The sequence below is a fragment of the Trichosurus vulpecula genome, chromosome 2 (genome assembly GCF_011100635.1).
Source record: "Trichosurus vulpecula isolate mTriVul1 chromosome 2, mTriVul1.pri, whole genome shotgun sequence".
Lineage (NCBI taxonomy): Eukaryota > Metazoa > Chordata > Mammalia > Diprotodontia > Phalangeridae > Trichosurus > Trichosurus vulpecula.
Window position 1 is genome coordinate 164,428,291 of NC_050574.1, and position 71,212 is coordinate 164,499,502.

General features: G+C 42.1%; 2 protein-coding genes and 1 pseudogene across 3 annotated transcripts; 1 reads left to right on the forward strand and 2 right to left on the reverse strand.

The window, feature by feature from the left end:
• Window positions 1–5,451: 5,451 nt before the first annotated feature.
• On the reverse strand, window positions 5,452–6,749 carry LOC118836839 (annotated as a pseudogene).
• A 1,282-nt stretch (window positions 6,750–8,031) lies between these two features.
• LOC118838684 (glucose-6-phosphate exchanger SLC37A2-like) lies at window positions 8,032–44,688 on the forward strand. Its single transcript, XM_036746039.1, has 19 exons — window positions 8,032–8,090; window positions 32,227–32,308; window positions 33,158–33,242; window positions 34,843–34,921; window positions 35,484–35,619; window positions 35,929–36,005; window positions 36,422–36,588; window positions 37,625–37,662; window positions 38,081–38,230; window positions 38,404–38,494; window positions 39,803–39,865; window positions 40,203–40,288; window positions 40,813–40,861; window positions 41,147–41,220; window positions 41,674–41,752; window positions 41,968–42,065; window positions 42,455–42,519; window positions 42,829–42,884; window positions 44,084–44,688. Exons 1-18 carry the CDS (start codon window positions 8,032–8,034, stop codon window positions 42,857–42,859), a joined length of 1,509 nt encoding a protein of 502 aa, XP_036601934.1. The 3' UTR covers window positions 42,860–42,884; window positions 44,084–44,688.
• Window positions 44,689–49,885: 5,197 nt separating this feature from the next.
• On the reverse strand, window positions 49,886–57,885 carry LOC118838920 (transmembrane protein 218-like). 2 transcript variants are annotated; one of them, XR_005009606.1, is made up of 3 exons: window positions 57,713–57,885; window positions 53,396–53,431; window positions 49,886–50,511 (listed from the first exon to the last, which is right to left on the reverse strand). XR_005009606.1 is itself a non-coding variant. In XM_036746302.1 (3 exons), the coding sequence occupies exons 1-3, from the start codon at window positions 54,415–54,417 to the stop codon at window positions 50,377–50,379; spliced, it is 348 nt and encodes a 115-aa protein (XP_036602197.1). In that variant the 5' UTR covers window position 54,418; the 3' UTR covers window positions 49,886–50,376. The 2 variants fall into 2 exon arrangements, 1 of the variants encoding a protein (XP_036602197.1); XM_036746302.1 differs by lacking the exon at window positions 57,713–57,885 and adding an exon at window positions 54,308–54,418 and having other exon boundaries at window positions 53,396–53,498.
• Between the last annotated feature and the right edge of the window lie 13,327 nt (window positions 57,886–71,212).

Here is a 71,212-nt window from a genome sequence, read left to right on the forward strand (position 1 = left end):
ATGGGGGAAAGGCTTCTCCTAGAAGATGAGACTTTAACTGATACTTGAAGGTAAGTAGGAAGAACCTAGGAGGTTGGCAGCTAGGAAGTAGAAATGAGGAGGAAGAGAATTCCAGACATGGGGGTTAGCCACTGAAAATGTTTAGCTCCTTGCCTTCCTCCTTCCCCTCCTCTTCCTCATCATCACCATTATCTTCTTCCTCCTCCTGCTCCTGGCTCTGCTGCTTCAATCTACCCCCTCCCATCCCTTCCCTTGGAGCTTCTTTTGTGAAGGAGTGGCTGAGGAGACCCTTGGATTCATCATGGCTGACAAAAAGCCAAAGGAAGGAGTCAAGACTGAAAACAACCACCACCTTAATTTGAAGGTGGCAGGGCAAGATGGTTCATTGTGCAATTTAAGATTAAGAGGCACCCACCATTTAATAAACTAATGAAAGCTTATTGTGAACCACAGGGTTTGTCTATGAAGCAGATCAGATTCCGATTTGATGGGCAACCAATCAATGAAACAGACACACCTGTGCAGTTGGAAATGGAGGATGAAGATACAATTGATATATTCCAGCAACAGACAGGAGGCATTTATTAAAAAGAGAACCTGAACTTTACACCAGAACTGTGCTCCCAAGGAAAACAATACACTCACAATTTGAAAACCAAGATTTGGTCATCAACATCCTGACTACTGCAGTATAGTTTTCTCTCTTCTTTGATTCCCTTCCCCCATTCCTTTATTGTGGATAAAGTAACTTGTGTATGTGCATGGACATAATGTGTATCTTTTTTTTTAACTAAATGACTGATGGTATGTTTTGATGAACACCAAATGGAGGTGAGGAGGGGAAAAAATAAACTGGTTCTGTGAAAATATCCCTTTTGTCCATTAGTGGCATGCTCATTCAACTTTTATCTTTATATTCTAGCAAGCTATTTTGCTCTCATTGTTTAACAACAACAACAACAACAAAAAAAAAACCCTCAAGAAATCCTTGGACACCTTGTTTGATTGGATAATTTCAATGTTTTTCTTTTATCATTGTAAAATCAAGGAGGATTTTATAACTTTTTTTGTGTGTAGCTGTTACATGTACAGTAATCTTTATCCCTAGGTAGAGGTAGATTACTATAAAGAAATTAATCCTAGATAGCTTTCCCTTCAAGCCAAACATCTTGTTATTTAAATAAATTTGTTTAAAATTTTAAAAATGCTTAGAGCTGGGAGATGGAATGTCATATTTAATGAACAGCAAGGAAGTCATTTTCACAAGATTGCAGGGTATGGGAACCATGGTTGGATGGGAAAAGAAAATAGGGTTCAAGAAGATTGGAAAGGTAGGAAAAGACCAGAATATAAATAGTCAAACAGAGGGTTTTATATTTGAGTTTGTAGGCAATAGGGAACTGCTGGAATTGATTGAATGGGGCAGAGGAGGGACCGGGACGACAGGGTAGGACATGAACAGAAGGAATACTATACTAAGCAGAAAGATACCAGGATTCTTCATGGCTCAAATAACTAGCTATGTGACCTTGGGCAGGTCACAGCCTCTCCGGGACTCAGTAAAATCAGGGTACTGGGATGGATAATCTGTAGGGTTTTATTCCTTTCTCAAAACCAGTTATTGAAATTTGTTAAATTAGTGACTTTAGATGCCTTATTTCCATCCTTTAGAGAGATTCCAAACTGCCATTTTCCCTTTATATTCTAGCTAAAGACATCAAAAGTTACCCTTAACCCTGAGTCCTTTACTTCTTTCATTACCAAATTTTAATCTTTTTTTTCCTCTCATAATTTCGTCCAAGAATATGATAGAAGGCGGGAGGTGAAAGAATGAGAAGAGTCAAAGGATGGGTGATTTTGGGAACCTGAGTGACTGGGATGATGATGGTCTCATCATCAGAGAAAGGGAAGTTTAGAGGAGAGAGAGAGTTTTTTGGAGGAGAAGACAGCTGGAAGAACAGGATGAGTTCTGTTTTGAGTATGCAGAGAGTCTGAAGTGCTAATGGAGATAGTGATGTCTCACAGGCAATTGGATATGTAATACTAGAATTCAGGAAAGATCCATAGCTGAAAGAGACCCTCAAGATGAGTTAGTCCAGGCCTCTCATTTTTATAGATGGGTAAACAGACCCTGTCTTTAGTACACTGAAATAAAGTGACTTATTCCATTCCTTTCCAAGAGCATTGCTTCATTTTAGCGTGCTTCCACGGACACTTGCTATCAATGATGTCTCTGAGAGCATGTATGTGTATACGTATATGTGTGTATACATGGTTATTGATTTTTAATTGATTAGTTGTGTCCAACTCTTCATGACCCTATTTGGGGTTTTTTTGGCAAAGATACTGGAATGGTTTGCCATTTCCTTCTCCAATTCATTTTACAGATGAGGAAACTGAGGCAAACAGGGCTAAGTGATTTGCCCAGGGTCACACAGCTATTAAGAGTCTGAGGCTGGATTTGAACTCAGGTTTTCCTGATTTGATTATAGGGCCAGCATCCTATCCGCTGTGCGAGCTATTCCTTCTCTTGACCAGCATCATCTTCTGGGGTTTTCTTTATAAAGCCTTTCTGTCCTGGGTTTAAAACTCATTTGAATCAAACCCACTTTTGGATGCTTAATCACCTTGTACATTCAACTGTCAAGAGCGCTGAGTCGGTGGAATCGTGTGGCAAGAAAGAGATGATACCATTTAATGCTGGCAGCATTCTAATGAACACACTTTCACATCATGACTTCAAGGATCTGTAATTTCATCCATGTGGGTACTCCTAAAAATGCAGACAACAGCCCCCTCCATGCCTTGATGAGTTGTCATAGCCAAGACAAAACAACAACAACAACAAAAAAAACCCCAAACCTTCCATTGCCCGGTGACCAACCAGGGCTAGAAAGACTCTATAAGAAAAACCCCAGATTTAATGTAGCTGGTCAAGAAGAAGAGCTTCTTTGTGCTCAGAAGCTCTTGATGACTTCTTCAAAATTAGGCTGGAACTTGGATGACAGATTTGCTGATACATGGGTCATTGTCAGGTCTGTGTTTTTCCATCTTCTCCTATCAGAGTTTGTGGTATCTGGCATTGCCTTTGAGAACCTAGTGTCACTTCAGTGCCATGGCCAAATGTGAAACTAAAGTGCCTATTATGTATAATGCACCTTGCTAAGCACTGGAAATACCAAGGTGAAATAAAACATAGTTCCTGCCCTCTGGGAACTGACTTGCTTAAGAATCCTGAATAACAAACCCAACCCATGGCTCTTTTTAGGGTCTTCATTCCTATCTATGCCAACATCTTAGATCCATTAGTGATGGTCACTGAATTATTTTATTTGTAGCTATTATGGAGTTGAGGACTGGTCTTGTGATTTCATTGGAATGGGGAACTATCTGGTAAGAAAACACCCCCTATACCTAAGTAGGTCAGCAACTTCTTTGCATTTTACATCTTTGGTGAGTTACCTAGTTAGCTGAGAGGTTAAGTGATTTATTTGTCCAAGGTCACACAGCCAGCAGTGTCAGAGGTGGCACTTGAACTCATGTCATCCTGGTTCTGAGGCTGGTAGGTGGATAGAGTATTGGGTGTAGAGTCAGGAAGACCCAAGTTCAAATATGACCTCAGATTGTTATCAGTTGTATGACTATGGGCAAGTCACATAGCTTCAGTCTTTCTGCATTTCCTCAACTGTAAAATGGGGATCATAAGGGCCTACCTCTTCAGGTTGTTATGACATGCTGTTTGTAAAGTGCTTAGCAATGTGCCTGGCATATAGTAGGCACTTAATAAATGTTCTCCCTCCCCTTCTCAATCCACTATAAGTGAATCTTTTACTGTGTACTGAGAACAAAAATAGAAATGTGTGTACCCACTTGGCTTGGAAGTTAAAGAAATTAGTCCAAAGGTCTAAAATAACTAAAGACTTAAAAGGCTTGTATAATTCTTGTTTTTATTTGTATGTGATGATAATCTGGGTCTTTATTCTGTGTGTTTGGGGCAGATGTACTGTTGCTCCCTCCTTTAGTAAAACAAAAAGGCAGAAGGAAGAAGACCTACTCCCTCATTTTACAGATAAGAAAACCACCCCAGGGAGGTTAGAGGGTTCCTTAGCATAAGAAGAAGGGTGAATTGAAACTTTTTTCTTGTTTGAAATATTTAGAATTTCACCTTATGTCTGGGTGGTTCCTCTGAATTTTATTTCTATATTCTACTGTTCAAGCTGTGTTATTCTTCCATAATCTTCCTTTCCCAAGGGCCAAGTTCTCCAACAGCTTTAGCCTCCAACCTCCTTGGACCACTTGTATTCCATCTTCAGTCTTCCTTTGAAGACTTCCCCCCCCCCCCCCCCAGGCAACTGGGGTTAAGTGACTTGCCCAAGGGCACACAGTTACTACAAGTCAAACGTCTCAAACCATTTGAACTCAGGTTCTCCTGACTCCAGCGCTGGTGCTCTACCCAGTGCAACACCTAGCTGCCCACCCCCACCCCCCTTTTTAAATTTTAACTCTTTAAGCTTTAATGGTACTTGGTTGGTTTTACATTTCACAATGCATTCCACAGACTTAGTTCAGGTACAGCTTAAACAGAAATTGAATAAATCTTAATTTGTAATTCCTGGCATAACAGCATTTGATATTTCCAAGCAACAATTTTTTTTCAGCATTAGATTTGGTCCATAGATCCCAAGTGTGTGATGAAATTAACTACAGTAGGTCTGAGAAATGAAGTGTATGTTGTGGACTTTCTATGGGCATGGGGTTATGTTTTATGCTGAAAGTGGATGGTAGTGTTGCTAGAAATATAGTTTCTTTTTCTAGCTTATGTGATTTACAGCTACTCATAGAACCATCAATTCTTAAATATCAAGGACTGTGGGGCAGCTGAAAGGTCTAAGCTTTGTGAAACATTCTCTTGCTTTCTCCCTCTCTTTCTACATATATATGTATGTATATATATTTACATATATTGGCAATTAATAAAATAGTAAAATCACGATACAGCTAGACACATACCAAGAAGGCAAGCTTTTTCCTTTTTGCTTTAGTGGTATGATTTCTTCTAAACATTTCATTTTAGAAAATCTGCATCATTCTACACAGACCATACACAGGGCACAAAATGTGAAAGGGTTCTCCAGTCAGTTCCACCTGCTATACAACTTCATGAAATACAGCAAGACTGCCTCCAATGTACACCTTTCTCAGATCATTGTGTGGGAGCCAGAGCCTCACAAAGGATAAACAAAGATGATTACTGCTGAAGTCTAGACATAGAAGCTTATGATACTTAAGATGATGAAACACATGGCAGTCAAAACAAGTATTTTTCCTCAAACACTGCAGTGCTAAAAAATAAAGAGCTGTGAGACTGCTCTGCAATGTCAAGGCTCCATTCTCCCCTGACACTCGCCATAGAATCCAAATGAAAATTCCCCCCTGAATTCCTAGTGGTATTTATTGCTCAGCTTTGCATTTCAATTCAGGGATTTTTGCTGGGATTTAGCCACAGCATCTTTAACATTCTTATTCACAACTCCTAGATAATGATCAATCTGAGTCTGATGCCTTTCATAAATAACAGGAACACTGAAGGGTGAAATCAGAGCCAGTATCAGAGCCAGTGTCAGGTCATTGAACAAGGCACCAGCACAGGTAAAGATGCACATAAATACTGCAAACTTCAAAGAATCAACTAAATCATCAACTAAGAAGAGGCGTCTGAGTTCTTCGATTGTGCAGTTGACAGGACCAAGCCAGAATTGCGGTTACTTCTGAACCAACGCCTCAGATGACTACACCTTCAGAATCCAAGCAGGCCCCTAAAGGGTGACCATCGGATTTCTGAATTGCTTAGATCACTTCCTTGTACAACCTGAAGATGATAGTCACAGATAGTCAGGCCAAGGCAAAGTATGCTGTCACACTCACAATGCTGAATACCAACGAAAGTAGCAGGAGCAAGATGGCACCAAATATTACTTCTGTCTTCTCAACGTTTCGCCAATAAAGAAGGTCAACAACAGCAGAGCCCGAGGATTCTCTGCACTTGGGCGAAGTGTACAGGGAAGCAGAAAGGGGTGCAGGATCTGGGTGGGAGCCCATGCTGGCTTTTGGGTGGAGCCGGGGACGGGAAAGAAACTCGTCTTCCTCCAGGGACGTGGCAGCGGTGGCGCAGTCGAAGAGGACGGCGAGGAGGGAGAGGACGAGGGCACCGGGCTGGGCTCCCAGCCGGGTTGCCCCTCCGTGGCTTCGGGCGGCGGCGCGGTCAGGGGCCAGGCAGCACCAACTAAATTCTCAAAATCCTGGAATGCGACGGCATTGGCCGGCTGAGGCGCCGCAGTCATTCCAGCCTCTAGCTTCCTCTCCAGCATCTCCAGCTCCTCCAGGAATTCTTCATATTGGCACTAAGCTGTTTCATGCAAGATCAGTGCCAATTACTCTATTAAATGATTTATGTCCTGACCCCTCTCTTGTCTTCCTTACCCGCCCCCCCCTTCCCCATTTACTTTCCTCGAGGCCTTTTTGCTGTATTAGCTGCTACTGACCCAAAGCTAAGCAATCTTCCCTGTCCCAAAAAAGAACCCTTTTAAAACTATCTTTTCTCCCTTTCTGCCCCAACCCTCCCTATTTTACAGTTGATTCTTCCCTTCTTCAATGTCCCCTGTCCCAGTTCTGTCCACTCTTTCCTTTCCTATCTATCCCACTAGCTGCAGTTCCTGGACTGCCTCCTTTGTTTCTACCTGTGTACCCATGCTCCTACGTGTCTGGTGTTTACCCACTGGGTTTTACGACTTTTAATATTCTTTTTTCTGCTGTGCCTTGTGTGCCTTAAGTCTGATGGCTGGAGTGCTTGCAGTTGAGTTTATTTCTTTTAACTCAATGTACTTTCCTCTTGCATTTCCGGGGGCGGGGCGGGCGCTAGGGAGGGAATAGAAGAGGAAAGTAGCAAACTGTTTCTCTCCTCTGCACTCCATATTTGTGTAGACAGTCTCCATTTGTGTGTGTGTTCTATCATCACTTCTGCTGTGTGGGGACTCAGCCTTTGGCTTAAATGCTTCACACGCCCTCCCCACAGTCTATAATCCATTTTATGCATTTCTCCCCAGGAACCCACAGGTTCCTTAGAGGTTCCCCTTTTGTCTCTTTTGGTGTCCCTGAGCCCCTTCAGAGTGATATAGAGTCAAGCGGAATGATTCTCCTACCAGCCATGAATAGGTACATACACTTTCTTGGGCCTCTTTTTCCTCATCTGTAAAATGAGGGGTGTGTGTGTGTGTGTGTGTGTGTGTGTGTGTGTGTGTGTGTGTATGCACGCGCGCTAGATGGCCTCTGTGGTCCCTTCAGCTCTAGTTCTATGATTTGACTAGAGCAAATCCGGGCATCTGTGCTCTGATTCCACTTTGCATTCTGATCTCACTTTAATCATGGCATAATTCAGCTTTTCCAAATCCAGGTTTTTGTACCTTAGTTTCCTCTGTCCCACCCAGGCAACATCCTATGCCTTGCTTTTCTGGGGAAGGTTTGGAAAAGGGTAGGACCATGGATCTGGATACAGGGCAAACACTTTATGGGAAAGGTAATGCTGAGGGGCTTACTTCAGAGGGCTCTCCAATAGTCAGGCCATAGGAGTGTAGGGGCTCTGGGGTGGAATGGGAGAGGTCAGAGTAAGTTAGGGTTGAAGTCTGGCAGGTTTCAGAGGTCCTTAGGTCCCCAGAGCCAAGGAGGGGAAAATAAAGGCAGAATTAACCTGAGATGGGAAAGGAGGTAGGGATGCAGGGGAGAATTATGGGAGCAGAGAGGGCTGGGGCTGCGGCGGGGCTGTTGGGTCTCGACCCAGCCCCCAGGGGAACAGTCAAGGGGCGGGACAAAGCAAGGGGGCCGGGTCGGCTAACTTTTGGCTTGGGGTCCGGGGCGGGCCAAGCCGGCGGTGCATTTAAATTCAGCTGAGCAGCCTCAGCTCTGTAAACTTTCCCGGCTTTCCGGCACTTGCTTCTTCTACTTTAGGGTAGTGGCAGGTCCCCTCATCTGCGCACCATGCGGAGCACTTTAGCTCCTGGCATCTGGCTCCTTCGCGCCTTCTCCAGGGACAGCTGGTGAGTGGGGCTCCGGGGGAGGAGGTGGGGGCCGGTCCTCGGGGCCGGCAATTTGGAGTCTGCAAACGCCGGGCCTCTCCCACCTCTTCCCAGGTATGACTCGCCTTGGCTTGAGAATCTCTGTAGACGTAGCCTTTCGTGGTCCTCTGATAGGTATCTAGGCCGGCTGTCTTAGTAAGACAGTGCGGATCCGCGGCCAGTCTGAGCCCGAGCCTTGAAATTGCAGGGTTGGGACGTGCGGGTGTAGCGCGCTCTGGGAGCGGGTAGTGGAAATCCTCGGGGTGAGGGTGATGGTAATCTAGGCACCCTTCTATTTGATGATTCCCAAGCACATAGGCTACTGTCTTCGAGTCACAACCTACCGGCAGGGAAACTCAGGCTGCAGTGGAAGTGCTTGAGATAGCTTGTTGGAGTTCTGCTCGGCCAGTTTTTTGATGTTTTGGCTTCTGATTGAATAAAACTGTCGAATAGGGGAGGAGGGGTAAGGCGGAGGTGGAGGGTAGATGCAGATGAGACGTGAATTGACTCTCCTGGGAGCCTAGTGTCTATTGATGAGAAGGCAGAAACATCCCAACAGAGCGCAGATTTATCACCCGGTTATGTAGCTCCTGCTTCTCTGCTTGGCCCTCACAACTAATTGCCAGTATTTGGTTAACTCGACTTACTTGGCTCCTCTAGCCACGGGGGATTGGGGAATGGGAAGGACAAATCTATTCCCCCCCCCCCCCCAAAAAAAAGAAGCCATCGTCTACTTGATCAAGCACTAGAAATTGGCTAAGCACAGCAGCCGCAGCAACAGCAGGAGCTCACATTTGTATAATGCTTTAAGGTTTACCGAGTGCTTTCTTCAAAATAAATCCATAAGGTCAATAGTACATTATCCCTGTTTTACTGATGAGGAAGGTGTTCAGAGAATGACTTGTTCAAAATCACACATGTAGCAAAGATCTGAATTCTGCCTCAGGACTCCTGACTCCAAATTTCAGCAACTTTCTTTGTTGTTCAGTAGTTTTTAGTGGTATCTTGACTATTCGTGATCCCATCTGGGGTTTTCTTGGCAAAAGTACTGAAGTGGTTTGCCATTTCTCCAGCTCATTTTATGGATGAAGAAACTGAGGCAAACAGGGTTAAGTGACTTGCCCTGGGTCACACAGCTAATAAGTGTCTGAGTCCAGATTTAAACTCAGGAAGATGAATTTTCCTGACTCCAGGTCGGGCACTATCCCTTGCCCTCCTAGCTGTTCAGCACCTTTCTACTACCCCACATTTGCGTCTCTGGGAAGTAGTAGAACAAGATGTTGGACGAGACTTTCCTGCCAACGCATATGCACATACTGCTCTCTTTTGAGGACCCCTAGTCTTCCACTGTTTCTAAGACCAACTGAATACATCTTCACCTTAGGGAGCTCCTCAGGGTTAGCCAGTCTTCAGATGGTCAAAGTGAGTTGGTCAAATTTCAGAGAAGTATTTAGTCTCACCAGGAGTCAGAGAGATAGGCAGAACTAGGGACTAGTGGCTGGCAAGGTAGGAAGCCACCTCTAGGGAAGACTATGGTTGAATGCAAGGGTTTTACTTACCTTCTAAAGCCCCTGGGTATTTATTTCCTGATCTTAAGTTCTATTTGTTACAGGGAAAAGTCAAATTCTCCAGCAAATGGATTCAGTTTTCAAGGTTTGCTAGGGTGCACAGATCTGGGAACAATCCATAAGCATAGCTAGACAGTTAAAATAAATCCTGGATCCTGCTTTGGGGAAGGTTTACAAGTTAGAAAGAAGCAGATATAATTTTAGAATTAAATGGTATTTGAATTGAGGCCTGACTTTGATCTCACATATACCCAGCCCCTTTGGAAACAGCAATCAATAGGGTTTGGGAACTTGGGTGTGGCAACCCTAGAAGTCTAGAATTGCTATCTAGATCTTTCCATCTGGCTTGATCCCAGGGCTCTTTTGGAAGATAAAACCTACAACCTCAAAAACACTGTAGAGGAAGGTGGAATTTCATTTACTGTTTGGTTTGTTTTTTCATCTCCTGGACTAGGATGGCCCAACCCTGGCAGAAAAATCTGCAGACCAGGAAAAGCCACCTATCCACATTATTTCTATGTGATCATTGGGAGTAAATTGCAGGTTTTTCCATCTATTTCTATCCTTGGAATAAGTCTGGGGACAATCTCTGACATGGGAGCTGGGCCTTTGCTAGGCTTTGTGTAAACACAAATCTAGGGCAGCTTGGTTATTGGCAGATCGTGTTGTACCTCTCTGATCAACTCTGAAATCCAGTGCAGGGAGGCAGAACCTCCAAACCAATAGTAAAGTTATCTTAAATTGAGTGAGTGCCCTGCTGGTCCTATGGCAACTTTGCCTTTTTTCCTTCCTTGGCTTGGGTGGAACGCTGAAGATAGAGTTGATAGGAAAACCTATCCACTAAATTCACTTATCCTCATCAGCATGTCCAGACATTTGAAGGAACAGATAATCTGCAGTGGAGAAGCTTTAGGGTAGAAGAAGAAAAGGAAGGATTTCCTCATAAGATTTTTAAAGGTTGTTTTATAGGATCTCTCTCTGGAGAGCTTTACATATCACAAATATTTAAAGCCTCCTGTGACTATGGACAGGACAGAACCGGGACTGTGAGAGATGCAAACGATAAACACAGTCCCTGTCATTTACATACACCCCCAAAAGATAAAAATATGAGGTAATTCTGCATTGTGCCAAATAAGTGTTATCATAAAAACCCAAGTTTACATAAAACTTTACAGTGATGGAATGTTATACACACCTTGTCCCAGCTGAAACATTATAACACTTTTGTGACAATGCAATACATATTTTATTGCTTCCAGTTTAAGGAAACTGAGATTTAGCTACATTAGCAGCAAAGTCATTGCCACCAAATCCAGAACTCTTTCTTATGATGCTCTCTCATAGTAAGGGTTATGGTGTATGGGCAAAGTTGTCAGCATGAAAGAAGAAATGGAGCCTGAAATGAGGCTAGAAGTTAGCCCTCTGTGAGACCTTATTGCTGAGCTTGCTTCTTTTTTTTTTGCATATAGTAAGGGAGTAATAAAAGTCTTTTGTAGATGAATTTTTATGATTTTTTTAATGAATTTTTTCCCCAGTAGCCTTCCCTCTGTTAAACTCCCAAAGAGCTATCCCATATGACAAATAATATTTTAAAGAAAAAATGGGGAATCAGCAAAACTGACCAATACATTAAAAAAAAATCTAAAGATGTGTGCAGTGTATTAGAAGACCTCCCAGTTCGACAAAGGCAATAGGTGGGGGTGGAGCCTTATATCTCTTTGGAGTCTAGCTTGTTCTTTGTAGTTTTGCAGTATCCACTTTTAATTCTTTTGTGGTTCTTTCCATTTACATTTTTGTAGTTATTGTGTGTATTGTTTGGCTCTGTTTACTTCACTTTGTGTGAGATCATGTAAATCTTTTCCTACTTCTCTGTATTGTTTGTTGTTTCTTGCTGGGGGCGGGTGGGGGTGCACTGGAGAGGAGGGAATAAGCATATAACTCCTGGCACTGTACTCACAATCCTGTGAGGTTGGTGCTATTCTTATCATGCCATTTTACTGCTGAGTAAACTGAGGCCATGAGAAGTTAAGGGACTAGTTCAGGGTTACACCTGTCTGAGGCAAGATTCAAATTTAGTTCTTCCTGACTCCAAATCCAAAACTATCCATTGTGCTACCTAGCTGCCTCTAGCTGAGTGTGCTCCCAAACAACTCCTAGAGGATATAGGGGCCAAGAAAACAGGTACCCCTGGCACCACTTTACAAATATTATCTCATTTGATCCTCACAACAACCCTACCCTGGCCGTGTTACAGTTGAGGAAACTGAGACAGACTAAGGCTGATCACACTAGTAAGTATTTGAAGTTGAATTTGAACTCAGGTCTTCCTAACTCCAGACCCAGTGCTCTATCCACTGTGCCACCTAGCTTTCTCCAGCAGCATGGAAAAATATTTCATTACATCATGTAACACAATTTGTTTACCCACTTCCCCATCAACGATAACTACTTTGGTTCCAGTTCTTTCCTACCACAAAGATGCTGCTCTAAACATTTTGGCTTGTATAGGGACATTATTCTTGTACTTCCTTGAGGTATAAGCTTGTGCTAGAATCTCTGGGTCAAAGGCTGTGGACATTTTAGTCCTTTCATTTGCATAATTCCAAATTGCTTTTCTAAATGTTTGTATTGATTCACAGATCCATCAGTCCCTGAACTTGTGTGCCTCTTTTCCCACAACCCCTCCAACATGGACTATTCCTTTCTTTTTGTCATCTTTGCTAATTTTCTGGGTGTGAAGTAAAGCCCCAGGGTGGTTTTGATGTGTATTTCTCTTATTGTTAGTGATTTGGAGCGCCCTTTCCTATGGCTGTTAATAGTTTGCAATTCTTTTGAGACCTGTTTGTTCATATCTTTGGCCACTAATATACTAGGGAAAAGTGTTTGGGCTTAGTTATAATCTTGTTTATATGTCTTGAATATCCAGTCCTTATTTGAGAAATGTGATATGAAGCCTTTTTTTCCATTTGCTTCCCTTCTTATCTATCGTAGGTGCTTTAAATTTTGTGTAGAACCTTTCAATTTCATATAATCAGTTATCTATTTTAGCTTTGTCAATTTGTTATTTAGCTTGGCCTTTATCCCTTGTTTGGTTAAAAATGCTTGTCCTACCCATAGCTATTTGATCTGCTTCTCTTCTAATTTTTTATGGTATCATTTTTGGAGTTAAGCTCACATAAGCTTTTATAATTTATTTTGGAAGATGTTTTAAGTTATTGGTCTAAGCCTAATTTTTCCGAAATTGCTTTCTCCTTTTTTAAATAGTTTTTTTTTATCAAATAGGGAGTTTTTTCCTAAGTTATTAATGTTTGTTTGTTGGGTTTATTAAACATGGGGTTATTGAATTCCATTGTTTCTCCTTCTCTTGTCTAGATTGTTCCTTTATCCATGTTTTATTTTTAAGCCAACACCAAATGTTTTTCGTGATTGCTGTTTTATATTATAGTTTGAAGTCTAGAAGTGCTAGACCCCCTTTATTCCTGCCTCTTTTCCTCTCAGGTAAATGGCTCTATAAGAAGCATAGGCAAGGTTGCACTGAGAAGGGAGGGAAAACTCTTGATTTTGGAAGAGGGCTGAAGAGCTAAAGGAAAGGTTTGGGGGTGGAAGGGGAAAAGGTAAAGAAAGGCTTGGGTCTAGCCATTCAGTGAATTAAATTTTCTAGGGCAGGAAGAAGATACAGAAGCACTGGGATAAATGTTAATTTGAAGTCTCCAAGCAAAATGTACAGCATCATTTTGTCTCTCTCTCCACTCCTATGTATAAACACCAGAAGCCTTGCTAGGGGTACCTGTTTTCTCGGCTCCTATGTCTTCTAGGAGTTATTTGGGGGCATACCCAGCCACAGGCAGCTAGGTGGCACAGGGGATAGTTTTGGACTTGGAGTCAGGAAGAGCCAAATTTGAATCTTACCTCAGACAGGTGTAACCCTGGACTAGTCCCTTAAATTCTCATAGTCTCGGTTTACTCATCAGTATAATGGGCACTATAAGAATAGCACCTACCTCACAGGGTTATGGTAAGATAGCAAATATAAAACTCTTTGCAAACCTAGCTATTCAAGTAAATACTAGTTATCTGTCTCATCTTCATTTTATTCATTTGTTCATTCCACAAGTATTCGTGACTTCTCTAATGTGCTAAAACTGGGGGTGGGGGAGGGGTTGGGGGAAGTGTTAAAGAAATGCATATGTCCATAGTTCCTGCCTTCTAAGTTACCTTCTAGTAGAGGAAGTAACATTTACATTTAAATTACTGCTATACAAAGGGGAATGTAGTAAGTAGCACCGGGATGTATATACTATGCCATAGGGGAATTCAGAGGAGGTAAAGACCATTTCTCTTTGCTGACTTTTGAATTGTGCTATTGAGGATTAATAGAATTTTAGTATTTGGAAATATGGTATGAGAAATTGGAGGGGTGTGGGTTACTAAAAGGTAACCATGCTGGCCTAGGGAGTGGCATGCCCCAAGCCCCAGAGGTTGCAAATGCCAGATGTGTGTAGGAAAAGGCTGGAAGCTGAGTTTCAGTGTAGTTTGTAGGGTTATTTTATGGCAGTGTTAGAACCTGGAAAGAAAGATTGGTTGGAATCTGATTGTGGAATGTCCTCCACTATGCAGGAGTATTAGAACCAGTTAAGGTCAGAGTTAACATTCAAACGCTTCTTTCCAAGAAGGTTTCCCCTGTTATACTTTCCCTGGAGATGTGGAGATCATCTGTATGTAAATGATGCTCACCTGGGGCAGGTGGACAGTTTCTGATCATCTGATCATCCATGTTTTAGGTCTCTATGTTAGGTGGCATCTAGTCTCAGCTGTGAGAGCCTTAGTACCCAGATGGGGTGATTGATGGCACCTCAGTTATTATCTGGGAGGAACAGAAGACCTTGGTATTCATTAATATTGAGCCTGACTGGCTGCCTGCCTGCCACAGGGTGAGCTGGTTGGAATGCCTCTGAAGATCTGTGTGGTTGATATTTGTGTGTCTTTTTGGCCTATGCCTCGCTCAGTGAATTTCACTGAGTTCAGCAGTAAAAGGAAGGGGGAAGAAGGTAAGATAGACACAGCTAGAGGCTGGAAATGCCCATTTTAACTGTCTTCTTCAGAGAAGGTCAGGGCTGGGCAGTTGATGTAAATGAATCTGTTTTCTGAAAGCCTGAATACTGAATCTCATTTCATCTCAGAGGAAGCAGATAAGAGCCATACTGGTTTCCTCTCTGATTTCTGTGGTCATTTTGAAGATCACAGGATCATAGATTCAGGACTAGAAGGAACCCTAGATGTCATCTGCTCCAACTCCCTCATTTTACAGATGAAGAAACTTAGGCCCAGAGAGGGCCTTGCCTGAGGTAACTTGCCTGAGGTTACAGAGCCAATAAGTGGTAGAGTTGGAATTTAAGCCTCAGTCCTTAGACTCCCAAGTCTTGCATTCTTTTCAGGACACAGCATTGCCTAATTGATAAGGCCTTGCTAATGCTTGGCCTAGGTGTTCCCACAATCATGGGGTCCTCTGAAGATGCAGGAGAGGGACTTCTTCTGGCTAGATTTCCACAAGAAAAGATGGAAAGGCTGATGGGCTTATGGCTCATGGATATGACAGCATCCCCAGCACCCCAACTCTTGTGATTGAAGGAGGTCATTTCCATCAGCTGCCTCCTGTACTTCCTCTCCTCTCCTCCCCGCCCCCCCCCCCAGCTTCCTGTTTTCTATTCCACTCAGCATAGAGGTTCATATACATAAATGTGTGAGGCCTCACAACTAGTTGTGGAAGCAGGGGGTGGGGACTGACCATGTGGTATACCCTGTCCAGTCAGACCTTAAGGAAAAGCAGTCTTAATTTAATTGTGAAAGTTGATGGCTCTCTCTTCTGTAATGAGAGTGGAGAGGAGATTGAGCAGAATCAGAATGGCAGTGGAATTGCTGAAGACAGATCAGGAGCCCCAGGGCTAGGGAGATTGGGGTGGGGGTGGGGGTGTCAGGGAAGGCACTGGGAACTGTGGTTATCTTCCTTTGACATCTGCCTTTTTGCCTCTTCTTGGAACTTGAGTAGGTTCTTAAGAAATGATAAAAAATGAGTAAATAAATAAATGAATGAATGCATAAGCCCTCCTCTGGACAGATAACGATTTTAATCAAATTCAACTGGCAAGGTGTCATGTTAAGGAGTGGGAGTAAAAGGCAAAAATGAAACAGTCGTTGTGAACTTTCTTTCTCCTAGGATGATGATGATGGTGATGGTGAAAACAATAAAAATGATGATAATAATAACTACACATTTCTATTGTGTTTGGGGGCAGCTAGATGGTGCAGTGGATAGTGTGCTGAGACAAGTCAGGAAGGCTCATCTTTGTAAATTAAAATCTGGCTTCAGGTACTAGCTGTGTGACCCTGTACTAGTCACTTAACCCTGTTTGCCTCAGTTTCCTCATCTGTAAAATGAACTGGCAAACCACTCCAGTATCTTTGCCTAGAAAATCCCAAATGGGGTCACTAAAGAGTTGGACACAACTGAACAATAACAAATTGTGTTTTGAGGTTAGCAAAATATTTTCTTTACAGCAATCCTATGAGGTAGGTAGTGAAGATCCATTTTTTTAGATGAGGCCAATGAGGTTGAGACTGTGGCTTGCTCATGGCCATACATGTATCCTATAACCAGAAAGCAGGCTTTAGTGCTTTTCCTCTTCAAACTGGCTTTTATTTATTTTGTGTGTATTCCATATATATTTATATATGTTGTATGTGTTGTATCCCCCATTACAATGTCTGCTTTGAGAGTTGGAGCATTTCTGTCATTATATCCCCAGCTCTTAACACAACATCTGGCACATAGCTTAATAAATGCTTGTTGTGAGAATGCTTTTCATTTGAGAACTTTTCTATTACACCATGGTAGGGAGATTTGAGTATAGTGTATGTGCTGGGACAGGAGAGAAGGCTCACATAGCTTAGAGTTTAGAGCTTAGATTTCCACAGAATTCTGAAAAGGATCTTAAGAGGTCATCTCCTGGCCTCAAGACAAAATAATCATTTCTAGTTCTTTAAATTTTTCCTCACTGGTGGTGCAGGAAGTTAGGAAGACCTGAATTTGAATCCTTCCTCAGACATTTACTAGTTGTGTGCTCCTGGGCAAGTCACTTAACCTTTGCCTGCTTCCATTTGCTTATCTGTAATGTACGACTAATACTAATTAAAACTCTATATAATTCTAGCTGTTGCTGTTGTTGTCACTGTAATTATTTTCCTTGCTTTCCTGTCAACCTACTTAAAAGAATCTTGAATTCTCTTTCTGGGAAAGGCTGGCCTTTTTTTGTCTAACCTGGTTCTGTGTGCCATAGGAATAGATAGGACACAAGAGTTCTGGTTAGGAGAAGAGAAAGGGTGACTAACTGAGCATACTCTGGGCTGATTGTCCCAAAAAGGTCTTGTACATTTTACCAGGGCTGCCTTTTCAGTCCTCATCTGGCCTGGCCTGGCCTGGCTGGCCTGGCTTTAGAAGAATCATTCTGAGAATTTTGGATTTTGAATTGGAAGAGACTTTAGACATAATCTAGTCCAGGGGTAGGGAACCTGCAGCCTTGAGGCCACATGTGGCCCTCTAGGTCCTCAAGTGTAGCCCTTTGAATCCAAACTTCACAAAACAGATTCTCCTAATAAAAGGATTTGTTCTGTAACACTTGGACTCGGTCAAAAGGCTGCACCCAAGGACCTAGAAGGCCACATGTGGCCTCGAGGCCATAGGTTCCCCAGCCCTGATCTAGTCCAACCCTTTCATTTTATAGATAAGGAAACTGAGGCCCAGAGAGGTGGAAGAACTTGCCCAAGGTCTTGCAGCTCCTAAGTCACAAAGCCTGTATTTAGATTCTGAATTCAATCCTGTTTCCACTTTATTGGACTGGTGAGCTAAAGGTTGGGCCACCAGTTCCGCTTGTCTTCCAAGGTTTGCTTTAGTCTATGCTATAATTTTTACCACCTCTCCCTCCCTCCCCCCCAACCTCTCTTTAGGAAGCTATTCTGGTTGACCCTGCGGCTTAGTAGGCAGAGCTTTATCAGAACTCAGCCTTGCATCTCTTCTTTCTAGTTTCTAGAATTGCTCACTACTGGAATAGGTACACCTATGGACAGGTCACAGAGTTAATTTCCTCTCTGGCATTTGCCCAGGTCTCTTGCAGCCATGTTTACCTGTGCCTGGCACATGTCTACTCAGCCTCCACTGCTAGGAACTATAGGAGTGGACCCTCATCAGTGGCAGCTGTTTCCAGTCTCTTCACTCTTCAGTGCCGTGGGCATCCCTGGCTATTATGCTGCCTGGGGGGGACTATAGCAAGCATGTCCCTGGAGGAAGGGAGAAAGATTTGAGATACTGGCAGAGCTGACCAGGTGACAGAAGGTGGTTAAGGAATCTAGCTAGGAGAGCCAGCTTAACTTGCCCAGGCCCTAGGGCAACTGAGTCTGTTCTCCCCCCACTCACTTCTACCCTCCCTAATCTCCTGGGATCAAGGTCCCTTCTCTCTGTTACTTTGAGACAGATTGTTCTTCTTGCCCCAACTCCAGAAACATTCCTAGTGCAAAGTCTTAAGCAGAATGATAAAATGATTTCATTTCTAGAACTAGAAAGTTGGATTGTCAGCTTATAATTTGTAAACAGCCAAGTTACCCCTATATCTGACTGGAATATTCAGTAACTCTTAGTTCTAGGGTTACTGGGGGTGTGGAGGAGGAAGGAGATAAAGCTTACAAAACACTAAGGGTCATGGAGTATGGCTTGACCTAGTAATGTATTGGCACTTGTGTGGCTTTACCCTAGGCCCTGTGTCCTACTTAGGGAAGAACCCATTGGGTCCTAGACAAACTTCCCACTATTCTTAGCAGTCCTGTAGGAGCTTTCTAGCCCATGGTTGTCTACATTTTGGGTTCTTCTTTTCTTTGACAATATTTGGGGAGTCTGCTTTCTCTGAGTCAAAATAGGAGTGAAACCTGTGGTGCTTCATTTTGTTAGAGGGAATGAGCCAGCTTTACTTCTTTTGAATTAAAAAGCCAGTCTAACAGCCAGCGGCCATATCCTGACTCAACTTTCATTCCTTACCTCCAGCCTAACCAAGACCTCCTTCCATGATCACTCTTTATCTTCAGTATCTTGACTTCTCTCCCTTCCAAGTAGCCTGGCTTTCAGAGGCAGAACGGGAATGGGAAGAGAATTGAACACATGGTCAGGAGATCTAGATTCTTAGCTTGGCTTTGCAGTTAACTTGCTGTGTGAGCCTAATGCAAGTTACTCCCCGGGACTTAGTTTCCATGTTCATGAGTGAGGTAATTGAATTAGCTTATTTCCGTGGTTGCTTCTAGCTTTAAACTTTCTAAATTCCTAGGAGAGACCAATCATGAGGCCAGACAGGAAGCCTTAAGGACCAGAAAGGGAATGTAGGAGACCCAGTTACAAAGTATGTGTAATCATGAGGCCTCAGGTCACATTGCAAGTAAGTTGTCTCTGATGTCAGGTTCTACAGTGGTGGTGGTAGGTGGTAGGACTGTAGGGTCATAGATTTAAGAGCTAGTAAGGGGCTTAGAGGTTATGCCCAGAAAGGTAAAGTGACTTGCAGAAGATCTAGGTGTGTGCTGGTAAATATTTAACAACTGTCTTGGGGGAAAAATCTACACACAGTCTGATTATTAACATTTTGTCCATTGCTTTCTAAAGTTTAGAGGGTCGACAACAAATAAAATAATTCACTGATTTGTAGCCTTTACTGTTTCCGAGGTGTAAGCAGTCACGCTGCAAATTTAACAATCAGCTCTATTTTGAGCTGGCACCTGTACCCCCTGCTAAGGTCAAACAGTAAGTGGCAGAAGCAGGATTTTAACGGAGCTCCTCTAATCCTGTCCTTGGGGTTCCTTTTAGGGGAGGACCTAACTCTTGACTGTTCTGTAACACTTGGTTTTGACCATATCTAATGGTTGTAGTAAGCCCTGCCAGCCATAAACCCCTCAATCCAGGTTTATAATTGTCCCCATTGCTCCTGGTGGGGCTGAGAGGGTGATGAGTCAGTCAGTCAACATTGATTATAGACTTATTTGTCAAAAGTATGCATCTTGCCCCTTTGTCTCCAGAAGAGGGGTAGTGATGTCCATAGTATTGGGAGTGGGAACTTTCTAGGAAGCTGTCTCCATTACATAGTTGGAAAGAAGTCTGCTTGGCCTCCTATGAGAGATTGATGTAGAAGAGAATGCTAAGGCTCCTTAAGCAATACTGAATGGAAGAGGCAGTCCTTCTGTCCTGAAGTCATGCCATGTGGAACCACGACACCAACATCCACTGGGATATCTGTGCTAGAGCCTTACATCACTCTGCTTAGAGCTAGAGGAGAAGTGAAGGATGTCATGGAATCGGAAATGTAGGAAGCAGAGATGGTCTAAAATGTATACTGAGGAGGAAAAAATCCTGGTGACTGGGGTTGCAGCAGGAGCGGCAAGGGGGGGAGGGACTAATATATAGTCTTCCTCACAGTGTAGGAACAGCAGAAATCATATCAGAGACAAACCTAGTAGTATTGTGTTTTGCATCTATCCAGTATACTTATGTACTATTGCATAATATAATTGTCCTTCTTTGTGTTTTTTGTCCATACTTGGACTATAAGCTCTATGAGGGTCTTACCCAAATTTGTGTCTTCCCTGGAACATGTTGTATACATATGTGTACACATGTGCACACATGCTTAATAAATGTTTACTAACAGATAATAATAGACACCAGGACTCCCAGTGTAGCTTATATTGGAGTAGGATTGGTTGGTTGGTTGTCCTTTGTTCTCAAAGGGGACTGAAATGACATCACTATATTAGAGTCAAGTTATAGTGTGTCTGACTGGCTGATCAGACCAATACAGACTTGGAATGCTCTACCAAAGGTTGGGCACAAATAGTCCATGTGAACATCTGGAGTAGATTGTCTATAAATTTATACATCCCACATTTCTTTTGAGCTGCTTCAATTCTGCTTTGCTCACCTTCTCTGATGAGGGCATGCCCTGCTCAGTGATCCTGTGCCAGTGTCTCCTATGTCACACAATCAATTCTAAAGTTCTTAAGGGAGACCTTGAGAGTGTCTTTGTATTGCTTTTTCCAACCACCATGTGAGCACTTGCCCTGTTTGAGTTCTCCATAAAATAGTCTTTTAGGCTAGCATATGCTTGGCATTTGAGCATCATGGCCAGCCCATTGTAGTTGCTCTCTCTGCACTACTTCTGAGGATATACACATTGATAATGATCTTGATGCATGCATTGTCAGAGATAGCTCATTGTTGAAAGTCTCTAAAGGAAAAGTGTGGGAGGGAAGAGGTATTAGACTGAATTCTGAACTGAAGGTCTACAGAGCCGTTGTGCTAACCTCATTGTTGTATGCCTGTGAAACCTGGACAGTATATCAACGCCATGCCAGGAAACTGAATCGCTTCCATTTGAATTGTCTTTGGAGGATTCTGAAGATCACCTGGCGGGATAAGATACCAGTAATAGACCAGGAATAGGGATGTATAAAAGTGGGCAAAGGCTCCTTCATCAGAAGGGTCCAGGTGAGTCCAGGCTCAGTTCAGCGTCAACAGAGACAAATCTAGGGGAAATGAATATAATTTGTCCTTTCTGAAAGACTCCTAGGTAAAGGGCTTGCCAGGCCCAACTCAGCTGACACAGTAAGCTTCTGCATAGTATAGTGGAAAGAACATAGACTCTGGAGTCAGAGGACCTGGGTTCAAGTTCACCTCTCATACTTACTTGTCTGACCTTGACCAGTCACTTAACATCTCTGGTATCATAGGATCATGTATTTAGAGCTGGTAGCACCCTCAAGGCCATTGAGTCTAACCTCATTTTGTAGATGTGGGTTTCAGTTTCCTCATTTATAAAATGAAGAGGTTAGACTAGATGACTGCTAAAGTCCCTTCTAGATCTACTATGATGAGGCTAAGATAATATTGAGAAATAGTCCTATGCTGGCCTCCTTCATGTTTCTGGAACAAGACTCTCCATCTCCTACTTTTGGGCAATTTCACTGGCTGTTTCCTATATGTGGAATGCTCTCCTTCCTTTCTGCTTCCTGGCTTCCCTGGCTTCCTTCAAGTCCCAGCTAAAATCCCACCTTCGACAGGAAGCATTTCTTGATGCCCTTTAATTCCTGTGCCTTCCCTCTGTTGATTACTTCCAAATTATCTTGCATATAGCTTGTTCCTAGATAGTCGTTTGCATGTTGTCTCTCCCATTAGACCAGGAACTCCTTAAGAGCAGGTGCTGTTCTTTAACTTTCTTTATATTCCCAATGCTTAGCACACCGTCTGGCACATTTTAGGTACTTAATAAATATTTATTGATTGAATGATTTGTATAGTATTTTAATGTTTTTTTCTTTTGAGACTAGGTCTCTTTTTCTCACCCAGGCTGGAAGGTACGGTGGCCCCTGACAGCCCAATCCCACTGCTAATTGTCATGAAAGCTTTGATTTGCTGGGTTTCCAAATTGGGCTGGTTTGCCCCTCCTTAAACAGCCTGATGGTTCCTCCCCAATTCTACTCTTGAAGGGTATGTGGGATGAAAAACCCTCACCAATTAAAAAAGTTAATTTTTAATAAGGATCCATCTCAGGGTGGGAACAGAAATAAAATTTTATTCAATTCTCGAGAGAATAGGGCGTCCTCTGCTAGAACAGATCTAGCAAGGGGAGGCCCCATACAAGGGGCAAAGCATCAATAATTATACCTAACTCAAGAGAATTCCCGCCCACCTCTGACCCTTCTTACCATTGGCTGGGAGGCGGGCTTACAATCTGAGCACGAAAAACTAAGACAAAGAACCGGGAAATCAAGGCACAGAAACTCCAATTCCCATTCCCTTAGTTAATGATTACAACTGAGGTGACATCTATAAATCTGAAGAAGGAGAATAGGATAAGGGGAGGGGGAGACCCTCTCCATTCTTCTATGGTACTTTTACAGTAAAGGAAAGCAGGTCGCAGTGACCCTATTCTTACTGAGCAAATCTTTAAACCAGAACCAGAAGAAAGAACAAAAAGTTTCAGGGTAAACTTTCCTAAGGCTGAGCAATCAGACTCTCACAGCCTCAGCAGAATTTTCCACTTCCTTATTTCCCTATTTCTTGATTTTTAAACATTTCTAAGTATAGATGTGAATAGACATAGATATATATTTATACACATATATATTCCCTGTGAAGTCTTCACATTTTGTTTTCTTACTACCTCACACAAAGGGTTACTGTTTTGGGGCTAGCCTTAGTGCAGACACCCAATTGGCTTTGGCCTATCACAACTCAGAATTCCTGAGTTCAAGTGATCCACCAGCTTTCGTCTCCCCCAGGACCAGAGATTATAAGCATGTACCACCGTACCAAGCTATTTTAACTTTTAAAAATACTTTCATATACAGTATAATCTCTTATTTAATTCTTACACTATGAACTATAACACTGAGAGGTTATGAGACTTGTCTAAACTCTCACAGTCAGTTAGCAGAGAGCAAGACTCTTCAAGGTCTTTAGATCCCCTTAGGTACTTTTTACCACTGGACTGCATTTTTCCTTTGCCTGTGTGTCCTCTCAAGGAGTCCAGCCAGGTATCCCATTCACATTCACTTTGGGGTACCACCTTGGACTTTGGAGGAAAGTGCACAGGAGGCAGTGTGAGTCCTTCCCTTGGACTTCTTGGGGCACCATTGCCAGTCTAGTAACTGATGAGGTGCCATTTTGTGGGAGTCCACAACATTTTGTCATCAGTTCAATTCAGCCAGCATTTTTAAGTGCCTGCCTACTGTTATACAAGATACTTCATTTGTCTCTTCACTTTGCCTTTTAATTGGCTATCTACCATGCCTGGAATTCTCTCCCTCCTCATCCCTGACTTTTGGCTTCTTTCAAGTTTCAGCCAAATTCCCACCTTCTGAAGGAAGTCTTTCCCAGTCCTTAATGTTAGTGCTTTGATGTTATTTCCATTTGATCCTGTATGTATCTTGTTTGTACATAGTTGTTTGCGTGTTCTCCCTTCCCCTACCACTCCCCATTAGAGTGTTAGCCCCTTGAGGACAAGAACTGTTTTGCTTTGCGTTGTATCTACAGAACTTAGAGCATTGCTTGGTACATAGTAGGGCATTTAATAAATGTTTGTTGTTTACCTCTCATTTCTATCTTTTTTTCTTACATAAACCCAATATCTCTATTAACCTCTGTGTCAAAATCCCTCTTAAAAGTCCTCCTAACAAACAAGTACAGTCAAGTAAAAGAAATTTACATATTGACATGTCTTAATATGCATTCCCCATTCTCTACCTCTAGTCTATCACCTCTCTGCAAAGAAGTGAGAAGCATGCTTCATCTTCACCCTTCTGGAGTTGTGATTGGTCATTGCATAACTCAGAATCCTTCTGTTTTTCAAAGTAGTTTTTCTTTACATTACTGTAGTTATATAAATCATTCTCCTGGTTCTACTCACTTAACTATTTCTCAATCCATGGTTCTCTGAGTTTCCCATGCATCATTTCATATGACATAGTAGTATTCCATTACAGTCATATAACATAATTTGTTCAGCCCAATTGATGGGCACCTACTTTGTTTTCAGATCTTTGCTGCAATAAGAAGTGCTGTTATAAATATTTTTGTACATCTGTGTCCTATCCCTGTATTACCCTGTCATAATAGGCTTAGCAGGGGTATTGCTGATTCAAAGGGTATACATGATTTCAATTCCTTATATTTTAGAAATGAGACATTTATCAGAGAAACTTATTGCCAAGATTTTTTCCTTAATTATTTCCCTTCTAATTTTGGTTGTATTGGATTTGTTTGTCTAGGCCTCACTTTTTGATGGATATTAATAAATTGGAACCTGTCCAAAGTAGGGCAACAAGGATGGTGGGAGGCGTTGAGCCCATGTTATATAAGAATCAGTTAAATGAACTTGGGACCTTTAGCTGTGAGAAGAGACAACCTCAAGTATTTGAAGTATGTGGAAAAGAGATCAGAAATTCAATCAATGAACACTTACATGTGCGGCACTGTGTTCTATGGATAGAAAGAATAACCAGAAATAGTCTTTGCCCTCAAGAAATGTAAATTGTAGTGAAGGTGGGGTAGGATGGAAGAATATGTGAATAACTAGATACATAAAAGATACATACTGAATATCTGCAAGGAAATCTCTGAAGGCACTGGTAGCTGGGGGGAACCAGGAGAGACTTCTTGTAGAAGCTGAGATGTGAAAGAAAGCTAAGAAATTTAAGAAACTGCCTCAGTCCAGTTTTGTCTGGTCAAGTATCTGAATCTCCCTAGTAGCAATAGAAGCACACACTAATGATCATTACTGTCACAAAATGAAACCATGCAAAATTATTGCTTGTTTCTGCAATACTCTTAAGTAGGGGGAGAAAGACCTTGGTGACTGGGAGGGTAATGGTACAATGAACAGAAAGAGCAAAGTTAGGGGGGAAGGCAGGTTTTTTTTTTGTGGGGGAAAGAGGAAGATAAAATGTTCACAACATTTACCAAGTGATTTCTTCACAACAACCCTGCGGGGTAGGTTATACAAGAGTGTTTGTTTTCGTTTTATAGGTGAAGAAACTGAGGTTCAAACAGGTAAGTGCCTTGCCCATGGTCACACAACTACTGAGTGTTGGAGGCAAGATTCAAACCCAAATCACTTCTGCTTCCAAGTCCAAGTCCAGAGATTTCCCCATCAGGTCACAAAGTTTTCCAAGGATTTGCTCCCCCTCCTTAGATTCTTAAGGTAGTTGTGGTCATGACCTTTGCTCTCCTTGGTCCCTCCTTTTGTCCTAGTTTGGGTTCCTTGGGGCTGAGCTCTGTCACCTCCTCCCCCTCCTCAATGCACACTAATTGCATATGCCGGGCGCTGTCCTGTGAGACTGGGATGTAAAGAGGCTGACCACCCAGAGTATAAGAGAGTTCTTGCCCTGGAGGGGCTTGTAATTGAGTGGAGAAAAGAAAGATGCAGGCAGGTACTTGAGAAATGCCAGATGAATGAAACTGACAATAAATGTTATTGGAACTTCAGAAGAGGAACGAATTGCTGAGGGAAGGCTTCATGTAGAACGTGGGATTTGAAGAAAGGGTAGTATAACCAGGAGAGCAGAAGGGAGAACAGTCTAGGAAGGTCAATGGTATGAGCAGAGGCCCAGAGACAGAAATGCACGTTAGGAAGTAAAGAGCAGATAGTTTAGTTGGGGGAGGGGGAATGGGTACTGTGTACAGGAGTAGTAGAAGATGAGGCTGGAGAGTTAGGTAGGAGTCAGATTAGGATGTCTTTGAATACTTGGCTAAAGACTTTGGACTTCATCCTATGGCCATAAAAATAATAAGAATAATAATGGTGGCCAAGATGGTGGCTGGAAAGCAGGGACTAGTGTGAGCTTCCCACCAAGTCCCTCCAAAAACCTATAAAAAATGGCTCTGAACCAATTCTAGAACTTCAGAACCCACAAAATAGCAGAGGGAAGCAGGGCTCCAGCCCAGGACAGCCTGGATGGTCTCTGGGTAAGGTCTATCCTGCATGGAGCTGGGAGGGGAGCAGAGCAGAGCCCAGCATGGGCAGCGTGGACCAACCAGATCAGGAGCCCAGTGGAGCGTGACCTAGCACCCTGAATCAGTGAGCTGCAGCAGTTACCAGATTTCTCAACCCACAAACATCAAAGACAACAGAGAAGTTTAGTTGGAAAAGCTGAGGGGAGTGGAAGGAGTTTGCCCTTTGGCCACTGCCCTGGGGGCAGCAGAGGTGGGGCAGCTACAGAACTACAGCTGCAGTTGCTTCCAGCCCCAGGCCCACCTGGTGGGAGGAATTAAGTGGCAGATCAGAACAGGAGTGCAGAGCCTGCTGAAGATCTGAGTCCAGTCCGGATTGGGGGTTCTTGGGCAAGGAGGAGTGCTGGTGTGGCAGAGTTGGCACATCCGCCCAAGCTTGGGACATAGAACTCTTTAGGCTACAAGCAGTCATACCCCACTGAAAAACTCAAGGGTCAAGTAAGTTGGCTGGGAACATGGCCAGGCAGCGAAAACGCACCCTGATTCAGTCTCAGACTTTGGAATCCTTCTTTGGTGACAAAGAAGACTAAAACATACAGCCAGAAGAAGTCAACAAAGTCAAAGAGCCTACAACAAAAGCCTCCAAGAAAAACATGAACTGCTGTCAGGCCATGGAAGAGCTCAAAAAGGATTTGGAAAAGCAAGTTAGAGAAGTAGAGGAAAAATTGGGAAGAGAAATGAGAAGGATGCGAGAAAACCATGAAAAACAACTCAATGACTTGCTAAAGGAGACCCAAAAAAATACTGAAAAATATACTGAAGAAAACAACACCTTAAAAAATAGACTAACTCAAATGGCAAAAGAGCTCCAAAAAGCCAATGAGGAGAAGAATGCCTTGAAAGGCAGAATTAGCCAAATGGAAAAGGAGGTCCAAAAGACCACTGAAGAAAATACTACCTTAAAAATGAGATTGGAGCAAGTGGAAGCTAGTGACTTGATGAGAAATCAAGATATTATAAAACAGAACCAAAGGAATGAAAAAGTGGAAGACAATGTGAAATATCTCATTGGAAAAACCACTGGCCTAGAAAATAGATCCAGGAGAGATAATTTAAAAATTATTGGACTACCTGAAAGCCATGATCAAAAAAGAGCCTAGATATCATCTTTCAAGAAATTATCAAGGAGAACTGCCCAGATATTCTAGAGCCACAGGGCAAAATAGAAATTGAAAGAATCCACAGATTGCCTCCTCAAATAGATCTCAAAAAGAAATCTCCTAGGAATATTGTCACCAAATTCCAGAGCTCCCAGATCAAGGAGAAAATATTGCAAGCAGCCAGAAAGAAACAATTTGAGTATTGTGGAAACACAATCAGAATAATCCAAGATCTAGCAGCTTCTACATTAAGAGATTGAAGGGCTTGGAACACGATATTCCAGAGGTCAGTGGAGCTAGGATTAAAACCAAGAATCACGTACCCAGCAAAACTGAGTATCATGCTCCAAGGCAAAATAGGGATTTTCAATAAAATAGAGGACTTTCAAGCTTTCTCAGTGAAAAGACCAGAGCTGAATAGAAAATTTGACTTTCAAACACAAGAATCAAGAGAAGCATGAAAAGGTAAACAAGAAAAAGAAGAAGAAAAAGAAATTATAAGGGACTTACTAAAGTTGAACTATTTTGTTTACATTCCTACATGGAAAGATGATGTGTATGATTCATGAAACCTCCGTATTAGGGTAGCCAAAGGGAATATGCATATGTGTGTATGTATATATATGTACATGTGTGTGTATGTATGTATATATATATATATGGAGAGAGGGAGAGAGAGGGGGGGCACAGGGAAGTTGAAGGTGAAGGGATGATATCTAAAAGAAATAAAATCAAATTAAGGGATGAGAGAGGAATATACTGAGAAAGGGAGAAAGGGAGAGATAGAATGGGGTAAATTATCTTGCATAAAAGTGGCAAGAAAAAGCAGTTCTGTAGGAAGAGAAGAGAAGGCAGGTGAGGGGGAATGAGTGAATCTTGCTCTCATCAAATTTGACCTGAGGAGGGAATACCATACACACTCAATTGGGTATCTTACCCCACAGGAAAGAAGGAGGACAAAGATAAAAAAGGGGGATGATAGAAGGGAGGGCAGATGGGAGAGGAGGTAATCAAAAAACACTTTCGAAAAGGGACAGGGTCAAGGGAGAAAACTGCATAAAGGGGGATAGGTTAGGAAGGAGCAAAACATAGTTAATCTTTCACAACATGAGTATTGTGGAAGGGTTTTACATAATGATATGCATGTGGCCTATGTTGAATTGCTTGCCTTCTTAGGGAGGGTGGGTGGGAAGGGAAGAGGGGAGAGAATTTGGAACTCAAAGTTTTAAAAATAGATGTTCAAAAACGAAAAAAAAAAGTTTTTGCATGCAACTAGAAAATAAGATACACAGGCAATGGGGCGTAGAAATTTATCTTGCCCTACAAGAAAGAAAGGGAAAAGGGGATGGGAGGGGAGTGGGGTGACAGAAGGGAGGGCTGACTGAGGAACAGGGCAACTAGAATATACACCTTCTTGGAGTGGGGAGGAGGGTAGAAATGGGGAGAAAATTTGTAATTCAAACTCTTGTGAAAATCAGTGCTGAAGACTAAATATATTAAATAAATTAAATTAAAAAAAAGAATAATGGAGATGATAACATATCTAATATCATTGTAATTGCTTTAAAATAGAAGTACTTTCCTCCTAAGTTTGAAGTAGGTAGTACAAGATCCCATTTTACAGATGAGGAAACTGAGGTGTAGAGATGTTAAGTGACTTGCATGACTGATTGCCCAGTGAAGAAACATTGAAAATTGTTTTGTTTTGGGGATAGTTATTTGTATACAGTGTGTTATATAAATACTTTGACCATAGTGTGCCAGATGGTTTGGAGGGGCTAAGGCTGGAGACTGGAACACCAGCAAGGAGACTATTTTAGGAGATTAGCTCAGATTACGTCCCAATACATAGTAAGTGCTAAATAAATGCTTTGTCTATCTATATGGTGTCAAAATATTTTTGAGACACCCAGTTTCCCAGAACAAAGATTCAGCAAGCAGGCTGTGCCCTGAGTGTGGTGTAACAATGATCCTTTGCTCTCTGGATGATCTCACCCTCTGGCAGTGTATTGCTTTGAGGAGCTCCAGGTCTTTAGTGCCTCCTATTTCCCAGGGACCTGAAAGCCATCCATCACCTTGCTTAACTTGCTCACAATCCCTGTTCCAGGTAATGGCTAAGTGTACTGTATCCCACTGTGAGACAATCAACTTGGAGATGGTTTCCACAGAATGGGAGCACCAGACCTAAGGATAATTATGTCATAGTCCAGTCCACTTATGTATATAAGCCCTGCCTGTACCCCAGCATGCTAAGCCCCTCCTTCTCAGGAGGGGGACTTCCACTTGCAAGTGTTTTCCTCACTCTGAAAGTAATTAAATTGCTAGTTGATTTCTGACACACCAATCTCTGGCTTATTCTGTTTTAGCTCCAACCATTCTCAGTTTTGAGACCCATCTAGTCAGGAATACATTTAAAATTCTGTTGGCAGTAGTGTAAGTGTGAAATCATGAAGGCCTGGCACCCCAAGCAGTAATACAGGCTTTTTTGAGATATCTTTTTCCTTCTTTTATGTTGGGAGTTCACTACTTCTGATAACATTGGGGGTAAGAGCCCTGTTTTGTTGTAAGAATCTTCTCTGTGGCAGGGGCTCTCTCCTGGTTTTCATATACCATATTTCCCCATGTATAAGACGCCCCTTAATTTTGGGGACTGAAATTTGAAAAAAGTATTACATAAAGTTATTGAACTCAAGTTTTATTCATCTGCTCATAGCTTTCAGGCATCTTTGGGCAAGTCTGGTGCATGTAGGCATGCTTAGTCCATTCCATTTCGTGAGCCTGAAGCACCAGTTGTGTCCTCCTTCAAATCAGTACCTTCTTTTTCATCAGCAATTCTTCTTGCCTCATGCTGAACCATCTTTGTGGACACAGGAATTCCAATGGCCCTTTGCTCTTCAATCCATATCTTCAATTCCCTCTCTACATCAGGCCATTTGCTGACTTGCCTCTCATGGCCTTCTTCTGCCCTGGCGTTTTCAGTAGGGTTTCTTCTTCCCGTAGCCAGTCTCGGATTGTTTTCTCAGTTGGAGGAGGACCAAATTTATGTTCAGCAGCACGATTTCCATTCACTTTTGCAAACTGGATCATTTTTAACTTGAATTCAGCACTGTATGAAAATCTTTTCTGAGCCATTTCTGGGCAGAACGTGGCAAAACGTAACCTAATATACTGGTAACAAATGCGAAACAATGAGCGCAAAGACAACAAGTGCGAAAAAGGGGGAAATGCAAGTAAAAAAAATCTACAACCACTGTATAAGATGCACCCAGTTTTTAGACCCCAAATTTTTCGGGATTTTACATGGAGAAATACAGTAATTATAAAAGGGACCCCAAGGGATTATCTCTTTCCTCTGATATTTACTCACTTCAGAGAAGGCTTTTTGTAAAGCTTATTGTTATTTCTTCTTCCCTTCTGTGTACGGTTCCTGTCCTTGAGAAGGTTCCTTCTCTTGGGGGCAGTGTTCCTTTTTTGGGGGGCAGACCATCCATCAGAAAGTAGAAGCAGCTTGTCTACTGCTTCTCCTCTGCCCTCCTGTTGATCTCTCCCTTCCAGGAAAGCAGACAATGACTCAGACCTAGGGAGCTGAATTCCACTCTTTCAGACCCCGCCATGGGGAAGGGGGGTGACAGTGAAAACTTTGAGCAGATTTCTGTCCCCAGCCAGTGCACTCAATTAGGAGAATATAGAGCTCTGTGAGGTACATGAGCCACAGATGGAGAGAGGAAGTTTTGAAGGCCAGGCAAAGGTAGGCTGGGTTGGGATTAGGCAGGACTCTGGAACTTTTCTGTGCTTGACCCATTCCAGGACCCTCTGCCTCTCTGAACCTCATTTTCCTGAGAACTCTTTGCATGAGTAGAAAAGAGTAAGAAGACAATATAGTACAGTAGAAAGAGTGCTGAATATCTGAGGCTCTGAGTTCAAATCCCAGCTCTATCACTTATTACCTATGTGATCTTGTGCCAGTCACTTAACCAAAATGACTAAAGTTAACCTCTGAGGTTCCTTCTAGTTATAGAACCATAATCCTAAAAAGTGTATGCCTCTGTAGTTATAGAAGAGCACAGCTGCAGAGTATAGTGTAGATCTTTGGTTGGGTTAGGATGCAGAGAAATTGGGTACATAGTTAGGCTCGGAAATCTGCCCCAGAAAATAGCCCCAACCAAAGGGTATAAGGGGAAAAAGATATGGAGTATATTAATGGTGAGGACATTCTAAGCTCTGCTGTAGTACATCTTATAGCTGGGAGAAATTTGTTCTATCTTCATGTCTCAAGAGGGGAGTCTTGGATTGACTTTCTGGAAGTCTTCCTCCTTTATCCCCAGGACTAGGCTACAAAAAGGCCCCAAATCTGCATTTCTAAGCTGCTCCCATAAAGGCGGAGCCAGGTTCTTTCCTCTATTTTAAAGAAAGAAAGAGACAATAAAAGGGAGGTAGAGTAAAGGACTAGCAGGAGGGATTCTTGGTCCATGGTAATAATGATGAGTCAGTCCTGCTGAGAGGTATTGTATAATTTGGGGTAGGAGAAGGTGGTTGGAGCTTTATTGGCTATTATCATCCCCTTCCTCTGCCTAACTCTTGAGTCCCACTTCTGGGGATAGGAATGAACATTGTCTTCCCTCTTACCTTTTTGAGTTCTAGCTCAGTATTTCTAGATCTTTTGATTTGCTTGTGAATTTCTAGACCAAGTAGCTCATCATTGAGCTCTTTCTGAGGAACCATGTTACAAACCCTAGGATATGACTAGGGAATGGAATTGTGTGTATCATGATTCCTGGCCTTGCAGATTCTGGTGCATTGGTGCTGCCAACTACCACTGCTTCCTGTTGATTAAGATGCCTCTCATTCTTTTACAGGTACCGGGGCCTTGTTCTGCTGCTCACCTTTCTCATTTACTCCTGTTACCACATGTCTAGGAAGCCGCTCAGTGTTGTCAAGGTGAGGCCAGGGAAAAGCCAGGGTAAGGACGAGTGACTTGAGGGAGGAAGCAGTCCTATGCTGGGAACACCCCTGGCTAGCAGGATGTGCTCTCAGAGTCCTGAAAGACAGGTTCTTACACATTCTCAGGCATCTGGCATGTTTTTTCTCCTCCCAGTCTCCTTGAGAAGGGAAGTGGCTCCCTAAACTTCATCCTAGGCCCCTGTCTCTACAGCTCCCGTTGCCTCATTTTCACTTGCATATACTTTGCATGAGGCATCAGCCATAGGCATAAGAGACCAGGAAGCCTTGACAGGCTTTGGGAGCAGGGAGGGGCAATACATTTTTTGTTTGTTTTAGGGGTTTTTTTTGGTCTCCAAGTCCGTTAAGGACATTTATTTTGGATAACACATGCACCAAGCAGTCTCCTCTACCCCCTAATGGAGATGTAGCTTAAGGGAGACACCAGCTTAAGAGGAGAGGCAGCTTCTTAAGAGAGACAGCCCCTCCCAAGGGAGATGGCCACTTCAGAGAGACAGCTCCTTAAGGGGGACACCCTGTTAAGGGGGATTCTCACTAGCCAGGAGAGGCGAGGGATTCTTAGAGAGGAAAACCTGTGGTGAATGGGAAGATGAGATAATCAGGGACACGAAGGCAAGGGAGTGGGATTAGTTCAGAGTTTTGTGCATATCTAGGCACATCATTATTCTATTGCTTAGCCCATTGGGCAGTATGTTTTGAGTGGGACTTAGGCTAAAGAATCTGATGGGGTGGATTATATCTTGGAGATGAAGGAGGCTTGGTGTTCTGTTGCTGCTGGGCCTCTCTATCGGTGGGGATGACTCTCAGACTAATCCTTTGCTTCCTCAGAGTCAGCTGCATCATAACTGTTCAGAGCTGGAAAACCCCAACAACGACTCCAACAGCACCACATGGTGTTGCTGGGCTCCGTTTGGTAAGAGCCTGGCTATATCTTTCTGCTTTCTTTTTCTGCCCTCTACCCTTAAAACTTCCCCAAACTCTGCCTTGAGTAAGAGGAGTGGATGGGGGTTGTGATGACTAGTGAAAAACTGACCCCTTGGGAAGAGAAAGGGATGAGATTTAGTACTTTGTCTGGTACCTCTCCAATGCACTTATCAAGTAATATGTTATATTTATCTGTGTTTGTTTCATCTCTCTATTAAACTGTAAGTGTTAAGAGGAGAGGGATACGTCTTAACTTTATGTGTTTCCTAGCACCCACCACTGTGTCCTGTATGTATGTCTGTAGTACATGTTGTTCAAGTCTCCAGTGATTGCTTGCAATATCTTATGTTTTCCTAATCCTCATCCTTTTTGACCTTTCTGCAGCATGATAGTGTTGCTCTTTCTTCTCTGGGTTATGATACTGCTCTTTCTTGGTTTTCTTCCTACCTGCATGACTACTCCTCAGTCTCCTTTGCTGGCTTATCATCCACAATATGCCCCCTAACTGTTGGGGTTCTGGGCCCTCTTTTCATCTCTTACTATATTCTGTCTTGGCAACCTCACCGGTTCATACAGATTTAATTATTATCTTTATGCTCATGACTCTTAAGACCTATATCCAGGCCTAGTCTCTCTTCTGATCTCTAGTCTTGCATCATCGGACATTTCTAACTGGATGTCTTATAGCTACCTCAAAATCAAATTATTCAAAACAGAACTCACCGCCTGCCATTTCTGTCAAGGCCACCACCTTCCTTCTCCAACCTCAATGTCATCATAACTCCTCACTTTCACTCCTACACAGCCACTCATTTACCAGACATATATCTCCTTCTCTTTGCTCACGAAGCCACCCCAGTTATGTAAGCCCTCATCACCTCTTACCTGTACTACGACAATAGTCTTCTAGTTGGTCTCCTGGCCTCAGGTACCATCTCTGTCCAACCATCTGTCTCACAGTTGCCAAACTTGTTTTTGTAAAGGGCAGGCATGACCATGTCCTTCTCTACTCAATAAACTTCAGTGATTCCCTATTTGTTCCAGGATCAAATATAAATTCCTCTCTTTGGCATTTGAAGCCCTTCATGACCTTGCCCTGATTTATCTTTATAGCTTTATTGTGTATTCCTTACTCTGTGAACATTTCAGTGCAGCTAAATTGGTTTTCTAGCTGTTCCTCATTCAAAATACTTCGTCTTCCATCTCTGCACCTATACCCATGACTGAACTGTGTATCCTCCTCACTGCCATTTCTCAGAATTGCTAATTTTCTACAAGGCTCAACCAAAGAGCCACCTTCTACAGAAGACTTTTCTTGACATTCTCCCTCTAGCTAGTATTGATTTCTTTTCAAAATCACCTTGTATCCATTTTGTCTCTGTATGTGTGCATCTTTCCCTCTCATTATAGAATGTAAGTTCCTTGAAGGCAGGGATTTAAGTCTTTGCCTAGACCTACATGTATCTGGCATATACACTTAATAAGTGTTTGATTAATAAATGTGTGGTGGTGGTGGCTGGGAGATTTGAGAGAGGCTGCCCATCCTGTGGCAGTCTGATTGAGGAGGTATCTTTTTCATTTGTTTCCAGATCGAGACAACTACAAGGAACTGCTGGCAGGTGTGGACGATGCTTTTCTGATTGCCTATGCTATTGGCATGTTCATCAGGTATTAAGGGAAAGACAGAGCCATCCCTAGCGTAGACTAAATCAGGATAACTTTTGAGTTAAGTATTTTTGTCAGTATTAGTGCATTTATTTAAGGATCTGGCAGGAAGATGGGAAAGGAGGTGGCTCAGCTAATGCAGAGACCCAACACATAAAAATCAACCCTTAATATTCCCCACAGACAAAATCCCCTAGCTCTTCTTTACTTTCTCCCCACTGGCTGCCCATTTATAACTTGTTTTCCCTTTCAAGGCTACCTTTCTTTGATCAATGATTTTTAATCTCTAGGCAAACAGGTGGAGTTGCCCCTTTGCCACTTTAGACTGACCCCTTTCTGACTTTTCCTTAGTGGGTTGGTTGCCCTTGATTAATCATTTTTCATCTGGATAAAAATGTGGAGGGGACCCCTTCTGTTACAACCTAGACCTCCAAATTCCTTAGGAAACATTTACCTTAATGGTAGGTAGAGCTGGGGAGGAGACCAGGTATGAGTTGTGGGTTGGGTGGCAGATCTGGGCTATGACTGGAATATTTTTTGAGATTAAATGATTCATTTTCTTCAGTGGAATTTTTGGGGAGAGACTTCCCGTACGCTATTACCTGCTTGCTGGGATGCTGCTGAGTGGGATTTTTACTTCGCTCTTTGGCCTGGGTTACTATTGGAACATTCACCAACTGTGGTACTATGTGCTTGTCCAGGTACAGGTTCTCTTCCCCTTTTCAGATTTATTTTCCTGACCCAATTCTTCCTCCATCCCTGTTCCCATCCCTCTAACCCCAACTTGTCTTCTCTGCTCTTTCATCACTAGTTGGGAGCATATTGGAACAGAAGGGTATTTTGTTTTGTTTTCTTTGTTTTTAGCTCTTCACAGAGCTAAATGGTCTTTGAGTAGCATGGGTGGGATTTCCTTCCCAACTTCTTATTCCCCTCCCTGATTTTCAGCTCCAGACCTTTAAAGTTAATCTGTGCTTATCATACATGTTCCCTTAACTCTTCTCTTCCTGTAGATCTTTAATGGACTGGCACAGACCACAGGCTGGCCATCGGTGATGACCTGTGTTGGTAACTGGTTTGGGAAGGGAAAGTGAGTATAGGTATGGGGGAAGGGAGAAGGGAAGGGGAGATGAGACTTGAAGGGTGCTTAGAAGAAGAGAGAGAGAGAATACCCCAAGCTGTGGGTATGGGTTTCCCTGGTGGAAGATTTCACTAGTGAATGATGGTGGAGTAATTGCATTTGGGACTCCAGAGTAGTGGGACTGAGTAGAGAGAGAACTCATCTGGAAGGTGTTAAGATCCCTCAATTCTCTTCCTATCTGACCAGGTGACATAGATCAGTTCCCCTCCTTGCTTACAGTCTCAGTTGCCCCTTTGGTGATGAGGTGCTTCGAGCTTATCAGATGAGATATACTTCATGAAATTCTTAATTAGCTCCTTGACCTAGAGCTAGGCTGCTAACCTTTCTACCTCCTTTCTCCTCCATCTTCTTCCTTCCATCTCTAGGCGTGGATTTATCATGGGTATCTGGAACTCCCACACATCTGTGGGCAACATATTGGGCTCCCTGATTGCAGGTATCTGGGTGGATTCAGCTTGGGGCCTGTCCTTCATCGTGCCTGGTATTATCATCGCTGTCATGGGCATCATCAGCTTCTTCTTCCTTGTTGAGTGTGAGTGGGGAACTACCTCCTGGGCCTTCTCCTTTCCCAGGACTCTAACGAGTATCACACTAAATTTTTGTTTTTCTAGGCTGAAAGTTTTCCTGTACCCAAGGGGCTGAGAAAAAGAGATGACTATAATGTTAATTCACATTTGTGTAGCACTTTTTAGTTTATAGTGTTTTCCTTATAGCCATCCTGTGAGGTACATAGTGTGCTAGCATTATCAGTTTTGTAGATGATAAAAACTAAAACTTTAAAAAGTCATTAGTTATTGGTCATATAACAAATAAGTGACAGACAAGATTTGAAATTGAGATCTCTGCTTTAAATTCATCATTATCATGAGGATCAAATGTTTAGGTGCTAGAGAAATGAGAACTATTATTATTTTAAGATGTAGCAATTGGCAAGGTTTTGCTTTATGGGGCTTTTTGCTTTTAAAAACACTTTTACATTCATTATTTCATCTGATTCTTATAAACAGTCTTGTCATGTAGGGAGGAAAGTTAGTAATATCTTCACTTTATAGGTAAGAAATTGATACCAAACGGTGACATGATTTGCTTAAAGTCACACAACCAGCTAGAGACAATTGGGATTAAGAATCCAGGTCTCCTACCTCTTGGGCAGCTATATGGTACAGTCGGCAAAGCATGGGGCCTGGACTCGGGAACACCTGAATTCAGATCCAGCCTCAGATACTTACTAGCTGTGGGACCCTGGACATCCCTGTTTGCCTCAGTTTCTTCATCTGTAAAGTGAGCTGGAGAAGGAAATGGCAAACCACTCTAGCATCTTTGCTAAGAAAACCCTAAATGGGGTCACAGGACTGAAATGACCGAACAATAACTCCTTCCTCCCAATACACTATTCCTTTCCTTTAAGTTCCACTGTTTTTCTTTTCTTCTTCCTTATAACTAAAGTATCTAAGAGTCCCCATATTCTGAACTGGTTTGAGCTCTCTAATAAGGAATGAAGAGATGAGGATGTTCAGGAATGATAGGGCCTGGCCTTCAGTGACTCTGATCCCCACCTTTTTTTTCAGGCCCTGAAGATGTGGACTGTACCCCACCTCAGCACCACGTGAGTAGGAAGCCCCCCAGAAGAGGCAGAAGAAGACCCTACTCTTCTCATTCCTTTCTATTTTTGATTTCCAGAGATTTAGTTGCTAGAAGCAGCAGGCTAGTAGGAAGGAGACGTTGGGAAACTAGTCAGTTACTAAACAGATCTGATTAATCTCTACCTCTCACTTCCTACTTCACATTTTACCACCTAAATCTCCATCAAAGCCAAGGCCAGCCATAAATGATCAGTGAATGCTATAGGAGGGTGTATGTATAACTATGAATTTAAGCCTCTGACCCTAGGGCCTATTCCTTTCCGTCAGGGATGTCCCACACCCCTCAGGTAATGGTGAGTAAACCTGGATTTCCATTCTGTGGGAGGGGGAGTGCCAGCACCTCATTCCCCACATTAAGGGACTTCTCCCCACTGTGTTCAGAATGGACCTGATGAAGACCTGGGTACATCTGTGGATTCAGTGTCTGGGCATTGCCCTGAGAGGCAAAGTGGAACTGAAGGTGCTGGATGCTCCAAGGAGTCAAATGAAAAGCTTGAGGCCATCAGTTTCCTAGGGGCACTCAGGATCCCAGTGAGTGAGGGAGGATTGGCAGGGGTGGCGGGGGTGAAGGAATGGACTAGTGTTTGAGTGGTTATTCTAGAGACTTCTTTCTATAAGAGCAGAATAGGGTGCCCTAGAGCTGGTGCCCTGAGATGAGGGAGTCCCTTGGCTACTATCTCCATTGTCCCTTTACTTTCCTCCAGGGTGTAGTGGAGTTCTCCTTGTGTCTGATGTGTGCCAAGCTGGTCAGTTATACCTTCTTATTTTGGTTGCCCCTCTACATTGTTAATGTGGGTAAGTGCATATGCTGGGTAGAGAAAGTGGGGAGATGGGTGGAGGGGGGAAGTAAGATGAGAAGTTGTTAAAGACTATTTGGAAGCCTGAGGTGGGAATGGGGGTGGATGGCTCATCAGAATAAAGGATTGCCCCAGCACTCTGCATGTGATTCAGGTCTGGGAACACAAATTTTGTGGAATATGTCTTGTGAAAAAAGCAAGAGGCTTAGAAATTGGATGCTGGGGCTTTTAGTCAACCCCTTTGCCATATCCCCAGGTCCATAGAATGTAGTCATCTTCCATCATGTCATATTCCTTCTTTTGAGAAAAAATTTAAGATTACACAATGAATCATATCCTGCGTTTTCCTTTCCTTCTGTTCCCTCTTCTGACTTCTTACCTTCTGTTCTCATAGCCCAACAAGAACCCACTTGAAGGCTACCTGAGTCTGAGTTGGGCAGTGAAATGGTAGCTTTTGGGGCAAGGCCTACAGTCACCTGAAAACCAACCACTAGAGCAATTTATAACTTTCTCTGCCAAAAGGAAAATTCATTAACATTGTAAGGATCATTGTGTTGTGTTCCAGTGCTGGCTCTGCTCCAGCACATTGTCCCAAACCTAGGCATACAATACACACTTCTCTCTGTTGGCTGGCTGGGCTCAAGATCTGGTGTTCAGTGGCTATTTACAGCTAGGAGCTATATGTCATTGGTAATGCCTCCTTCCCTCAACATGCATGGAACACGATTATCACTTCCCTCAATTAACAAAGAGTACACTGTCAGTCTTTTCTTGAGTGTGTCTTAAAATAAAAGACACACCCTTCTTCATTCTTCATCCACAGCTCCCAAAGACCCTTTGGGCTCCCAGTACCTTCCACCACATTCCTCTCCTCTCTCTTCTAGCCACTCCAGGGATGGGGATTCCAAATCCTCTCAGGTCCATTCTAAGCCATTCTCTACTCCCCCAGCAGCCAAGCTCCTCCTTACCTGCCTTTTCTATCATCAGCAACAATGACTGTTTTGACCTCTCTGACTCCTACAAAGCTGCCTTTTTTATATATATTCTAGCAGCTTTGAGCAGTGCATTGTGGGAATTAGTCATGATAAACCTTGAGCTTAGTCTATCCCAAAGTTCATTTAAGGGGCTGTCTTCAAAGATAGCTACAGAATTACCTGGGTGCAGCTCTGTTCCTCAGATGCTCTGTGAATCAGTCCCTTCTTTGTTCCTTACCTCCAAGTTACACATTTTAGTCAGCTAGTTGTGTTACTCTTAAGCTTTCAGTCAGATTTTTTTCTCAATTCTTACCCTTTTGTTTTCTCCACAGCTCATTTTGGATCCAAGGAAGCTGGGGATCTTTCTACCCTCTTTGATGTTGGTGGCATAATAGGTCAGGCTCTCTGTGCTTGTTTTTCCCAAAGGGCTGAGTTTTTTTCCCATGAATTGAGAGTAGAGTAATATAGGGTAGGGGAGGGAAGTACATGGTCAATAAAGCTTAACTTAGTCAAGCAGTATTAGAGGAGAGGACATATATTTCCAGGGATTTCTGCCTGGCCAGGCAGCTTTTGGGAAAACCTGTTCCTCCTCATACTTGTTTTCTCACCTATAAGAGGGTATATGGGGAAGGGTGGAGTGGAAAGAATCCTGTGTCCACATCCTAGTCTCTAGGCTGTGGTAATGTAAGGGGGTCAAATGCAGTGGGTGGTAAGGTGGGGTATGTGTTACAGGTGGCATCCTTGCAGGGATCATCTCTGACTATACCAATGGCAGGGCCACTACCTGCTGTGTCATGCTGATTGTAGCTGCCCCTCTGGTTAGTCTCTATCATTTGGGAGGGGATGGTTGGATGACTACTTGGGGGATGTCTGCAGGGAATAAATAGTTGGTATATCAGCAAGAGGACTGGCATAGTAGGAAGAGAAACATGTGGAGAACTTGGGGAACATCTAGCTTAGGGAAAAGAGTATTGTTGTTGTGTGTTGGTGGGGGTAGGAAATGGGAATAGGTTCTTGTGGAAAAGTTGTTATACTTTGTCACTTAACTCAGACAAAGAGGGAATTTTGGCTTACATTGTAATGGGAAATTTAGGTAAGATGAATTTTTAGACAGGGAGACTTAAGAATTCCTAGCTATGTCAGATTCCTAAAGGAGGTCTTGGAATCTATTCTTGGGGACAGAGATCCTCATCAGTTTTAGGAGGGATAGACAAGATGACCAGGGATTCCAAGGTAGCAAAGGGTAATTCCAAGATCTATGGACCACAGTCCCTATAAAAACCTAACGAAGGTAGTAACCTTTTTATCCCACACCCTTTCTTCTTCCTTTTTCCTCTACCAGCTATTCCTGTACAACTCTTTTGGCCAGAATGGGATTGCCAGTTCTATAGGTGAGGCTGCAACTTGGGTTCTTCTGGATTTCCATGGGCATCCATGGAAATGGACCAGGAAGAGAGGTTTGGTGTTCTGAGTATTTGAGACGCCTGGGAGTGGACTGGGGGTGGGGGTAGAAGGAGGGACTAGGAAATCAGTTCAGTGCACAAGAAATTACTGGGGGTGGGGAAGGAAGGAATAGGAATCCAATTCCTGTGGGGAACAATTCTTTAAGATTGGGAGAATTTTCTAGCTTTAGCCTTTGATGGGGATGACCACTATCTTTGTTTCTACCTTCCTAGTGATGTTGATTATCTGTGGGGCTTTGGTCAATGGGCCCTATGCTCTCATCACCACTGCTGTCTCAGCTGACCTGGTAAGCTCAGGGCACCTTGGAAATGGTATTGTATTTCCCGACTTAGCACAATTCATGATGTCGTATGCCATGGATGGTCCCAGTTCCCCATAAGGGGTAGGGGACCTGACTGGGGAGGGAATTGTTGCAAGATTTGAAAAGATATCTCTCTTCTGGTTTCATGTCCATTCTCTCCCCCTTTACTCAATGCTAGACAGATCAGAATGTTGTCTGGGGAACATTTTCCCTTCTGAATAAACTTTGTTCCTTTTCTCTTTCCCAAGTCAGGCATCTTCCCAATACCAGCATCAGATTTGCTATGAGCTGTGTCCTTTTTCCAGTACTGAGCCTATCCCTAAGCCAGAGGCTGATGTTCTCCTTGGTGAATTTGGCTATACTTTGGGCCTGGCTAAATAGCAGAGATGCAAGTTGCTTCTGATGGACCTCTGATTCTACTCTTCCTTGTCTCCCCAGGGCACACACAACAGTCTGAAGGGCAATGCAAAGGCACTTTCCACTGTGTCAGCCATTATTGATGGGACTGGCTCCATAGGTCAGTGTGCTCTGGCTGGGTCCTTGTCCTTCCCACTCCTTATCCCAGGCAGTTGGGCCCTATCTCTTCCATTGCACAGATTGGCACCTTGAGGATGGGGCGGGCTAGAGGAGCAGCTGAGTTGTGGGGAGAATGCTATAGCAGAGGAGATTAGACCAAACTGAGTTCAGGACCATCTTGCTTTGCTCCTCACAGTGTCTGTCTTCTCCCTCCAGGTGCTGCTTTAGGGCCTCTGCTAGCTGGACTCATCTCTCCTACAGGCTGGAACAATGTCTTCTATATGCTTATTTCTGCAGATATCTTGGCTTGCCTGGTAAATGTCTTTTTTGGGTCAAGAGTGGGTGTGGGGAAGGGGCAAGTGGTCCCAACCCAATGTTATGACACCCTTGCCTGGCTGTTTAGCAGGGACTCTGCAGGGAAGGAACTGGCACAAGGATATCTGGGACAGTATAGATGTGGCTATAAATTTGTGGGTTTTTTGTATCTTTTCTGGATAGCTCAGAGCTATATCACATTCCTCATATAATCCACCACCCAAGGTTACTATCTTTCCACTCTATAATTAATCAACAAATATTTATGGAATGTGTACTATGTGTAAGGCACTGCTAGACCCTATCCTTTCTCTTTACCCCAGACCTTTACAATGGCTGGTATTTGCCTTGCTCCATACTTCACCATTTGTTTTCCTCTCCTCTACAGTTCCTCTCTCGCTTGGTGTACAAAGAGATTCAGGCCTGGAGGAGAAATATGAACAGAAACAGTGGGTGAGTTCTCCTGACATCTAAGGTCCTTGAACTGGAGGGCTTGCTTGGGCACTCAATTTTAGGGGTTTTCCCAAACCCTACATTTTGTGGTAATTATAGTCTACCCCTGGGTGTTGCTGGAGAACCAGAGACTGATCTCTGACTTTAAAAACTACTGTGAGGTTTGCTTGAGCCCTGACTCCCTGAAAATTCTTAACCTGGACTCCAGGGAGCCTAGTCTGAAGCCTCCAGCCTCCATGCTTCTTTCCCTCTCTCCCGACACCTTGCTAACTGTTACTAACATCCATTGTCTTCCATATGTCTTCACAGCTCTTGTGTGACCCTAACCCACCTGAGGTAGTGTCCAGTGAGCTGTGGTTTGTATTGTGAGTATGTTCCCTTAGTCCCATGAATGATTTATAATCAGAACCAAGATTGCATGCTAACTCTTCTCTCCAGTGTGATTTCTCTTGCTTGCATCTAAAGGGGTCAGCTCCAAGGACTTGTGATTTAAGTAGAATGTAATGTAATAGAATGCATGGGGGTTTTCTTAGGAAGTGCTGAACCTGGACATGGGCCTCTGCCTTCTATGGGGAGGACCAGACTTTAGGGGTATTTTCCTGGAGCCTCTGGGGGTGGGGGTAATGTTTGGGGTAAAGACTCCCCTCTTTGTAGTCATAAAGCTACTGCCATGAGGTTTACAATCCAAGATTATCTGATACTTTGGCTTATGGGGTGAAGAAAACTATGAAACTGAATTCTGATCAAGTCCAGTGGAGATACCTGGCCTGTTTCTCCCTCTGCTTTTTGTTGATGGGCAGTGGGGGTTGCAAGGAGAAGAAAGGGAAGGAGGAAGTGGGATGGCATGGGCAGGAGATGGGGAAAGCAAAGGGGCTGGTCAGAGGTTGGGACTGTGGTGGTGGTGGTAGATATTACCCTTTTTATGGCCCCCTGAGCTTCTCTCTTGGGCCTGGTTTTCTTGCTTTCAGGGATCTGGATGATGCTGAACCCAGACTAGATGGGTGAAGGGCAGGGAGGGAGTTTCGTTTTGCATTTCATAGGAAGCCTGGGGAGCTCTGTTCTAGTGCTGCTTATCTGGGGAAAGGTGATTAGGAGAGCTTTTTTTCTTCAGGGAACTGGTCACCCATGTGGGTATGAAAGATGGGAGGCTTGGGGACCAGAGAGGGAGTCATGCTGCTCTCTCTGAAGAGGGAGCCAGGCAACATTTGAGACTGGAGCAGTTTATTTATGAATCAGTGCCCCTCTCACTCCTTTGAGCACCATTTTGACACAAGTTGGGATAGGGGTGAGGAGAAAGACATTCAGAAGTAATGCTGAAAAAGAAGGAAGGGGAATCAGGTGGCTCTACTCTAACTGGTTCCCTGTAGAAACTTGTTTCCAGCTCCTATCTACTTTCTTTAGAGTAGAAGGGAGATTTATAGCTCCTACCCTCACACTAATAGCATAAGGTAGAACTTGAGGGTGACTATTGAGATCTAGTTTTCTTCTAGAGAGTTACAGGAGTCTGCCTGATCCTCTTATCTCTGTCATAGCTCCCTAACTTGAATCTCTATCTTCCTTCTAGATATAAAGAGATATGAGGCCCCCGTCTGAAGTATAGGAGCCAAGGATTTCTGCTGGATCCCGGGAAAATTCCCCAATGGAGACACCCATAGGCATACAGAGACATTTGGGGCAGCCAGAGCTGCTTAGCCCCAGGCCAGCCCAAGGACCTGCTACAGGTCCTGATAGAATTTCCAGGGGAAAGAGGCTAAACAATCTCAGGGAATCATAGAATAAAGAAAACAACACATTTTTGGGCAGGGAGTGTGTTGTAAGTAGTACATACAATAGTAGGGCTGGAGCTAAGGTGGCATCCCAATCACAAGAAAAAAAGGCATGGCCTTTTGCCTATCCTAGGTCTAGTTTCTTTGCTGAATTGGGTGACTCTTAAATTTTAGGTGCCAAGATAGAAAGTAAGGATTCTGTGGGGACAAATCACAATAATAGGTCATACTATTCCTCTCCTCTCCCCATTACCATTAGATTTGAACTGACTTTGTAACCAACTGCTCCCCTCTGCAACAGAGATGCTTTACCATGTTTTCAGGTGAACAGCTACAGAGTTTAGGGTCTACTCTCTGTTTCCCTGCTCTATGACCTTCATATCTCTGTACTCCCAAATTTAATCTTCCCCCCTCTCCTGCACTCCCCTACCAACTCTACCTGTTTATAAATGACAGTTCAGTTTCCTCATCCTCTATTAAAATTTTAACATAAACCTTTGTACTGATAGAAGATGGATTTTGTCAACCACTGTGGGTGTGATTGAGAAGAGCTGTTTGCATGTGTATGTATATATGTGAATGTGTGTGTGATGTGTCTTTTTAACCTAATTTGGTTATATTTTGGGGACCTACCACAAGTTTAGCACTGGGGTGGGTAATGTTCAAGATAAGAACTATAATAGTCAATCTTTCTCAAAAAGCTTAAAATATAGTTGGGAAGATGAGACACATTGATTTAAGTGGTAATGCCAATAACCATGGGTCCAAATGAAGACTCATTTACTCCTCTGTGGTTCTTGCTTGTAGAGATGTTAAGTGCTATTTATGACTGCCTCTTTGTCTTAATATGCCTGCTTTTACTTAGAGAACTCAGTTCTTCTATAAATAACCACATTCAGTTTATTGTTGCTGTTTGCCAGCCTGGTCTGGTGACTGCTGTAATCTCCTGGCTGTTTGTAGCAATGCTCTATTACTTAAAGCCATGCTTCATCATCCTTATAACCTTCTGCTCTTTTTTTTATGTTCACTGTACTTTGGTCCTCTATAGGACCATCTAGGATTGGGTTACTGCTGTTACACTATCCATTCTGCACCTAAGTCCAATTGTTTTGATAACCTTCACTTCATCAGGTTGCATTCTAAGACTGTAGTTGGTGATGTTAGGGCTGCCTTGCCATTAATTTTCACTAGGGATTCACAAAGGATGTTGACACCACTTTTAAGAAACCTCTGTCTTCTCGCATATGGCATCTGTGACAGGTTGGTTTCATAGCCAAGTATCAGTTGAGCTTGATGCCTCATCATCATAGCCTAGCTGGGCATAAATTGTTTGGAAAGTGAGTTAACACCTCATGTCTTTCCCTCCACCCTCTCTTCCCCAAACACATACATTCAGTTTTCGGAAAGTGGATAAAAAGATGGCTATTTATCAAAGCTTACTCTGGCCATGAGGGCAAGGGAAGCAAATAAGGGTCCTCAGAAAGGACTTAGGAAGAATCTATTCACAGTTAAATTTAGTGCTTCCTACCCATAGTAGACTTTACACCTTAATCCCTACACCCAGAGCCCATTGATATGAAATTCAATTTAGTAGTTCCAACATCCTCTTTGGCCACTAGATGGTGATACCACCCCATGGTAGAACACCATCGGGCCCAGCGCCTAAATAGAGTCTTCTCTGGAGCTTGTCAACTCTAAGAGGAACATACCTATCTCAAAGTGCAGAGGAGACTTGTAAATTCAGGAATACTATATGTATCTCCGGCTATTCAGGGCTCCTTCTTTACTTGTCTTATGACTCCCATATTACTCTTAACTTATTAATTTGCATTGGCCCCTAATGCGAATAATTCAGTTATTTTCCCTCTACTCAAGTTTGTGGAGAATGTGTTGGCTCCCATGGTTGTAAGTGGCACTTATTCAGAGATTTGAGAACTATTCTAAGACGGATTACCACCACCAGAAAACAAAAATGCCCTAAACTGAGCTAATTCCTAAGTATCTAGGCTATCATGACAAATGATTTATTGCCTGATGCATATCAGGAACTGGAGAGTAAGAAAAAGTATTAGGGTGTGTTCCTTGTTCTTACTGACTTCACAATTTGGTTCAAGAGACCAGACATGGACAGAATGCTAAATAACAGTAACAGAGCCGTTACAGTGCACTTATTGCCTAATGAATGGTATAAACAAAAACATTCCTGTTTGGAGAATGAAATAAACACAGCTAAAATGGTTAGAGAGGGCTGCATGGAAACAGTGGGACTTAAGCAAGGCCTTGAAGGATAGGTAGCATTTGGATAGGCAAGAAGATGGTATGATAAAAGATTGAAAAGCACTTGTGGTTTAGGAAAAGCAAAAAGATGTTGTTTTTAAGGAAAACCACATGATTTTGTTACTGTTCAGTTGTTTTCGACTCTTTGTGACCCCATTTGAAGTTTTCTGGAGTGGTTTGCCATTTCCTTCTCTGGCTCATTTTGCAGACGAGGAACTGTTGCAAACAGGGTTAAGTGACTTACCCAGGATCACACAGCTCGTGTCTGAGGCCTGATTTGAAACTCGGAAGATGAGTTTTCCTGACTCCAGGCCCAGTACTGTATCCACTGTACATACATAGCTGCCCAATGTGATGTGCTCAAGGGCTGCTGAACAGATTATTTTGGGAAGTGAAGATTAGATCAGAAAAGTATGGGATCTGATTGTGAATGTCAGGTAAAGAAATATGAACTTTATTCTATAGGCATTGGGGATCATCAAAGACTATTGAGTAAGGGAGATGACATTAATCTGGTGATGGTGTATAGGGGGAGAGGTGTGGCAGCAATGGAAAAGAGATAATATATGATACAATAAAGAAAAATTTACATGACTTGGTAATACTGATTTTGATTATGGGGAAAATCATACCATTTATAGAAATGAAAAATTTAGTTTTGGCTGGGGATAGGGGAAGAAGGGAAGTCTTTGAATTTGAGTTTAGGCAAGTTGAGATTGAGAAAACAATGCAACACCCCAATAGACTGTCTACTGAGAAGCTGGAGATATGTGTCCAGCTCAGAAGTCAAAGCTAAAAATGCAGATTTGGTAATCACTAGTGTAGTGATGATAGCTGAAGACTGAGAATAGATGAAATTTCCCAGGAAAAGAATGCAGAGTTAGACAAGCAGAGATAAGAACTAAATCTTATCTGCCCACATTTGGGGAATAGGAAGAAAACTAGTTTTAAAGAACGTAAGAGTAATCAGTTAGGAAAAGAAACAGGGTAGTCTGTCTCCCATATTGTCTGTTTTTAAGTTGGATGGGTTAATTTATTTGAAATATTTCTGCTCTTTCCAACTGATTTCCACGAACCCAGTCCTAGTATTGGGGACATCCAGGTGGCACAGTGGATCAGAGCACTGGGCCTGGAGTCAGGAAGACTTGTCTTCCTGAGTTCAAATCTGGTCTCAGACACTTACTAGCTATGTGATCCTAGGCAAGTTACTTAATCTTATTTGCCTCAGTTTCCACATCTGTAAAATGAGCCAAAGGAAGAAATGGCAAACTCCAGTATCTTTGCTTAGAAAACCCCAAATGGGATCGTGAAGTTGGGCACAACTGAAAAATGACTCAATGAATTCTACTATCATGTCCTAATGACTTTATGTGGGCTAGCCTAAAAGCCTTTTTGCCTCTGGTCTTGCCTTCTTGTGCATTCTGACTTGCTAAGAGGTCTTGTTCATATCTTTTTCTGTATTCCAGACTCAGGTCAAGAGTTTGACCAGGCTGAGGCTCTGCTACCCCATAAATTGGGCATACCTAGAAAATTGCTCTATGTGGGCTGAACCAGGAACCAGGGATGCTTTTCCATGTGCATTTGGCTGTGAAGACTGTTAATTTTAACCCCAGTACTTTTCCGTCCCACCATACCAGTGTCAATTGAGAGAAGTTATGTTTATGTATTTCTAAGGGTCTGGGGGAGCCCAGCACTGGGATTAGCTTTTCAGCTGTGATTTTTTTTTCCCCAAGACCCCAAGATTCCTGCCTTACTTCTGCCTTGGTCACTATATGTTCACCAGAGGCCTGGAGTCAAGCCTTCTCTCTGGGGCTCAGCACACACATGGGGCTAATGCAGGAGCATTATGTTAGTTATTCATTTAACTTCACATTTGGTCTCAATTAAGGCTAAAGTGTACCTCCTCATAGATGCTACTATAGCACTTGTAATTAAAAAGCAGTAACTTTTTGCATTTTTCCTTTTTAAAGACCTATTGGGAAGCTTACAGAGTGGGGGGAGGAAGATAGCAATAAGAACGAAGAAGAAAGCAGTGGTTGATAACTCAGCATTGTTAGGAGACAGATATGGTTGACCCTGAGACAGAAAAGTTGGGGGAAGAGGACAGGTTCAGTCTTAGGACATGATAGTCTTGCTAAAGTTGCTGATGTTGGCTTTGAGAGATGGGTAGTGGTTCTAGAATATGGAGGATACAGCTCTGGTAGAAAAGAAGGGAAGAAAGGGTGGGGGGGAACAACCATTATATCATGATTCTGAGTACTTACCAGGATGCCAATTGAATAGCAACAGAGTAAAACAAATCAAAATGTCAAAAGTTAAAAGTGGTGGAGATGTCTGTGGTACTTGTGTTATATAACATGTGATGTGTGCCCTGTTTATCTTGTCAGTTTTCTGCAGGTGGACCCCATACTATACATATACATAAAACATACATGTTTTCCACATCATCCAATACATTTTGAAGGCTTGAAAGCCCCCGAATGAGTAATAACTGACAACATGAACCCGTTTTGAGTTTCTCCTATTATATAGGAGAAATCTGGATCTCATGTAGAGGCCAGCCTCTCTTCCCTGGGTGCTAAGAGCTTAAGACTGAAAGCTACTGGAACAGAAGACTCTTTCTGTAGTAATGCTATTATTCTGTAGGGTCCATCTTAACTGAAGATGATGAGGTAGGGCCCATGATGAGTTGGGGAAAATTCAACCTGTTACCATGCCCGATGATTCCCTAAGCTGTGTCCAAATTTAGTTCCTATACCTTCTGAGCTGGAATTGTGGCTTCTTTATGTTCGTAATCAGACTCCACAGCTCAAAGTGACCTTAATCTTCCCCAAAGTCTTGAAGTTTCAAAAACTTCAGCTTGTTTGACTTGTAGCCCTCATTTTCAGGTTTCTGATACTAAACTAGAAGACTAAACCTTAAATAGTCCTGGAGGGATATATGATGTGATTTGAAAACAGATAAAATTTGGAGCCCTTGTTCATTTCATGACTACTCTCACTCAGTTTGGGATTCCATACAGGTAAATGGACATGCCAGACACCAAAGATATATGGCCATAAATAGCTCTGGTGAAAGGATTATAGTACTAAGAGGGCACAGCAATTTCTCAGATTGGATTCATATAATAGTAAATGAGGAAGAGGGGAACTAAAGAGCCCAAGAAGGGGGAGAAAATTCGCTACCAAAGTAAGGACTACTATTCCTTCCTTACCTCTTCTCTGACCTCTAATCAAACTTGGAATACACAAAAGACAGTGTTAACTGTTTTATCAGACAGGATATGAGACCTATATCTTTTTTAGAGTTCTCTAGCATAAAGTATTGAATGAATAACCATTATACAAAGTTTTCCAAATATTAAAGTAACACTTTAGATCTAAATGTACTTCCTTTACAAATGAACTAGACTTTGAAAGCCATGTAGTTTCATAGATCATCATAAAGTACCTGATTTTTGGCCTCTGCCAGGTATAGGTAAACATTATTCTTTCTATAAATTGTTCCATTTTATCCTAATTTAAGTCCCACTCAAAAATAGTTATGTACTCTTATTTCTGATTCTAAATAGGTAGAAAACAGGTATAAAAAGGAGAAATAATGTGCATGCAGTCATTCTGGCTGATTGTGAAGTTATCACCATTTCTCTTAAGTCAATGAGAATCCATCCCCACAGGCATAATTCCATAGCTCCTTCGATGAATCCCAATACTCATGGAATTCATGCCAGATCCAAGACATGGAAGCTGCCCATGCAAAACTGAGCAGCAGCTCTTTTTCAATGAGAAATTTAGGGTATTTCTTTGAATAGTTGTTAGTCCGACTGAAGTGGTTTGGCATAGACTAGCTCCAGGATGTGGTGAATTAGAACCAGAAAGAGGCTTCCAAGGAAGAAAATACTGAGGAAAGCCAGTAGAACATAACGGCCAATGAAGAACTTGTCCAGGATCTAGAGAACAGAGAAAAACAATGTCAAAAGTGACAGCTATTGGGCTGTTTTTCCCTTTAACATCTTTATTATACTAAGTCTGAGATCTCTGGTTAGCAAAGGTCTCCGCTTCCTAGAAGTTTGTAACTTCCAGACACTACCCCACCCTGGCTTTCCTCTATAAATAGAAAAGAGATTTCCCTTTTAGAGCTGAGGTGAATAAGTCTTGATGAACTAAAAGGCTAAGGGTTTAAAAAGATCTAGGAAGGTTCTAGAAGGATCTACATTCCCTGGATGATGTTTCCTAATCTAAGACTGCCAGAGTTAATGTGAAGCCAGAGAAGTCCCTGACATGATAACCCATAAAATAATACTCTGCAGCATACATCTGAAGGTATCTGGCCACTTTATAAATCCCACCCAACATTCCTAGGACAAATGTGACTATAACTAATTGCTGGCAATACCTGCCTGAAATATTTGTTTCAGTAACATCTCTAAAGTCATATGCTGATCATTGAAAGAAATCAGTAACTGTCAACAAATCACACTGGAAGATTCTGATTTTGGCACTGATTGAAATCTAAATATAGTAATGATTTTAGCCTCTTAGTTCCACTACCATGTTAACTGGTCTCAGACCTTTACTCTCTCTAAATTCACATGCTGATAATCTGTCAATCTAGCTAGGCAGCAATACAAACAGAGCAAATGGATAATGTCATAGCTTCCAAAGTCTTTGAACACAACACCTGGAAGATAATCCCAAATGCCTGAGTGGAGAGCTGGATACAGCACCTGTCAAATCCAAGCACCAGTGTTACTGCTGAGATCCAAAGACCCCAAGAGGAAAAGGGCTGCAACTACCCTGGCTGCTCAAGGGATTGCCCCATGCTCAGCTTATAACAAAGGTCAGTTTGATGAAACAGCTTTTACATAAGTTTGACCTTGGCTCTAGTACAGAATGAGTCTCTTTCTGGCTACATTTGTTCATTCGACACGTTTCACTTTTTAATTAGCCGATTAGCAAGCCTTGGTTGCAGAAGGCCCAGGTCATGTATTATTGATACGGTATTGAGCCAGGCTGCTACATGGCCAGTTTGGGAAATCCTTCAAATGAGAACTCCAATTTTGCTGGCCATGCTGACAAGCAGATTTTGCCCAAATCCTATTTTTCTCTTGAATCTGAGACTCCTGTGACAGGTGATTAATTTGATAGTGTCTTTGCATGGGGCTTTTCCTCTAGAATTCACATCTGCAATAGCCCAAGAAGGAAGGTAACTAACATTCTCTCCATTTCGGAGATGGGGATATTGAGGCAGAAATTTGCCTTAGTTCATATATAGATAAATAATGGCAAAGTGCTTTTCTGAAACATTAGTGGAGATCCTGGCATTTAAAAATATAATTCCCCAAATCTTAATAGAAAACATCCCCATAAGTTTTCATAACTAATGTGTTTATTCCTGGCAGTTTTAGGTAGAACTATGAGTTGTAAAGATTACAGAGGTTCCATTTCAGCCCATGTACAATTCTTTATAGGGATCCTGTAGCAACACTGATAGTTCCTGCTATTTCTACTGGATTGCAGGGCAAAGGAGAAAAAACCAAGATTAGCTTGCCTCCTATCTCTTGACAGATAGGGGCTGGGCTTCAGAATGAATACTACATTTTCGGACTTGTCTAATGAGTGATTTGCTTTACTATACTGATTCGTTGGTGGTTGGGGGAGAGGCATGAGGGGAAGGGAGGAGGGTAGGAAAGTCAATGGGAAGTGACAGTGAAGTAAAAACAAAAAGCATCAATAAAACATTTAAAAAGAAAAAAGAAATCATAACTTAGGATATGGCTAAGCAGTAAGAGCTTTTAGATCTTAAGTGGAAAGGCCAAAATTTCTTCATCTTGGCCTGGCACAGAACAATAAAACTCTTACTTTGGGAGGGCTGGGTACTAGGGGAATGCTAGTAAGGAAGTACAGAGTAAATAATTTCTAGGGGCATTTCAGGAAGTTGAACCATAAAGGTAGCAATTCTGCGATGAAATTAAAAGCCTAACAGCTTTGTACAGGTATTTGAGCAGCAGGGAAGGTAGGAAGGAGGAAGCAAAAGTACATGAACACAGCTCAAGGATCTGAGACCAGATATCATTCTATGGCATAGCTATAATCTTGTAAGATAATGAGATGGATCTTGGGGCAGTGACAACAAACTATTGGCAGATAAGCTGAGAATGAAGTAAAAGAGGGATCACAAGATTACATTTAAGGAATCCTTTTATAACATATTACATTTTACATAGCACTGTAGGTAGAACAGGTATTGCTCCCTTTTTACTGATAGCAGAGTGAGGCTTAGACAGGCTAAGGATGTTGCACATAGCTAGGTAAGTTCCGGAGCCAGGACTTCTGACTTCAAGTTGTGTCCTCTTTTTATCACACCCTGCTGCCTCGCAAAAGGGTTTCTTCACACTTTAGCTTTCAACAGAAAATGTTCCTCTCTGCTGACTATTTTTCTCAATGAGGAACTTCCCACTTCCCCACTTCACAGATGGAAAAATTTACACTGAGGAGGAAAGCAATGGCATTCAGCAAGCTTGAGTCACTACAAAATCTGAATTGGCTTTGAAGGCTGTACTGCTTGTTTGATGTGATGGAGGTTCCAGAAAATATAACAGGCACATAAATGTCTGAGGGTGTTCCAGTAAAGATTCAGAACTAGGTTATTTTTCTTAGAGAATGGGTAGAAGGGGAATTAAAAACTCTCTCTGTGCTTTTCCCTTCACCATCCTGCCCCCACAGCTCCTCCAATTCACATAATAAATTAACTCTACATCACAGAAGGTCACATCAGATTTGGGAAAGACATAAGAATCACAATTAGATAGGCAAAAAGAAACAGAATTTTACCTTAATTTCTACCTCTGGGGTTGGGACCTCAGCAGCCTGGGGAAAGAACAACAGAACAGACATGATGATCAGAGGAGAAAGGAAAACAAAAATGACAGAGAACCTGCAAGACAAATACACAAGTATTAAAAGCACTGTTCACATTTTCCACCAATGTGTTGGGCTTAGACTTTCCAGGAGCCAGTATTCTAGGTTCTAGTCTCACAACAATGCTGAGAGAGCCTGTTGTCCATATAGCTCAGTAAATTTAAGAGATTCTTCTAAAGTCATCCTCTTGGTTCTGTTTTAGATAGGTACTAGCTAGAAGTATTCCTAACAGGATCCAAATTCTGATGTTGCAAGCGTGGGGCCTTTGTTTTTGCCTCTGCTCATTTATGCACACTGTAATAATCGTAACAATTCAAGTCAGAGCAGGCTTTTTTTTTTTTTTTTTGCATACTCAGGTACTCCTACAGCCCTCCTCTTCACTCTGGCAGCAGAGGTAGAACATCCATAGGCTAGCACATTTTCAGAAGTTAGTACACGGCCCTAGCTTCCCAGTCATTGGTGGCTTGGGGTAGTCATTGCTTCTTCAGTTTCTCTGGGCCCAGACCTATAGCTTCAGAGAAACAACTAACCAAATTTTATAAATCTAAAGGATTAAAATTTTTTTTTTTGTGTGTGTGAAAGGCAGAGAAAGTAGCTTTCCATATATTTCTGGCATGTTTTTCCACTTCAGAGTGAAAATTGGAAAGTAAATCTTCCCCTTTAGACCATAAATAACACTGTTTATGTAAGGCTAAAATGCAACTCATTCAAACTGCCAGTAATTACAAAAATGATCTCCTGAATTCTGAATGTTTAATGAGTGTCAGCAATTTCATCTCTAATTGCTTTTACCTAGGACTCCCAGCTGGAAAGAACATCTTAAACCTAGCTAGACCAGAGGCTTTGGATAACAGCACACACAGCAGCAATACCAACACCCAGAGCAGTGCTAAGACAAATACTCCTGCACCCACTCCAAGTACAGTGCCAGTCATTCTAGAAAAAAAGGAAACATCAGCATTGCTGCTTTGGCTCAGCATCACTGCTCTGCCACAAGAACAGGATTAAATGTCCTATGTGCTCCATTTGCCTTCTTCCTTCCTCATATTTCCAGTTTTTATTAAGTTGTTCATTTGTGTACAGAAAGACCAAGCTTGAGCACCAGATGATTGTGGTGTGGGTGGAGGGTGTGGAGAGGGGAATTTCTGATTAATATGTGAGGAAAATTAACCAGGGCAGGTTATAAATTTCTAGAAAATGTCTAGTCCTTGGACTAGACGTTAGTCCACAGACACTGGGATTTCCAGACATAAAACTTTTTTTGCTCTATGTTTATTGCTTGAAATCTGGCACATGTGTACCAGCTTGCTGTCATCACTTGTCTGTAACAGCTGGACTCTAGTGTGGTGTACTTGGAAACAAGATCTAGCATCAAACTCTGGCTTTGAATGTTACTACCTGTGCAACCATGGGCAAGTCTCTTGACTTGTTCAAGCCTCACCTTATTACGTGGGAAAGCATAAAGTAGTTTCTTCAAAGCAACACAAAGTGGTGAGAGTATTGTGTGAAGAGATATGAATTAGCTTGTACTGATGCCATGCTACCATCATACTGGATGAATAAAATTTATGGGGCAAACTACATGTGGGCATAAAAAAATTAACTATTCTGTGGACCTGCTGATCTCATAGTGGGTAATAATATCAGAAAACTGAGGGGTGGGGAGGCACAATCCAGGACCACTGGAGTCAGGACCTGGATTTAATTACCAATTCTGAGACCACTTGTGTGACTTCTGACCTTTCTCTGAGCCTCAATTTTCTCATCTATAAAATGACGGGCTTAGATGGGATGATCTCTGGGGTCCCTTCCAACCTTAAAGCCAAGAACCTAGGACTATTTTCCCACTATTCTCGAAACTGAACCACATCTCTAGAAGAAGCACTGGTCAGCTGTAGACTATATTACATGCAGGCACATGTGCCTCAAGTCTTCCCTCTCTCATCTTCCACATAGTTCCCAATAAGGTCATTCTCCTATTTAAGAAACTTCAGTGGCTCTCTTTTGTCTGTAGCTATTTAAAACACTTCAAAATGTGGCTTCAGCTTACCTTTTCAGGCTAATTACACATTACTTGCCTATGGCCACTGTACATACCAGGCAAATCGGCGTATACACTGTTCCTCAAACGTGACAGCTCATCTTTGCTTTTTCACAGGCTCTCCTGCTTAGAATGTACTCCCTTAAGTAAATCCAACTGAACAAGCATTTATTAAGTGCCAGCTAAGTACCAGGCACTGAATATATAAAGACAGAACTACAAGTCTGCATCTTCAAGGAGCCAACATCCTACTACAGGGAAAAAACAACACAGATAAAATTGTATCTAAAATAAATGTTAGCAACTGGAGATAGAAGAATTAATAACTGGGGTAATCAGGAAAGGCTCATAGGTGATACTTGTGCTAAGCAATTTAGGTCATCATTTTATACAATGATAAATTACAAATTGATACTCTGAAAGATCTGTGAACCCTACTGATGGGATTCCTTCCAACAATGCAGATCATAATCCATCCATTCCCATCTGTCCTATCTTCTGTTGACATCCTGCAAGTTTGCCACCAAGCATGCTGGAAACCTTCCTCATTTTTCTGTAATATCATGATGGAATAGTGGGCACTATCATCAATTATTTCCTCTTGCTTTTGGCCCTTGAATAGTCGATCTATTTCTTCATACATTTCTTTGGTGACAACTTTGAATTGAATCTCCTTTGCAATGTGCTGTCCCCTATTCACATCCACTATGTGCTTCTCTACTTCCTGTTCAATTTTTTCAAGGTTCAAGTGTCACCTTTTATAAGAAGCCTATCCCTTCAGTTACTAGTGCCTTTCCCTTCCATACCTACCCAAAGTTGTATTTGTATTTACTTTGTGAACCATACATAATGGAGCAGGTTCCCCACCCTTGCACTGTAGTGCACAGACAGAAGTCCTCAGAATTAGGAAGACAAGGGTTCAATTTCAGCCCCTGACATGTACTGACTGTAACCTTGGGCAAGTCATTTAACTTGTAATTTCTCTATGCAATTTTAAGATCATAGACTACAGAACAGCTGCAAATTTCCATTGGTAAAAGGAGTTCCCTCACCTGAAACTGCTTCCACTAATGAAATCAGTTATAGATAAAAATCTGAAAATATTTTCCATTTTATTTTCTGTGCAAGTGTCCCCCCCACCTCCACCTCCACTACAGTGGAAGGGCCTTGGGAGCAGAATTATTTTGCTTTTGTATTTGTATTCCCAGTAACTGGCATACAAGTAGGCACTTAGTAAACGTTTAGTGAAAGAATGAGTAAGCCTTTGAGGAGGAAGATGTACATGCCATTAATGGGGATCACACTTTGGGGGTTACGGTTCCTCCCCAACTTCCTTTCTAGGTATTTCTTTGGAAAATAACTTTGTAAGATTGCACAAATTCCGCCAATGACAGAATCCTCTCTGAGTACACAGAGGCAGAAGAGGGAGGTCTGGGAGATTGTTTCTGGTCTGTGGATTCAGACCAGTGGTCAAGCATCTTTCATGGCTTTTCCTGGACTAGAGGTTCAAGCCTGATTTGAACCTGCAGCAGGGGCTGTCCCTCTCTACTGCTTACACGCACTAGCTCACCAGGAGCACCGCAGTCAGTGTACTATGCTTAGCTTCTATTTCCAGCTTTGTTGCTAATGTATTGTAGGACCGAAAAACCACTTCCCCATCCCTCCCCGCACACCTGGAGAAGGGACATCACCCTTTTTTTATTAGGTGCTTGAACTTGCAAAGCGGCACAGAACTAGGCTAGAAGATGCCACCTTTCCCAAGTGCGTAATGGACAAAAGTAACGGCCCTTCCCTTAGGATAAAGGGCTGGAGCTGTGATTGAACAGATACAAAGAAACTCCTTCTACCCGGACAAGCCCACACTTTGCAGGGAAGGGTCTAATGAAGTGGCCCCGAGCACCGAGAGGTTCAGAGATTGGCTCAGAGCCATAGCTGGTACGTGTCAAAGACGAAACTGGACATCCGGCCTTCGTGCTTCCGAATGCCAGGCCCTTCTCTCGCTCCAGTTAAATGTTACTGTCCCGCGGGCGGCACCGGGGACTGTGAGGAAAAGCCGCTGGATCGGGGCCCCGCTGCCTGCTCCCTTCCCTGTTCCCTCCGCCATCAACCTTCTCCTCCAGACCCGCTCTCCTCCGGTCCGGCGTTCACCCTCACCTCCTTTCCAGTACCCTCCTTCCCCATTCCCTCACCTGGCTAGACCTCTTCCCCAAAAGCTGACCCCGAGGCCGCCTCTTTTTCACACAGCTTCCAACTCTGGTCTAGCCCCTTTCCGTAGGGGCCTCGTTCTAGCGACAGCGAATCACAAGTGGGCTTTCAGCCGCAGCCTTCCCTACCCACTAATCGGAGGTGGCCGCCCAAAAGCTCCTTCCTCCGTCGTTACATCCTCCAATGGAGGTGAGACGTTATTTCATCGTGCCTTACTATTGGTTAATGCTGGAAGGAGTCCCGGGCCCAATCTCAAAATCGATTGGACAGCGGCAGACCCAGGTTTCCTCATCTCAATCAATGACACCGTCTCTTTGGTAGCCTCCTCGCAATCATTGGTTTATTTGTCTTGAGGGCGGGCCCCTGGGCGGAGGAGGGTGATTTGCCCCTCTTCTTCTTTGTTTCCATGGAGACTGCCTTAGCTGCTTCCATTCCTGGGAGGCGGAGGTGTATGTCGCCCCATCTCGGTGTTGAGTCTGCGCGTCTTCCTGGATTGTACTTCAGACCTACCACCCCATTTATTGATCTTGTGTTCCTTTAGTTGGGGGCGGGGGGTGGGAATCCTTGAGATCCTCCGAGAGGGCGGCCCATGAACCTCCCCCACAGTCTGACAGAAACACCCCCAGACTGAAGTCCTCTAGGACCCCCCTATTCAGGGGGCCTATCTAGCGGCCTCTGGTAAGTGTCAGGGGAGGATATCATCTTCCTCTCCTTTTACCCACGAACCATTCCGGTGGAGGCAGGAGAAGGGATTGTTCTTCCCTGTAACTCTGGCCTAGAGAAGGCAAAGGAGTGAGTGCCCAGGAGTCGCCTCCATAGGGTGGACCTGAGCCCTGGACTCTTTCTGCTGGGGCCGCGCCGCCGTCTCAGAGCCAGAAGGCAGAACTGAGCGCGGCCTCGAGCTCGGCTGCGGCCTTGCAGAGGATGGGGGACAGAAAGCGGCCGTTCAGGGAAAGTCAACGTCGGGCCGTGCAAAGAGCACCCGGTTAAGAGCTAGGACGTTCCTCGTCAACCTTCTCCGTGATCCTTCTCAAGTCACTGTCCGTTTCCTCCTCTGTGAAATAAGGGGAATAGGATGAGGGGAGGGAAAAGGGAGCAATATTATGTTAAGTTCCTGGCTGAGGGGAAAGAAAGGAAACCCTAAGTGCGAGGCCTGGAGCTTGCCGGGCCTCAGTCCCTGTCTGTTCTTCGGTTGGATTTGTTATTAAGACCACAAAGTAAGGTATTGTCTTGGGAAATGGAAAGGCATCATTTGTGGAGGCAGTTTGGCAGAGTGGCTGGGCAAGTCAGTTAAGCTCTGCCTTAGTTTCCTCATCTCATCTGTAAAATGGGGATAATAATAACACCTACCTTCCACTTCCAGGGTTGTTTTGAAGATCGAATATGACAACATGTGTAGAGCACTTTGCATACCTTAAAGTGGTTTATTGGTAGTGGTCATAGCAGCATCTGCATCATACCGGAGGCAGATGGAGCAAGCATGATATGAGATATGAGATATGAGGATATGAGATAAGATGCAGGGTGTGACCAACAAGAAAAACTATCAAAAAAGACTATGCATTGAATCCTCCCCCCCCCTCCGCCCCCCTTGGACCTAATCAGTGTGAGTTCACAAAGCACCAACAATTAACTGGACAACTTTCCCCCTCCCCTTTCCTATTCTCTCGGCTTATCTGTATGGAGTCATTCTCCCCTTCTATTGCTTATCTATATGATAAAGCACCTCTGGATTACCTGATTTTCCCAGACATTCTCTATCCCCCAAAACTGTATTTAAATCAAGACCCTTATCCCGACTAACTGCTCTGTTTCTCAGGGGGGAACAGTGCCTACTTGGGTGCCTCATCCCAATAAGTACCTTCCTTTAACTTGGAGGCTATCCTAGTGAATTCTTTTATGACACCAGGACTATTACTGATCAGTAGTAATCCCAGTCCTAAGGTCCATTGGTATGGGACTCTCTCCTTATTGGTAGAGATCATATTCTGAGCCTGCATTAGGGGTGGAACACAGTTGGTATGAATATGAGAAAGCAAAGCTCTTTAGTGTCCTTTAAGCTTCAAGTTGCTTTGGACTCTGCAATTGCTTTGGGTGTTTCTGGCTTCCATTGTCCATAGGGAACATGTAAAAGGCCAACCCCACTTCAGGTTGCTGAAGGAAAAGACTGGAAAGACATGAGAAGAGCTGGCAATCTTCATCATGTCCTTATTCTTATGCTACCTTTAGGGAACTCTACCTTGAGTGAGATCTAGGACTTGGTTGAGCTGTTATCTTACTCCCAATGGTAGAGCTCCTTTACTCTGTATCATCTGGTATGTATTCTCCTATGTATACTTTCTTTGAATTCTATTTTGCTTGTAATTTGAATAAATGGGTTTTCATTGATAATTGATATGTATATTTGTTATGAAACTACTATTTGGAAAGGGATCAAACCTCAAATATAGTGCTTGGGGATCCTTCTCGCAGCCCTCCCCCCCCCCAAAAAAAACCAGTGATCAGAATAGATTGAACCTGAAATTCGAATCCCCTAGGCAAACAATACTTTTTTTTAATATTTTTTTATTTTTAGTTTACCACACACGGTTCTACATGATTTTGAGTTCCAGATTTTCTCCCCTTCCTCCCCCCTCTCTCCCCGCTCTCTCCCCAAGACAGCATGGAATCTCATATAACTACCATGTATAACTTCGCATTGAATTAATTTATACACTAGTCAAGTTGTGGAGAAGAATTATGACTAATGGAATGAATCATGAGAAAGAAGACACAGAACCAAAATAAAAAAAAACCTCAAAAACAAAAACAAAAGAGAAGAAAAAAGGCAAGCATGTAGTATGCCTCAATCTGCATTCATACTTTGTAGTTCTTTCTCTGGATGTAGATAGCATTCTCCATCGTGAGTCCCCTGGAGTTGTCCTTGCACCTTGTGTTGCTGAGAAGAGCGAAGTCTGTCAGGGTTGGTCCTCATGGAATCCATATATCTGTGGTTGTGTACAATGTTCTCCTGGCTCTGCTCTGCTCACTCAGCATTATGTCGTGTAGGTTTTTCCAGGTTGTTACGAAGTCCGTATCATCCCCATTTCTTATGGCACGATAGTATTCCATTACCTTCATATACCACAGCTTGTTCAGCCATTCCCCAATTGATGGGCATCCCTTTGATTTCCAATTCTTGGCTACCACAAAGAGAGCCGCTATAAATATCTTTGTACATATGGGTCCCTTTCCCTCTTGTGTGATTTCTTTGGGATACAACCCTAGAAGTGGTATTGCTGGGTCAAAGGGTATGAACATTTCTATAGCCCTTTGGGCATAGTTCCAAACTGCTTTCCAAAATGGCTGTATCAGCTCACAACTCCACCAGCAATGCAACAATGTTCCAATTTCCCCACATCCTTTCCAGCATTTATCGTTTTCCTGTTTTGTTATTTTAGCCAATCTGACAGGAGAGATGTGGTATCTAAGAGTTGTTTTGATTTGCATTTCTCTAATCAGTAGTGATCCAGAGCATTTTTTCATATGCCTGTAGATAGCTTTAATTTCTTCCTCTGAAAACTGCCTGTTCATATCCTTTGACCATTTCTCAATTGGGGAATGGCTTGCATTCCTATATATTTGGCTCAGTTCCCTGTATATTTTAGAAATGAGGTCTTTATCAGAGATACTAGTTGCAAAGATTTTCTCCCAATTTTCTGCTTCCCTCCTAATTTTTGTTGCATTGGCTTTTTTTGTACAAAACCCTTTCAATTTAACATAATCAAAATTATCCATTTTGCATTTTGTAATGCTCTCTATCTCTTGTTGGGTCATGAATTCTTTTCTTTTCCATAAATCTGATAAGTAAACTATTCCTTGCTCTCCCAAATTACTTATAGTATCAGCCCAGGCAAACAATACTTAAGGGAGCAAATAGATTTACTTCTAGCCTGGTATACCCTCTCTCTCTGGCTCCAATGTCCTATTGCCTCTCTTGGTAGAAATTAGTCTCCCTTGGAGAAAGGGTGGGGGGAGAAAAGGCTAGAGATTTCTATTCTGCCTCCCTTTCAGCCACACAACAATCCCCCTTAACATGTGGGCCTGGAAACATTAGCTCCAGGGTAATCTGCATGACTCTAATGCTAGCTGCCAGTGGTATGATGAAAGTTGAAAGGAATTTACTCACTCCAGCCCAAAAGATTTTTTTTCCTGAAAGAGCAGCTAAGGAGTTCAAACAATGAAGAAAATGTTGAATTGGCCTGAGCAACTATGCTGTGGGTGCAACTGGGGACATGACTCACAAAATGGCTTAAATAAGCATGAGGCTTCATGGCAGCTACATGCAGTCTAGCAGAGAATCTATAGATTGCATAGTTGCTTAGCAGAGAACAAGCAAACAGCAGCATGGTAGAGGAAGCAATACAAAAAATGATGTAAGTACGGAAGTAGCAAGTGGCAGCTTTGAAGATACAGAGGTTTTCTAGCTGGCATGCAGCTGTATGAGGATTAGTTGTCTGGGCTACACGTATTTCCTTTCCTACCAGACATGTGGGATTCTGTGGGAGAGTGTGCCCTTACATATATATGAAACATTATTTTCCTTGCTATTTGCTTTCTTGCTAAATGAAATGGTTTTTTTTCTTCAGCAAATGTGCCCTTTGATTTGTTCTGATAAAAAAGAAGCACTAGATAGGGACTCATGAGTTGTGGTTTTGAAATTGCTCCTATCCTACAGTGGGTCTTGAACCTGAGTGTAGCTTTCAGACATCTTTGTTTAAGGGGAGCTCAAGCTACACTCATTTCATTTGGGGGGAGGTCAGTTTTAGCTGACATTAGAAGGGAACACTTAATAGTTGAGGTAGAGCTTAAACGAGGCTTCGATATAGGGATTATGATTTGGAAAGATGTGGAGAGGGCATTCAGATGGAGAGAATGGTCCCAGGAAAGGTGCAACAACCTCAGTCAGTATGGTTTAGTGGGGTAAAGTTGATTCACTTGGTTTGGAGGAATGTGAACTGGATATATAGGGTGGAGTGAATTTAGATTCCCAAAGTCAGTTTGGTATTAGGAGTGAAGTATCTAAAAGTTCTGGGTTAGAATAATCACCCTATATCCTATTCTGAGCAGTAATCAAAGTAACTTTAAATTTAGGACAGAATAGTTAGGCTCATTTCATTTTCTTTGTCTTCCTGAATGAATGTGTTTCTTAGACTTTCTCTCCTAGCAAGTTACTCCATTAGCTTTTGACAAGAGGAACTGCCAGTTTCCTGATTCTATTGAGCTGTGTTTAGGGAGGGTTCAAAGCTATAGTAATAACCATTTATAGAAAACTCTAGATTTAGGTTCCAGTAATGTAGAGCCTCTAGCATGGCTGCTACTCTATAAAGGTCAAATGTCTTTCAGCCATGCATATAACATGTATATAACACTATACTCATATATCCCATTCTCTTATACTTGGTTATGTTTTTTCCTTGCATTAAAAACAAACAAACAAACAAACAAACACCTCTTTTCCTTAAGACAAAATCCCCAAACAATCTCTTTCTTTGCAAATGGGTAAAATGATTTGTTGTGCTTGTTAAGGATAGGGAAACAAAACTGCACTGGGTGGTGGTGGGAACAAGAACACGGAATGATTTCAAGAATAGTCTCAAATATTTATCTTTATATAGATAGAGTAATTTAGTGTTTGTCAAAAATTCTGCCAGATAACCTGAGCATTTTGTAGACATTTTCTGATGGACGATTATTTAATATTTCCATAGCATCGAAAGGTATCAAACACTTTGATAAACATTAATTATTAGTTAAACCATGGCATCTTGGGGTGTTAAGCAAATAATAACTTATGCTGATTCTTTCTTACGATGGGGAAACTAAGACAAAGCAGCCTTTTATGATATCCCAGTGTCCCGAAAATCAAAGATACTAAGTTCTCAAGTGGTCGGTCTTAGTTGGTTGAGTTTACCAGACCATATTTATACAACAGTTTTGTACTCATACAATGTATGATGTTTAGTTTGTTTTTTTTTTTGATTCTAAGACTTTGAAGTTAGTTAAAGATGAATTATCCTTTACTTTTAGAATTGTTAAACACTGGAATAGGTGCCTAAGGGAGATTATGATGATGGAAAGGTTTTCTTTTTAAATTTAGCCATTTCAGTTATGTTCGACTCTTTGTGACCCCATTTGGGGTTATCTTGGCAGAGATACTAGAATAGTTTGCCATTTCCTTCTCCAGTTCATTTTACAGATGAGAAGCTGAAGCAACCAGAGTTAAGTGACTTGCCCAGGGTCACACAGCTAGTAAGAATCTAAAGCCAAATTCGAACTCAGGAAGATGAGTCTTCCTGACTCCAGGCCTGACATTCTATCCATTGAGTCACCTAGCTGCCCTGGGAAAGGGTTATATATAGTGTTTAAAATTATTTAAAAAATTTTTTGAACTTAACAAGTGCCAAATAAAGTCAACATTTATATATATGTAGTTTTTAAGAAAAAGAGGAAGAAGAGAAAAGCAGTCAACAAAGCTCACCAAATACATTCAGAAAATCTGGAAAGATATGCAGTATTCCACCCTTGAGGACATATGTCTGCAGAACAGTAGGGGAACGTGCCTTCTCATAGCTCTCCTTTGGGGTTATTCTTGTTTGCAGGTTTGCAACATTCTTTCTTTGTGGTTGTTCTTTCCATTTACGTTCTTGTCGTTGTGTACATATTGTTTTCTTGGCTCTACCGCATTTTGCATCACTTTATATATATGTCTTTCCATGCTTCTCTGTATTTATCATATTTATCGTTTAGGCAACACAGTAACATTACCACAGTTTGTTTAGCCATGACCTAGTTAATGAGCATCTACATTTTTTCAGTTCTTTGCTGCTTCAAAAAGTGTTGCTATTTTGTTTTATGTGGAATTTTTATTTTTATCAATGATTTCCTTGGGGTATAAGCCTGATTACTAGTGGAATGTCTGGGTCAAAGGTTATGTGCATTTAAGTCAATTTATTTGCATAATTACAACATTACATCTAGAATGGTTGTACTAATTCACAAATCCACAGATATATTGGTATACCTATTTTTCCAGAACTTCTGCACGTTGACTATTGTCATCTTTTGTTATCTTTACAGATTTGCTGAGTGTGAGGTAAAACCTGGGTTTTCTGATTTGCATTTCTCCTATTACTGATGATTTAGAACACTCTTTTATGTGTTTGTTAATTGTTTGCAATTCTTCTTTTGAGAATTGTTTGTTTATAGACTTTGACCACTTTTCTATTAGGGAGTGGCAAAGTCTTAGTGTAATTTTAAGCTTTAATAACTATTATTGTCTATACATCTTGGATACCAAACCTTATTCAAAAAATTTGATACATAGCACTTCCTTCCTTATACTAAATAAATGAATTTTGTTTGTTACAGATGCTTTTCAATTTTACATAATCAAAATTATCTATTTCACCTTTTATAATTGCCTATATCCTTTGTTTAGAACACATCCTCTACCCATAGCTATGAAAAGTATATGATCTGCACTTCTTTTAAATTTTTCATGGTGTTATCTTTAATATTTGGGTCACATATTCATTTAGAATTTATTGTGGAATATTGTGTAAGATGCTGGTCTAAGCCTAATTTCTTCTAGACTCCTTTACATTTTTTTCCCCAGCAATTTTTAATCAAATAGGGAGTTCTTTCCTAAGTAATTTATGTTTTCTGGCTTGTTGAACACTGGGTTGTTGAGGTCCATTATTTTTTTTAATTTTAATTTTTTATTGTTTTATGGTCCATTGTTTTTGATGTTCCCTTTTCTAGTCTATTCCATTATTTTTTAACTGCTGCCAAATAGTTTTGATAACTGCTACTTTATAATATAATTTGAGGTCTGGTAGTGCTCTTCCACCTTTATTCCTATATATATATTTTTGAACAGGCAACACACATTTATTAAGGGCTCTAGAGAAGGCACCCACATAGTGCTTTAGGATCAAAATCCATAGAGTCAGAAACACAGCCAATAGGGGAATGAAGAATGTTAGGCTTGGTCCTGTCCCTAAAATAGAGGCCTAGAAGGAACTCACCAATGGGAAAAGTGAATTGGTATGGTACAAAGATGTTCTAGGGTGTTTCATTATTTTCCTTTGTATTCTGGATCTTTTGTTCTTCCAAATGAATTTTATTATTTTATTCAAGTCTTATAAAGACAGTTTTCACTTCATGTAAAGTTACATTATGAACATTTGACTTTAAGAATTCTGAGGCGGAGCCAAGATGGCAGTTGAAAAGCAGGGACTAGTGTGAGCTCCCCGCCGAATCCCTCCAGAAACCTATAAAAAATGGCTCTGAACCAATTCTAGAACTGCAGAACCCACAAAATAGCAGAGGGAAGCAGGGCTCCAGCCCAGGACAGCCTGGATGATCTCTGGGTGAGGTCTACCCCGCATGGAGCTGGGAGCAGAGCAGAGTGGAGCAGAGCCCAGCGTGGGCGGCGTGGACCAGCTAGACCAGGAGCCTGGTGGAGCGTGCCCTAGCACCCTGAATCAGTGAGCTGCAGCAGTTACCAGACTTCTCAACCCACAAACACCAAAGACAACAGAGAAGGTTAGTGGGAAAAGTTGCAGGAATGGAAGGAGTTCACGGGCAACCACCCCAGGGGCAGTGGAGGTGGGGCAGCTACAGAACTACAGCTGCAGTTGCTTCTGGCCCCAGGCCCACCTGGTGGGAGGAATTAAGTGCCGGATCAGAGCAGGAGTGCAGAGCTTGCTGAAGATCTAAGTCCAGTCCGGATTGGGGGTTCTTGGGCAAGGAGGAGTGCTGGTGTGGCAGAGCTGGCGCATCCCCCCAAGCTTGGAACATAGAACTCTTTAGTCTATAAGCAGTCATACCCCGCTGAAAAACTCAAGGGTCAAGTTAGTTGGTTGGGAATATGGCCAGGCAGCAAAAACACACCCAGATTCAGTCTCAGACTTTGGAATCTTACTTTGGTGACAAAGAAGACCAAAACATACAGCCAGAAGTCAACAAAGTCAAAGAGCCTACATCAGAAGCCTTCAAGAAAAACATGAACTGCTGTCAGGCCATGGAAGAGCTCAAAAAGGAATTGGAAAAGCAAATTAGAGAAGTAGAGGAAAAATTGGGAAGAAAAATGAGAAGGATGCGAGAAAACCATGAAAAACAACTCAATGACTTGCTAAAGGAGACCCAAAAAAAATGCTGAAAGATACACTGAAGAAAAGAACACCTTAAAAAATAGACTAACTCAAATGGCAAAAGAGCTCCAAAAAGCCAATGAGGAGAAGAATGCCTTGAAAGGCAGAATTAGCCAAATGGAAAAGGAGGTCCAAAAGACCACTGAAGAAAATACTACCTCAAAAATGAGATTGGAGCAAGTGGAAGCTAGTGACTTGATGAGAAATCAAGATATTATAAAGCAGAACCAAAGGAATGAAAAAATGGAAGACAATGTGAAATATCTCATTGGAAAAACCACTGACCTGGAAAATAGATCCAGGAGAGATAATTTAAAAATTATTGGACTACCTGAAAGCCATGATCAAAAAAAGAGCCGAGATATCATCTTTCAAGAAATTATCAAGGAGAACTGCCCTGATATTCTAGAGCCACAGGGCAAAATAGAAATTGAAAGAATCCACCGATCACCTCCTCAAATAGATCCCAAAAAGAAATCTCTTAGGAATATTGTCACCAAATTCCAGAACTCCCAGATCAAGGAGAAAATATTGCAAGCAGCCAGAAAGAAACAATTTAAGTATTGTGGAAACACAATCAGAATAATCCAAGATCTAGCAGCTTCTACATTAAGAGATTGAAGGGCTTGGAATACGATATTCTGGAGGTCAGTGGAGCTAGGATTAAAACCAAGAATCATCTACCCAGCAAAACTGAGTATCATGCTCCAAGGCAAAATAGGGATTTTCAATGAAATAGAGGACTTTCAAGCTTTCTCAGTGAAAAGACCAGAGCTGCATAGAAAATTTGACTTTCAAACACAAGAATCAAGAGAAGCATGAAAAGGTAATCAAGAAACAGAAATTGCAAGGGACTTACTAAAGTTGAACTGTTTTGTTTACATTCCTGCATGGAAAGATGATGTGTATGATTCATGAGACCTCAGTGTTAGGGTAGCTGAAGGGAATATGCATATATATATGTTTATATATATATATGTATATGTGAGTGTGTATGTATGTATATATGTATGTGTGTGTATATATATATATATTATATATATATATATATATATATTGAGAGAGAGAGAGAGAGAGAGAGAGAGGGCACAGGGTGAGTTGAAGATGAAGGGAAGATATCTAAAAGAAATAAAATAAAATTAAGGAATGAGAGAAGAATATATTGAGAGAGGGAGATAGGGAGAGATAGAATGGGGTATATTATCTCACATAAAAGTGGCAAGAAAAAGCAGTTCCGTAAGAAGGGAAGAGAAGTCAGGTGAGGGGGAATGAGTGAATCTTGCTCTCATCAGATTTGACCTGAGGAGGGAATACCATACATACTCAATTGGGTAACTTACCCCACAGGAAAAAAGGAGGAAGAAGAAGATAAAAAAGGGGGGATGATAGAAGGGAGGGCAGATGAAGGTGGAGGTAATCAAAAACAAACACTTTCAAAAGGGGACAGGGTCAAGGGAGAAAATTCAATAAAGGGGGATAGGTTAGGAAGGAGCAAAATATAGTGAGTCTTTCACAACATGAGTATTGTGGCAGGGTTATACGTAATGATACGCATGTGGCCTATGTTGAATTGCTTGACTTCTTAGGGAGGGTGGGTGGGAAGGGAAGAGGGGAGAGAATTTGGAACTCAAAGTTTTAAAAATAGATGTTCAAAAACAAAAAAAAAGTTTTTGCATGCAACTAGAAAATAAGATATACAGGCAATGGGGCGTAGAAATTTATCTTGCCCTACAAGAAAGAAAGGGAAAAGGGGATGGGAGGGGAGTGGGGTGACAGAAGGGAGGGCTGACTGGGGAACAGGGCAACCAGAATATACACCATCTTGAAGTGGGGGGGAGGGTAGAAATGGGGAGAAAATTTGTAATTCAAACTCTTCTGAAAATCAATGCTGAAAACTACATATATTAAATAAAAAAAAGAAAAGAAAAAGAATTCTGAAAGAAATCTACATTCCAAAAAACCACCTATGTTAACTTACTGTATAGTGCTCTACTTTATCTTTCTTTCTCTCAGTGCTCTATGGCTGTCTGCCCCTCCCCGCCAAAAAAAGCCCTCCCAAGTGAAAGCAGAAGAACAGATGCACGGAGAGACTGCCACAAAGAGATGCCAGAAAGACTGCCACACTACCTGCCTTGGCTTGAGACTTCTAGCACCAAGGCCCATGTGTCTGTCTTCTCTCAGTTTAAGCTTGGCTATCATATCTGTTCCTATTCCCATGTGTTCCTCCTCCTGTTTTTTCTTCTCTGTTCCTGGCCCACAAGTATCCTTCAACCATGTGCTGGCCCCTCTCTCCACTGGCATACAACAACCTTACTGCCTTCCTTCATCCCTTCCTTCTCTGTCTCTGTGCAAATTCCCTGGATAGTCCACTTAGGCAAAGCAAGAATTGTCTGTATCCATTTGATAATTTGAATTGTATAGTATTAAAACTATAAACTAAATTTAGTAGTATTTTCATTTTTATTATATTGGTAGAGACCTGCCATGATCACTGAATATTCCCCCATCTCTTTAAGTTGTTCCTTATTTCTTTAAAAAGCATTTTGTGATTGAATGTATACATGCTTTCCCTTTTTGCCATTGCCTCTTGGATTTTATCATTATAACAAAATGCTATTGATTTTTGTGGCTTTATGCTTTTCTTTTTTAAGTATATAATAAATTCAGCCTAAAACTTTCAAAGTTATCCTGCATGTATGTGATTCCTCCTGACATTTCATATTTTTCCTTTGTGCATTAAAAATGCTTTATGACTTTCTTTTCTTTCTTTCATTCTTTTTTTTTCAAACCTTGGCCTCCCCCTTCTTCCTAGCTCCCTCCATCTCTAATCTAAAACAAAACAAAAATGAAACAAACTTCCCTATAACCAAATAAGCATAGTTAAACAAAACAAATTCTCACATTAGCCATATCCAAAAATGTATGTCTTATTTGTCATCTCGAGTCAATCATTTCTATGCCAAGAAGTGAGCAGAATGCTTCATCATCAATGTTCTGGAATCCTGGATAATCATTACATTGATCAGAGTTCTCTCAAAGGTGTTTTTCTTTACACTGTTGTTGTTGTATAAATTTATCTTTGTATTATGTCACTTCATTCTGCATTATTCCATGGAAGGCTTCCCAGGCTTTACTGAAACTGTTCCTTTTGTCATTTCTGTAGGTCATGAGGGTAACTAAAAGGCCTCAAATACATTAGTGAGTTAGGGAGATGTCTACCCCAAGCATGTGAAGACTTATCCAGTGGAATGGAGGGATGAGGAGAGTTTGTTCCAACAGCCAGGAAGGTGGCTGAAGCAGGTGCTGTGGAGCACTTAGAGCTTGATCAGACAGCAAAAACACCGAGGTCCTCTATTGTATCCCAGGCCATCGATGGTTGACTCGACTTTTGTCTTGCCACTGGACTTCTATGACTCTTGAAGAGAGGATGAGGTGACGATGTTGTGCAACTCTGCCTCACTCAAATCTAATTCACTCACAAGTCAAGACATCACCCTGTGAGGCCATTGGTCCTTTTCAGAAATGAAGGGTGAACAGTAATGATAACAACAACAAACGGTGCAATAATATTCCATTACATCTATATACCTTAAATGTGTTCAGTTATTTCTCAATAGATTGTCTTACCCTTTTAGTTTCCAGTTCTTTTTTATTACAAAAAGAGCTACTACAAATATTTTTGTACACGTGGGCTCTTTTCCTTTTCCTTCTATCAGATATAATCTTGCCAGAAGACCAGGGGATAGAGTAAATAACTTTAAAAAATTCCCACCAAACATATGATTCCTTGGTCTCTTATCTCATGCATGTACACTGTCCAGTACACACTAATCACCTTTTATAGGTACCTTGGATCTTATGGTCTTCTTTATTGGACTTGGGCTTCTTTCTGTTTCTATTTTTCCATTTGTCTTGATGAACCATTTGAGGGACATTATTTGTGATGGTTTGGGACCAACTCAACTTCCTGCTGTACCCAAAACTCCTGTTCTCTCCACAGATATAATCAAACTTGGAATCTACGTAAAATCTGCTGACTGATCTTTATGAATTGAGGAGAGATGTTTTAGTTTTGGAGACAAATTAATAATAATATCATGACTTTGCCTCCAATCAGATTCTCTATTAGAAAAAATAATAATCTTATTGGTTTTTAGGTATTCTCTTGGGGCATTGGGATTAACAGGGTTTCAAGGAGGACTAGCACCTCTGGTGTGAGGACTTGCTGAGCCCTTTTCAGGGCTGCTTATCCACCTTTGGTGTGTATCTTACATTCAACTTTTACCT

Excerpts from the sequence above, each read along its gene's own strand:
- LOC118838684 (XM_036746039.1), top strand. The coding sequence starts at position 8,032 with ATGCGGAGCACTTTAGCTCCTGGCATCTGGCTCCTTCGCGCCTTCTCC. Across the intron at positions 38,495-39,802 it reads CCTCTACATTGTTAATGTGG|CTCATTTTGGATCCAAGGAA; the intron begins GTAAGTGCATAT and ends TTTTCTCCACAG. Across the intron at positions 42,066-42,454 it reads CAGATATCTTGGCTTGCCTG|TTCCTCTCTCGCTTGGTGTA; the intron begins GTAAATGTCTTT and ends TCTCCTCTACAG.
- LOC118838920 (XM_036746302.1), bottom strand. The coding sequence starts at position 54,417 with ATGACTGGCACTGTACTTGGAGTGGGTGCAGGAGTATTTGTCTTAGCA. Across the intron at positions 53,499-54,307 it reads AAAGCCTCTGGTCTAGCTAG|GTTCTCTGTCATTTTTGTTT; the intron begins GTTTAAGATGTT and ends TTTGTCTTGCAG. Across the intron at positions 50,512-53,395 it reads CCCCAGAGGTAGAAATTAAG|ATCCTGGACAAGTTCTTCAT; the intron begins GTAAAATTCTGT and ends TCTGTTCTCTAG.